Source organism: Triticum aestivum, chromosome 6A, assembly GCF_018294505.1.
Source record: "Triticum aestivum cultivar Chinese Spring chromosome 6A, IWGSC CS RefSeq v2.1, whole genome shotgun sequence".
Lineage (NCBI taxonomy): Eukaryota > Viridiplantae > Streptophyta > Magnoliopsida > Poales > Poaceae > Triticum > Triticum aestivum.
This window is the reverse complement of record NC_057809.1, coordinates 396,079,826-396,151,914: the sequence shown is the minus strand read 5'-3', so window position 1 is coordinate 396,151,914 and position 72,089 is coordinate 396,079,826.

Sequence of the window (72,089 nt, the reverse complement as noted above, 5' to 3'; positions counted from 1 at the left end):
TGGGCACCAAAAGACAGCAACATAACCACAAGCAAATTAAACCAATCATAGCAATTCACCAATTACTGATAGGACAACGAAAATCTACTCAGACATCATAGGATGGCAACACATCATTAGATAATAATATGAAGCATAAAGCACCATGTTCAAGTAGAGGGTATAGCAGGTTGCGGGAGAGTGGACCGCTGTAGATAGAGGGGGAGGGTGATGAAAATATTGGTGAAGATGACGGAGGTGTTGGTATAGATCATTGTCACAATGATGGCCCCGGCGGTGTTCCGGCGCCACCGGGAGAGAGGGGGAGAGGGGCCCCCTTCTTATTCTTCTTCCTTGACCTTCTCCCTAGATGGGAGAAGGGTTTCCCCTCTGGTCCATGGCCTCCATGGCGGCGGAGGGGCGAGAGCCCCTCCGAGATTGGATCTGTCTTCCTGTCTCTCTCTGTTTCTACGTTCCTCTGCGTTCCAGATTCTGGTCTTTCACCGTTTCTTATATTTCCAGAGATCTGTAACTCCGATTGGGCTGAAATTTTAACACGGTTTCTATCCGGATATTGGCATTCTTGCGGCGAAAGAAGGGCACCAACCGCCTTACGGGGTGGCCACGAGGGCCAAGGTGCGCTTGACCCCCTGGGGCGCGCCCCCTGCCTCGTGGCCCCCTCGGGCATCGTCTCGCGTTGATTCTTCTTCCCAAAAATCACATATATTCCAAAAAATTCTCTATCAGTTTTTATCCCGTTTGGACTCCGTTTGATATGGATTTTCTGCGAAACAAAAAACATGCAACAAACAGGAACTGGCACTGGGCACTGGATCAATATGTTAGTCCCAAAAATAGTATAAAAAGTTGCCAAAAGTATATAAAAGTTGTAGAATATTGGCATGGAAAAATCAAAAATTATAGATATGACGGAGACGTATCAACAATGTTAATGATGATGTTCAAGTTGATGCTCAACCTAGCAATAACAATGATGTAGAGATTGAACCTCTTGTTGATCTTGATAACCCACAATCAAAAAATCAATGTTATGAGAAGACAGACTTTATTGCTAGGAAGCACGGTAAAGAAAGAGAACCATGGGTTCATAAACCCATGTCCTTTCCTCCTAAACCATCCAAGAAAAAGGATGATGAGGATTTTGAGCGCTTTGCTGAAATGATTAGACCTATCTTTTTACGTATGCGTTTGACTGATATGCTTAAAATGAATCCTTATGCTAAGTATATGAAAGATATTATTAAAAATGAAATAAAGATACCGGAAGCTGAAATTTCCACCATGCTTGCTAATTATACTTTTAAGGGTGGAATACCAACGAAACTTGGAGACCCAGGAGTACCAACTATGCCATGCTCCATTAAAAGAAACTATGTCAAAACTGCTTTATGTGATCTTGGCGCCGGTGTTAGTGCTATGGCTCTCTCTTTATATAGTAGACTTGATTTGAATAAGTTGACACCTACTGAAATATCTTTGCAAATGGTCGATAAATCAACTGCTATACCTGTTGGTATTTGTGAGGATGTGTCTGTTGTGGATGCAAATATTACTATTTTAATGGACTTTGTTATTCTTGATATTCCCGAGGACGATAGTATGTCGATTATCCTTAGTAGACCCTTTTTGAATACTGCAGGGGTTGTTATTGATTGCAACAAAGGCAATGTCACTTTTCATGTTAATGGTAATGAGCATACTGTACACTTTCCGAGGAAACAACCTTAGGTCCACACTATCAATTCTATTGGAAAAATTCCAACAATCACTATTGGAGGTTTTGAATTTCCTCTTCCTACTGTCAAGAAGAAATATGATATTCTTATTGTTGGGGACATGCATATCCCTGTTGAGGTAACTTGGTGTTATTCAAAAATTCTCCGGTTTCATCTTATTCGAAAAGTGTTTGTTAACAAGACTTGATCGACCTTGTTAGTGGATTCCTTTTGATGAGCATGAGATGGATGAAGTTAGAAAGCACAACCCTCTGTACCCTCCTTTTACGTTCTATTATTTAGATCAAATAAAGAAAAATTAGTATTTTTTGTCTATTTTCTGAATTATCCTTGCACTAAAAAATACCCCAAAAATAAAAGTCTTCCAAATGTCCTGAAAATTTTATATAATTTTTTGTAGAATATTTAAGAATTATTTGCACCGAGAACACACCAGGGGGACCCACCACCTAGCCACGAGGGTCCAGGGCGTGCCAACCCCCTGGGGCGCGCCCCCTGCCTCGTGGACCCCACGTCAGCCCCCTCCACTTATTCGTGCACCCACACACTTCGTCTTTCTCCAGAAAAATTCATCCACTAGCTCAAACCCGAGTTCTAGCTCATCTTGCTGCCATTTTTGATCTCCTTGCTCAAAGCTCCATTCACAAAACTGCTTTGGGGGATTGTTCTTCGGTATGTGACTCCTCCAATGGTCCAATTAGTTTTTGTTCTAGTGCTTTATTTGTTGCAAATTCTTGCTGCTTAGGTGACCCTGTTCTTGAGCTTGCATGTCAAATTTATATGGTCAAAAGTAGTTTTAATGCATAATATGGCCTCTAGGCACTTGTAGGAGTAGTTGCTATCAATCTTGTTGAGTTTGTTTCACTTTTATTTTGAGTCACTAAAAATTTGAGAAATTTATCAGAGAAAGAAAATGATGAAGAGATTGTTGAGGGGATCTTCGAGACGAAGCTCAAAGGATAAGCAAAGTGAAGAGAATAAGAAGCCCAAATATAATCTCCCTCGCACTGCGGAGGTTCGGCCGTGCGAATGGCCTTGTGATGAGTTCTTGAGAGCAGCCGGGATTTATGATGATTTTTATTATTTGGCTGAGAATGTAGGCCTCGTCGACTTCCTCCGCGACCAACGCGAACAGTATCTCCTCCTCACTAATATTTTCGTGCAATTTTTTTTACTTTGATCTTAGGAAATCACCACCTTCAGTGGAATTTCATTTATGTGATGAAGTTCAGGAGATATAACTATATGATTTTTGTCGGGTCTGTAAGATCCCCTTTGTGGGCAGCATAGAGGAACCACATCGTAATGATGTGGAGGGGTTTATTGATACGATTGCTGTAGGGGAAACGAGGAAAGTTTCCGATGAAAGAATTACTAGCATACATTTTCCTGTTCTATGTCACTTTGCAATATTTGCTAGTAGATGCTTAATTGGTCGCGGAAACAGTGGAAATCTCAGTGCCGCTAATATTTTTATTTTCACCATGCTTTGTTTTGTGATACCAATTCAGTTTAGGCGCTATTGTTGCTAAACGGTTAAGTTTGATACGTAAAAAAGGCCCCATCTTCGAAGGCATCTTTGCTTCGTGCCTTGCTGCACACTTTAGGATACCTATTAGGCATCATGAGAAAGAGGAAAAGTTGTTGCCCCCTATTTTTCTAGATTATAAGAGTATGGTAGCACATGATTTCATTGTTCAAGATAAGAAGAAGATTCTTAAGTATAAACTAATATTTGATAAAAATTACTATGAGATTATTACCTTGCATGCGCCCTCTTTGTTTAACATATTTTTAGGCACATACCTCGTTTTGCCGGAGACTGTTCATGCATACTGGAGCCTGACACCAGCTCCAAAGCCTGAGCCGGAGCCATCCCTTGATCCTTATCGACAGTCTGTTTATCAGTGGGATCCGGAGGAAATCGCCAACCAGTGGCACCCAGAGGACTCTCCTCCATACACCGGAGAGGGTAGCTTTGAGCCATGGCCATAGACCAACTTAGGCCAAAAGCCTAAGCTTGGGGGAGTACGTATTTCTTACCGACATTACATTCATGTTCACACACTCATGACAGTTGTCGGTGCTCATACTTTTTCATTATACTATCCATGCTAGTTTGCTTTCTTTTTAAGCCTTCTTCTTGTGTGTTTGAAAAACCTTAAGAAAAAAAACAAAAAAATTAGTTGTAGCCTTTAGCTAGTTTACTTTCCATGCTTGTAGTAGTAATAATTAAAAGAAAACCCAAAAATATTTCTCATTCTTCTTTTGCTTGTTGGGAGCTTTCCTGTGTAAATAGTTTTGTTTCTTTTCTTTTCTTTGGGGGTCGAGAGGAGAAGACCATGATGAAAATGTTGAGTGGCTGTCATATGCATTATTGTTGATCTAACAAAGAGCCCATATTACCTTGTCTTCTCCCTTGTATTGAATGCTTGCAGACTCCAGCTTAGTCCAATGCACGTGCACTATTATTATTATCCACACCGTTCGGTTGTGCAAGTGAAAGGCAATAATGATGATATATGATGGACTGATTGAGATGAGAGAAGCTGGTATGAACTCGACCTATCTTGTTTTTGTAAATATGATTAGTTCATCGTTCCTCATTCAGCCTATTATGAATGAAACATGTTTGCAATGAAAATTAGAGATTATAGTTTCTCATGCCATGCTTAATTAGCTAGGAGTTTATAATGGTTTACCTTGCGTGACAACATGCTATTAAAATGGTTGTGATGTGGTATGATAGGGTGGTATCCTCCTTTGAACGATTCGAGTGGCTTGACTTGGCACATGTTCATGCATGTGGTTGAAACAAAATCAACATTGCCTCCACGACATTTATGTTCATGGTGAATTATATAATTATATCCTACTCATGCTTACACTCAGTGTTGATTAATTTTAATGCATGTTCATGACTGTTGTCGCTCTCTAGATGGTCGCTTCCCAGTCTCTTTCTAGCCATCACTTGTACTAAGCGGGAATACTGCTTGTGCATCAACTTCCATAAACCCCAAAAGTTATTCCATATAAGTCCATCATACCTTCCTATATGCGGTATCTACCTGCCGTTCCAAGTAAATTTGTATGTGCCAAACTCTAAACCTTCAAATTAAATTATGTTTTGTATGCTCGAATAGCTCATGTATCAACTAAGGCTCTCTATATCTTCCATGCTAGGTGGGTTATTCTCAAGAGGAGTGGACTCCGCTCCTCATTCACGAGAAAATGGCTGGTCACCGGGATGGCCAGTCCCATGCTTAAATTAAAATAATTGCAAACAAAACTCCCCCAGGATTGTTGTTAGTTGGAGGTATCCGTTGTTTCGGACAAGCCATGGATTGATGTTTGTTGGTGGTAGGGGGAGTATAAACTTTACCATTATGTTTGGGAACCGCCTATAATGTGTGTAGCATGGAAGATATCAAGATCTCTTGGTTGTTATGTTGACACTGAAAGTATACCACTCAAAATATTATTTACCTCTATTTCAAAACTCGAGCTCTCGCACCTCTACAAATCCCTGTTTCCCTCCACGAAGGGCCTATCTATTTACTTTTATGTTGATTCAAGTCATCATCCTCTTATTAAAAAGCACCAGCTGGAGAGCACTGCTGTCATTTGCATGCATTACTATTGGTTTACATTGAGTATGACTATGACTGGATCTCTTTTACCATGAATTACAATGTTTAGTAAGTCCTTGAACTTCAGAGGTGCTCTGCATTTATGTTTTGCAGTCTCAGAAAGGGCTAGCGAGATACCATCTTATTATATAATATTATGATTGTTTTGAGAAAGTGTTGTCATCCGAGATTTGCTATTATTGCTCACTAGTTGATTATGCCATTGATATGAGTAAACATGAGACCTAAGTGTTATTGTGAATATGGTTAGTTAATAATCTTTGCTGAAAACTTGAATGCTGGCTCTACATATTTACAACAACAAGATCAAACAGAGTTTGTAAAAGTTTTTCTTTATCACTTTCAGTGTGTCAACTGAATTGCTTGAGGACAAGCAAAGGTTTAAGCTTGGGGGAGTTGATACGTCTCCATCGTATCTACTTTTCCAAACACTTTTGACCTTGTTTCGGACTCTAACTTGCATGATTTGAATGGAACTAACCCAGACTGACGCTATTTTCAGCAGAATTGCCATGGTGTTATTTTTGTGCAGAAATAAAAATTCTTGGAATGACTTGAAACTTCACGGAGAATATTTTTGGAATTTATAAAAAATACGATGAAAGATTCAACACCACGGGCACACACCCTGTCCACGAGTGTGGGGGCCGCGCCCACCCCCCTGGGGCATGCCCCCTGTCTCATGGGCCCCCTGAGGCTCCACCGACCTCAACTCCAACTCTATATATTCACGTTCAGGGAGAAAAAAATCAGAGAGAAGGATTCATCACGTTTTACGATACAGAGCCGCCGCCAAGCCCTAATCTCTCTCGGGAGGGCTGATCTGGAGTCCGTTTGGGGCTCCGGAGAGGGGAATCCGTCGCCATCGTCATCATCAACCTTCCTCCATCACCAATTTCATGATGCTCACCGCCGTGTGTGAGTAATTCCATCGTAGGCTTGCTGGACGGTGATGGGTTGGATGAGATTTATCATGTAATCGAGTTAGTTTTATTAGGGTTTGATCCCTAGTATCCATTATGTTCTAAGATTGATGTTGCTATGACTTTGCTATGCTTAATGCTTGTCACTAGGGCCCGAGTGCCATGATTTCAGATCTGAACCTATTATGTTTTCCTCAATATATGCGAGTTCTTGATCCTATCTTGCAAGTCAATAGTCACCTACTATGTGTTATGATCCGGTAACCCTGAAGTGACAATAATCGGGACCACTCTCGGTGATGACTATAGTTTGAGGAGTTCATGTATTAAGTAAGTGTTAATGCTTTGTTCCGGTACTCTATTAAAAGGAGGCCTTAATATCCCTTAGTTTCCAATAGGACCCTGCAGCCACGAGAGGGTAGGATAAAAGATGTCATGCAAGTTCTTTTCCATAAGCACGTATGACTATATTCGGAATACATGCCTACATTACATTGATGAACTGGAGCTAGTTCTACGTCACCCTATGTTATAACTGTTGCATGAGGAATCGCATCCGACATAATTATCCATCACTGATCCATTGCCTACGAGCTTTTCACATATTGATCTTTGCTTAGTTACTTTTCCGTCGCTACTACTACAATCACTACAAAACTATTACTATTACTTTTGCCACCGTTACCGCTACTTCCATATTACTTTGCTGCGGATATTAAGTCTTTCAGGTGCAGTTGAATTGACAACTCAACTATTAATACTAGAGAATATTCTTTGGCTCCCCTTGTGTCGAATCAATAAATTTGGGTTGAATACTATACCCTCAAAAACTGTTCCGATCCCCTATACTTGTGGGTTATCACAATGCCAGAGGCCCGGAAGCCGGTCGAATGGTCGCGCACGCCCATCATCTTTGACGGAGGGGATGATCCTAACCGTATCACTGTAGTAGGGTGTTTGCTGTTGTTGGTCTCTCCAACAATTCGCAACCTCAAGGTCACAAATATGTTGGTGGACGGTGGGGCTGGGTTGAACCTGATCTCCCCGACATTTATCAGCGAACTTCAGATAGTGGAGGAAGAGCTAGAGGCTACCGACACATTTCAAGGAGTTAATCCCAGCAGGAGCCATCCTAAGGGAAAGATCACGTTGCCGGTAACGTTTGGGGGAGAGCTGAACTACCGGACCAAGAAGATTGTGTTTGATGTGGTTGACCTCCCCCTGTCGTACAACGGGATTCTTGGACACCCAGCCCTGGCTAAATTCATGGTGACATCCCACTATGCCTACAACACCTGGAAGATGCCTGGGCCTTTGGGGGTCATTACCATCCCATCAGATGAGAAGGATGCAATCATTTGCGTGGACAAGATGTACCGCGACGCAGTCGCGGCAGAGGCAGCGGCAGAGGCAGTTACTGCCAAAGTGGACATAGGAAAGAAGAAGGGTAGCAAGGATGCTGGCAAGGGATCCGGGAAGCGTACCTCTTTGGAGTGCGCTGCGCCTGTCGATGACTTGCCAGAGAGTTCCAATAGTAAGATATCCAAGGTCACTGCGCCCCAAGTGAAGAAGGTCCCGACAGGGCTGGCTGGCGTTGATGGTACTTTCACTATCAGCGCCATCCTTGATGACAAATAGGAAAGTGCGCTCATTTCCTTCCCACGGGTAAATATCAATGTGTTTGCCTGGCAACCATCTGATATCCCCGGTGTTCCCAGGGAGGTAATTGAGCACCACCTTGCTGTCTACCCACACGCCCGACCTGTCAAGCAGAAAGTCCGGAAGCAGTTCTTGGAGAGGTACCAGTTCATAGCGGAAGAGATCAAGAAACTTGAAGCAGCTGATTTGGTCAGAGGAGTGCTACATCCAACATGGTTGGCAAATCCAGTGGTAGTCCGGAAGGCTAACGAGAAGTGGAGGCTTTGCATAGATTTCACGGATCTCAACAAAGCTTGCCCGAAGGACCCGTTTCCCTTGACGCGCATCGATCAGATTGTGGATTCCACTACAGGTTGTGATTTGCTCTCCTTCTTGGATGCATATTATGGGTATCATTAGATCTTCATGTCCAAGGAAGATGAAGAGAAGGCGTCGTTCATCACTCCATGTGGTATGTACTGTTTTGTTCGCATGTCGTTCGAATTAAAGAGTGTCGGGTCCACTTTTGCAAGGGCAGTCCAGATTGGTTTTAAGCCACGGGTACACAGAAACATTGAAGCTTATATGGATGATATTGTGGTCAGGACCAAGGATAGAGCCACCCTCGGGATTTGGAGGAGAAATTTACTAATCTGCGCAAGATCAACTTGAAGCTCAACCGGAAGAAGTGTGTGTTTGGCGTTCCCTCCAGCAAGCTGCTTGTGTTCTTTGTTTCCCATTGGGGGATCGAAGCCAACCCTAACAAGATTAAAGCTATCGAGCAGATCCAAGCACCAAGGATAGTCAAGGATGTAAGGCATCTAACAGGGTGCGTTGTCGCGCTAAGCAGATTCATCTCCAAGTCTGCTGAGCGCGCCCTGCCGTTCTTCAAAATTTTGAAGAAGGCAAGGCCCATGACGTGGACTCTGGAAGCAGACACCGCGTTACATGATTTGAAGACCTACTTGTCCTCTGTGCCCTATTTGGTTGCCCCCAAACCACAAGAGCCGTTGCTGCTGTACTTAGTGGCAACTAATCAAGTGGTTACTGCAGCCTTAGTGGCACAGCGGGAAAAAGAGGAAACAGAGAGTGAGCAAATCCCACCAGGACCGGATGAGGATCAGGACAAAGAAGAGCATGAAAGCAGGGGCAACCCCAAGGAGGCAGCAAGGAAGAAAGTGGTGCAGAGCCTAGTGTACTTCGTTAGTTCCCTGTTATAAGGGGCTAGATCAAGGTACTCTGGTGTGCACAAGTGGATCTTTGGTCTCATCATGGCCTCAAGGAAGCTGCACCACTACTTCCGAGCCCATGAGATCACGGTTGTCACTCGTTTTCTCGTTGCAGAGGATACTCCGAAACCCTGAGGCTACTGGCAGAATAGTGGAGTGGGCTTTGGAGTTATCTAGTTTTGGTTTGAAGTTTGAGATCACAACAACAATCTAGAGCAGGGCATTGGCAGAGTTTATTACAGAATGGATGCCAACCCCTGATGAGGAAGTAACGGAGACAGTTATCCCCGGCAAGGAATCACCCCAAGAATGGATTATGTATTTCGATGGTGCCTTTTCAATGCAAGGTGCAGGAGCTGGCGTGCTTCTCGTCGCCCCCTCCGGGGAGCACCTGAAGTATGTCGTCCAGATGCATTTTGCTCGGGAAGAGGCAACCAACAATATAGCTGAGTATGAAGGGCTCCTTGAGGCTCAGGATTGCCGCAGAATTGGGAATTAAGAAGCTGATCATTTGAGGAGATTCACAGCTTGTGGTGAGACAAGTCAAAAAGGATTACCAAAGTCCATTGATGGAGGCATACGTTGAGGAAGTGAGGAGATTAGAGGAACGCTTCGACAGATTGCAAACAGAGCATGTACCCTATGCAGAAAACATCATAGCTGATCATCTGTCAAAGTGTGATGCGCAAAAGCTTCCTGTGGAACCATGGACTTTTGTTCTCCATCTCACTCAGCCTTTCGTATCCCCCGCAACAATGGCCCGAAAAAGGAGAAAGTTGGACTCTGGTAAGACTCTCCCGGTAGAGCCGTCCTCTCCTGGCAGAGACCCTGCCGGAAACAACTCCTTGCCACCTACCAGACCGCACCCTCTAGCCGGGCCCATGGACCCCGCGAACGATGCATGTGCTTCCGCAGTAGAGGAGGTGCCGCTAGTCCTTGTTGTCGAGCCCTAGGCTCCAACTTGGGAAAGGCACATAGTCCACTTCCTCCAAACCGGTGAGCTTCCCGGTGACCAAGATGAAGCGGAAAGAGTAGCCCGGAGGGCCAGTATGTATTAGTTTGTCGATGACACTCTATACAGAAGGGGGCCCAACGGTGTGTTGAAGTGCATCTGCCGGGAAGAAGGAAAGGAACTGTTGGCTGAGATACACAAAGGCATGTGCGACTCCCACATTGAATCAAGGGCATTAGTTGGGAAAGCATTCCCACAAGGATGTGGTCGAGCTAGTCACAAAGTATGAAGCCTACCAGTTCCATTCCAACAACATACACCTGCCTGCCCAAGCTCTTCAGACAACCCCTTTATCATGGCCATTTTCGATCTGGGGGCCCGATATCCTCGGTCCCTTCCCCCGAGCAATCGGGGCTTTGAATTCTTATTTGTTTCTATCGACAAGTTTAAAAAGTGTCCAGAAGTGACTGTCATGAGAAAGGTGACTACTCAGTCAGCTATGAAGTTCTTGAAAGAATTGGTGTGCCGTTTTGGAGTCCCGGCAAGGATCATCACCGACAAGGGAACCTAGTTCACGAGCCACGCCTTCATGCAATATGTTCATGCCCTTGGATGTAAGATCTCATTTGCCTTTGTTGCACATCCCAGAAGCAATGGACAAGCTGAGAGGGCGAACACTGAAGTGCTGCGGGGACTCAAGACAAGAACCTTTGATATGCTGCAGAAGCACGACAGGTGGTGGATCGATGAGCTGCCGGTAGTTCTCTGGTCCCTCAGAACGACACCAAACTAAGCTACTGGGTAGACTCCTTTCTCCCTGGTCTACGGGGCAGAAGCAGTTATCCCCACGGAACTCATTTATGGGTCGCCGCGAGTGCTTGCCTACGATGAAGTAGTGCAAGATCGGCACCGGTGTGACGATGCTATGCTACTCGAGGAGAACCTTCTCTGGGGTGCTACGCGTGTTGCACGCTATCAGCAAGCCCTGTGTCGCTATCATAGCCATAGGGTTCATGCTTGGTGTTTTGAGGAAGGCGACCTTCTCCTTAGGTGCATTCAGTCCGCCAAGGGTACAAACAAGTTGACGCCGAAGTGGGAAGGCCCTTAATGGGTAGTACGAGTCACCAGACCTGGCGTAGTCCGTTTGGAGACCGGGGATGGCATTCAATTGCAGAACTCATCAATGCAAGTTCTACCAGTAAGGCGCGGTTGTCGGGCCCTGCTCGGCAGCCACCCTTTTGTACAAGCCTTGCCTCAGTTGCATGTAACCCCTTGTACAAAGCCAGGGCGATGACCTTGTGCAAGAGAAAATAAACGAAGCGCCGGGGGGGGGGGGCAACCAAGTTGCATGCATGCATGAGCATTCTAGAGCACTGCATAAGCATTTCATGAGCATTTGCATATGCATATATATAGGATCGCATCCTGCATTCATTCTCATCTGCATGAAGCTGCAGGTTCCTGCCGTGAACTTGGCCTCTACAAGAAGTTGGGAAGATGAACCGGTGTTGCAATCTCCAGTAAGCCAAACAGACAAACAGATAAGTTCTAGCTCTTGTCCATTAGTGCTTTGTAAGCTATAACTTGTGCATGAGGAAACCTCTCCACTCTCTTGAGACTTAGGTGCTCCCATCCTTGACTTGAACGTTCTTCAGTCAGAATGTCGCAGTGGCCTTTGGTAAAAGGAAGTTGGTGGGGGCTGGTCCCTTTATATTTGTCCCGGTAGACACAGTTCTTCGGCAAGTAAAAGGGTGCCAGCAAGATAGCCTGCCGAGAAAAACTCATTTATTTACACTAAAGAAGTATCCCAGCTCTACATGGACATATACATGCACAGGTTCCTGGCAAGGTTCTTCTTTTTCATTAATACGGTGATAATACAAGTATAAGCATTACAGAACACAAACATGGACTTGAGATATTACATTATTTGAATTAAAATTTGGCAAGTGCCTACAGGTTTCAGATTGAAAAAAAGATAAGTGCCTTGTAATCTCCTTTTTTCGTTTTTCCCTCCTACCAGGCACTGCGGTGGAAGGAGGAAAACACGAGAAAGGCACCCAAGCAGGAGCCCAGCCCAGTCCGGTCATGGCCCACCAGGCGCAATCTGACAAGATCAGGAGTGGCAAGGCTGCGAAGGAGGGGCACAGAGGATAGGACGTCCTCCTCTGATCGCCACCTCTAGTGCTAGCAGGAAGCCTTGTCCTGGGCGTCGGTGGAGTCATCCACTAAAGCTCAGCCAGAAGACTGCTAGAGGGGAGGCGAAGGCGCCAAGAGAACATCCCTCCCCGGCTATCACCCTAGGAGGCTGGTGATGATGAAGCCGGGGAGGGAGGGGAAGAGCGGAAAGACGAGGCGGTATGTCACTGGTCGGAGGCGAAGGCATCCACACCATCGTACTCCGACCTGACCCCTGCCACCCGCCTTCTCCGTCTTCCCTTGTTTTCTCCTCACCACCGCTGCTCCCGGGAAGCGCCAAGACTCCCGTTAGACACCCCCTCCGAAAAGAGAACGAGCGACCAAGACGGCTTGGGAGCTCGAGGTGCACCACTCCCCACCTTGGCGGGCAGGAAGGCGCGCCTCTCGTCGACACCAGCCCCAAGACCTCCGGTAGGGGCAGTGTTGGGATTACCAATGATCCCTAGCCCCGCCTCCCGGGCGAGCCCCGAAGATGCCAAGAGATTCACCACAGCAAGGACCAGGCTCACTCCCTGAGTACCAGCAACAACATTTGGCGACACCAGCCTCAACCAAGAGCATTAGGTATGGCCCCAAGCTCTTCCCTTTGTCATAACCAGCGAGGAGCAGAAAACAGAGGATGGAGGAGCACGAGGATGAATGACTCCGCCCTCCCTTCGCCCCTCCTTTATAAGCAGGCCAGGGAGGGGAGCCGCTCCCTCAACGGACGACCGCCTTCCTCCTTAGCCAATTCAAGAAGACCGGGCCCTCTCCTTGATGCTCTCCCATGCCACGCGCCTCCATTACCTACCTCGCGCGATGCATGCGACATACGTGGCTAAGGATAAAGGCGTGGTGGGAAGAGTGAATTGACAGTTTCTACCCCGTGCGTTAAAGTCGTTCACGGGCCATTACCAGGGCGGCTCCATCACTATTGGCTTTACACGACGTGCGGGGAAATCGGAAACTGACCTAGACCCAAGATTAATGAAGAAGCAAAGAAGAACTGAAGAGGCCAGCCTCTTCAGCACCCCCGCCTGTGCACTTATTAGGCCCTACCCCGATGACGCTCAACAGCACGTTCGGGGCAGGCCCGGGGGCTTCTGTCGGTGCAACAAACCCTGGGTCTGTTGCCCAGACTATGCATAGGCACGGGAACAGGATTAAGGCACCAACCTAAGTCAGAGTGCAAGGAATCAAGAGCCTCGAAGGACTAACATGCAGAGCAAGAGGACCAAGGTCAAACCAGAGAAGAAATACACGACCAGGAGAAAGGCCTCCCTTGCCGGGTAGGCGAGCTCGACAAGGATGGGGGCACCCCCAGAAGGAGACATCCAAGACGTCCCAACAGGGCCTGCCAGGACTCATGAGGGCAAAACCACCTCACCCAACCACTCCACCACGACCCACGTCGTCAATCAGTACGGTGTCAAGCCCAAAGTGACTAAGTGGAAGCCATTCGCCACATGGCAGCCTCTTTCTGTAAGAAATACCTACAGATGACACCCGTCCTGCGACGTGTCAAGCGAGCAGGCATGGAGCTGGCGACCTTGCCGGGCACCCAATGACATGATGTTAAGCGGTGCATTTAATGCGCCCTGTCAACCTGCAGAGTTAGGTATGATAGCACTGTTTGCTATCTGATCAGTGCATAATGACTACTTTGCCATTGTGGTGACCCCTTAATCTATAAAAGGAGGCCCATAGCAACCGTAGAAAGGGTTAGATGGTTGGATAACTCACACACCCATACGCGTGTAGCCACTGTCGCCCCTACCGGACGAGTGTACTATGCTCCACCACCATTCTTCCACCATCAATCCACCAAACCAGGAGTAGGGTTTTATGCCTCATGGCGGCCCAAACCTGGGTAAAATTGCATGTGTTATCTCTTCCGTGCTGCCTCATGCTCGTCTGCTCTCTGTGCAACGCGACATCCCCCTGCTGAACAAGCAAGGGGCCCTCCAGTCCCATCGGTGGCTGTGGTTTCCCACGGCAGCCTTCCACCTGTTGACTCTGATGGAAATATGCCCTAGAAGCAATAATAAAATCATTATTATTATATTCCCTTAATCATGATAAAGGTTTATTATTCATGCCAGAATTGTATTGACTAGAAACTTAAATACATGTGTGGATACATAAACAAATACCGTGTCCCTAGTGAGCCTCTACTAGACTAGCTCGTTAATCAAAGATGGTTAAGGTTTCCTAACCATAGACATGAGTTGTCATTTGATAATGGGATCACATCATTAGGAGAATGATGTGATGGACAAGACCCATCCGTTAGCTTAGCATATTGATCGTTAAGTTTATTGCTATTGCTTTCTTCATGTCAAATACATATTCCTTCGACTATGAGATTACGCAACTCTCGGATACCGGAGGAATACCTTATGTGCTATCAAAAGTCACAACGTAACTAGGTGATCATAAATATGCTCCATAGGTATCTCCAAAGGTGTTTGTTGAGTTCGCATAGATCGAGATTAGGATTTGTCACTCCGAGTATCGAAGAGGTATCTCTGGGCCTTCTCGGTAATACACATCATAAGAAGCCTTGCAAGAAAAGTGATTAATGAGTTAGTTGCAGGATGATGTATTACAAAGGAGTAAAGAGACCTTCCAGTAACGAGATTTGACTAGGTATGAAGATACCGACGATCGTATCTTGGGAAAGTAACATACCAATGGAAAAAGGGAATTACGTATGTTGTCATAAGGTTCGACCGATAAAGATCTTCGTAGAATATGTAGGAGCCAATATGGACATCCAGGTTCCATTATTGGTTATTGACCAGAGAGGTGTCTCGGTCATGTCTACATAGTTCTCGAACCCGTAGGGTCCGCACACTTAACGTTCGCTGACGATATAGTGTTATATGAGTTATATGGTTTGGTGATCGAATGTTGTTCAGAGTCTCGAAATGGTCAGGAGGTAAATATTGATATATAGTATGATGGTATTTGGGCACCGGTAGTGTTCCGGGACGTACCAGGAAGGAATTGGGTCATTGGAAGGGGTTCTGGGCACAAACCCCAGCAAGATATGGGCCTTATGGGCCAAAGGAGGGGACTGACCGGCCCACAAGGGGGCTGGCGCGCCCCCTCCCTTGTTTTGCCAGACCTAGGGAAGGAAAAGGGGGAGGGCTAGCCCTCCTGCCTTTCCCTCTCAAGGGAGAAAGGAAAGGGGGGCGCCACTCTCCCCTGCCTTTCTCCGCACTCCAAATAAGGAAAGGGCGCACGGCTTGGGAGGGACCCCAAGTAGGATTCCTCCTACTTGGGCGCCTCCTTTGGCTGCTCCTCCCTCCCTCCCACCTATATATATGTGGGGAGGGGCGCTACACAAGATACAACTTTGTCTTAGCCGTGTGCGGCGCCCCCGTCCACCATTTACTCCCACGATCATATTTTCGTAGTGCTTAGGCGAATCCCTATGGAGATCACATCACCATCACCATCACCATGCCGTCGTGTTGCCGAAACTCATCTACTACTTCACTCATCTTGCTGGATCAAGAAGGCGAGGACGTCACTGAACTGAATGTGTGTTGAACATGGAGATGTCGGACGTTCCGTACTTGATCGGTTGGATCGCGAAGAAGTTCGACTACATCAACCGCGTTGTCTAACGCTTCCGCTTATGGTCTATGAGGGTACGTAGACACACTCTCCCACCTTGTTGCTATGCATCTCCATGGATAGATCTTGCGTGTGCGTAGATTTTTTTTGTTTTCCATGCTATGTTTCCCAACAGTGGCATCCGAGTGAGGTCTATGCGTAGATGATATGCATGAGTAGAACACAAAGAGTTGTGGGGGGTGATCGTCATACTACTTACCACCAATGTCTTATTTTGATTCGTCAGTATTGTTGGATGAAGCGGCCCGGACCAACCTTTCATGACCATGTTCATGAGACCGGTTCCACTGATAGACATGCAACTAGTTTTGCATGAAGGTGGCTGGTGGGTGTCTGTTTATCCTACTTTAGTTGAATCGAATTTGACTAAGGCCGGTCCTTGAAGAAGGTTAAAACAACAAACTTGATGAAACATTATTATTGTTTTATGCATATGTAAGTACGGTTCTTTCTAGAAGCCCATAGAAGCCACGTAAAACTTGCAACAACAAAGTAGAGCACGTCTAACTTGTTTTTGCAGGGCATATTGTGATGTGATATGGTCAAGATATGATGTGATATATGTTGATGTATGAGATGATCATGTTTTGTAATATCGACAACCGGCAGGAGCCTTAGGGTTGTCTCTTTATTGTATGAAGTGCAAGCGCCATGTAATTGCTTTACTTTATCACTATGCGTTAGCGATAGTTGTAGAAGCAATAGTTGGCTTGACGACCTCGACGCGATGACACTACGATGGAGATCAAGGTGTCAAGCTGGTGACGATGGAGATCATGACGTTGCTTTGGAGATGGAGATCAAAAGCACAAGATGATGATGGCCATATCATGTCACGTATTTTGATTGCATGTGATGTTTATCTTTTGTGCATCTTATTTTGCTTAGAATGACGGTAGCACTATAAGATGATCCCTTCACTTAATTTCAAGATAAAAGTGTTCTCCCTGAGTATGCACTGTTGCTACAGTTCGCCATTTCGAGACACCATATGATGATCGGGTGTGATAGACTCTACGTTCACATACAACAGGTGTAAGATAGTTTTACACATGCAGAATACTTGGGCTAAACTTGACGAGCCTAGCATGTACAGACATGGTCTCAGAACACTGGAGACCGAAAGGTCAAACATGAGTCATATAGTAGATATGATCAACATAGAGATGTTCACCATTGATGACTACCCATCTCACGTGATGACCGGACATGGGTTAGTTGATTTGGATCACGTATCACTTAGATGACTTGAGGGACTATTTAAGTGGGATTTTTTTAGTAATTTGATTAATTGAAATTAATTTATCATGAACCTAGTCTTGATAGTTTTGCATATCTATGTTGTAGGTCAATAGCTCATGATATAGCTCCTATATTTTTGATATGTTCCCAAACAAAACTAAGTTGAAAGATGATAGTAGCAATGATGCGTACTAGGTCCGTGATCTGAGGATTATCCTCATTGTTGCAAAGAAGAATTATGTCCTTGATGCACCGCTTGGTGACAAACCTGTTGTAGGAAATGCAAACGTTATGAACATTTTGCAAGCTCAATAAGATGACTACTTGATAGTTTAGTGCACCCTGTTTTACGGCTTATAATCGGGACTTAAAAAATGTTTTGAACGCCATGGAGCATATGAGATGTTCCAAGAGATGAAAATTGGAATTTCAGATTCATGACCGTGTCAAGAGGTATGAGACCACTGACAAGTATTTTTCCTACAAGACGGAGGAGAATAGCTCGGCCAGTGAGCATGTACTCAGAATGTCTGGGTACTACAATTGCTTGAATCAAGTGGGAGTTAATCTTCCAGATAAGATAGTGACTGACAGAGTTCTCTAGTCACTATCACCAAGCTACTAGAACATCGTGATGAACTATAATATGCAAGGGGTGACAAAAACGATTCCCAAGCTCTTCATGATGCTAAAATTGGCGAAACTAGAAATCAAGAAAGAGCATCAAGTGTTGATGGTTAACAAGACCACTAGTTTAAAAAAGAGCGAGGGAAAGAAAGGGAACTTCAAGAAGAATGGCAAGCCAGTTGCCACTCCCATAAGAAGCCCAAAGCTGGACCCAAGTCTGAAACTGAGTGCTTCTACTGTGAAGAAAATGGTCACTGGAAGTAGAATTTCCCCAAATACTTGGCGGATAAGAAGAATGGAAAATGAACAAAGGTATATTTGATATACATGTTATTGATGTGTATTTTACTAGTGTTCGTAGTAACCCCTAGGTATTTGATACTGGTTTAGTTGCTAAGATTAGTAACTCAAAACAGGAGTTGCAGAGACAATGTGTGTTGGAAATTATTCCAAGGTTGATATGATCACCATCGCACACTCCCTCTACCTTCGGGATTAGTGTTGAACCTAAATAAATGTTATTTGGTGTTTGCGTTGAGCATGAATATGATTAGATCATGTTTATTGCAATACATTTATTCATTTAAGTTAGAGAATAATTGTTGTCCTGTTTACATGAATAAAACCTTCAATGGTCATACACCTAATGTGAATGGTTTATTGAATCTCGATCATAGTGATACACATATTCATAATATTGATGCCAAAAGATGCAAAGTTGATAATGATAGTGCAACATACTTGTGGCACCGCCGTTTAGGTCATATTGGTGTAAAGGACATGAGGAAACTCCATGCAGATGGACTTTTGGAATCACTTGATTATGAATCATTTGATACTTGACGACCGTTTTCTGGAACAATGGAGCAAGCTGATGACTTATTGGAAACTAGTAGAACGCTCGTGCGTTGCCACAGGCTTTTGACAAAATTTAAGATTCTACTCACGGAGCTAAACAACTAAGAACAATGTCATCTTAGCTAACATATTTTTTAATAATAAGCTAACACACATCATACTGTCAAACACAATAATGTTATCTGAATTGTATTTGTGGCGTTTTAGTCTCAGATAGATAAATGAATAAAACAAAACTCACTCTAACTAAAGTTTTTCTTAGGTGAAGTGGGTTGTGTTGTATTCATTCATCTCAACATGTTTTGACGGGTCGCCGCAGCCTTGTGCTGGCTTGTGTGTTGGCCATCAGCGAGCGAGCGTGCTGGCCTGCGGCTAGGCGGGCGAGCATGATGGACGCTGCCATAGCCACATGTTGTCTAGCCTAGCTATGGTGATGCCAGCCACCGCTGGCGCAACTATGGCCTGGCTGCCATTGCCGTCGTGTGCGGGCGGGCAGTTGGGACTTAATCTTGATTTTAATGTTTCTGCATGTTTGTTTTTAGTGATGCATGCAGTTTAGATTGTCTAGGGAAGTGTATGTAGGCCAATGAAGCTTCAGTTGTGCATGGGAAGAAGGCGAGATGTCGGGCTGCCGTAAGCACGGCGAGACGGTGGCCTGAGGCTACGGTGCAAATGTTGAGGCTATGGGTTGTACACTAAAATATATCCAACACATCATTACCATAAAATAGAATGAAAGTAACACTGAACTTTATATTATATCATAAGAATGAAAATGAAAGGTCATAAATTGTTATTTAAGATATGTACGCTAGCCGGGCGTTGCCACGGGATAACAAAAATATAGACATTGATGAAAAACCAAAGGGCCATCAACTCTACTTCGTCAACTTGGACCACTATATGTTTGCTTATTTCATATTCTGTTAAATGTCCAAAAAAATAAAATTGCATATATATTATAAACATCTTAATCTTCAGCAAAACACAGAGGTGATTAACAAACTCCATGTTCATAAAACTACAATAAATTAGTCTAATTGGTATTGTCACCTAAGAAGATCAACGACCTTCTTGAGCGGTACCAAAAAATAGTTGAGTTAAGTTAATTTGGCCAATCACACTCACCTCGCTCTGTAAGTGGCCACTATTGTTGACCACGGCGGAGGCCTGCTCCCTCCCGCTCAAAAGGAGGCTCTATGGCGGTGGGGCCCTCTCCAAATTGCCGGTGCTCTTTAACCGGGACGGTTACTGTTTTGGGGCCTTGTAGGAGAGGTAATCTTGCCTCCATTCTTACCGGGTACATCTAGTTTTGCTCATGACAACATGATCATCCTTATATTATGGAATAGAGGAAATTGAACCAGAGAGCAATATAACAATGTAGCTCTTTCACCATTGTACACAAAAATATGGTTGTTTCAGAAATCCAAGAATATTTTATTTTTAGGTGCAAGGAACTTAAGCAATTTACAAACGGTAAACGAATCTAGGGAGCCAATGGATAAATGGTTAGGATCTTGCAAGAAAAAAATACCTCAGTAAAACTTACACATACACAACTGCTGATCTTCTCCTACTATTCTCCTTATATACAATAATAATTTGTAACACATCAGACTCTCCAAAAATTTTGAGATCTCTAAAGATAAAATGATGTTCTCCAGTGCCAGTGCCGCTTCTTCTTAGCCTAAAACATACCCCTCCGTCCCACAATATAAGATGTTTTTGCAAGCTATGTTAGCTTGCAAAAATGTCCTATATTATCGAAAGGGAGGGAGTAGTACAACGACATTCTAAGAACCATAAAACCAAGCAAAAACGCCAGCAACAAGGGAAAAGGGCGACAACCACCTTCAGATGTTATTCGCTATGGCCTATAGCAAATTTTCTAGGCAACAAAGATAATGCTAGCTCAACATGCATTTAATATAAAAAGAATTACAAATCACAATGAAAAAATATGTGATGACTTAAAGAAAACAAATACTAATCTTTGTTGCTTTCTTTTCCATTTCAGTAAGAAACAAAATGAGTACACGAGTCATCCCCATGAAATGCATCAACAAAGCAAGCAGGAGCAACAAAATTAAAGCAAACTCCTTACCGGGTTGGCAACTCATCCAAGTATTTTTACATGGACCGTCATAATGCAAGACAAATAAACTTCACATAAAAAACAACAATGATCAGACGCATTACATACATCATCATATGTATGTGTAATACATGACCATGTTTAGTGTTGCTGGAAGACCACTTTCCTTCTCATCTTGGGCAACAACTTCAACTTTGTTTTCACACAATCTCTTTATAGCACAGGTCAGGGCACTTCCTGGGTAATCTGGATAGCACTCACATGTTCATTTATTTTGTCATATAACGGTCAAAGAAAAAAAAGTACACTCAGTTTATCATTTAATTAGAGAACCGGTTTAATCCATAAAGGCAGTGTGTAGGGCACTCTCTCACACACACAGAGGAATGCTTGTATTTAATAGTTATTCCACCTACCTATGGCACATCATTTCAAGAATATAGTTGTTGAAGCAACTTATATGCAAAGCACGACTACTATCACGACATCCTTTTTGAGGACAAAAATAACTAATAACACGACATTCTATGTCTCATTGCTATCTTATTTATTTGATCATTTTGGGAGCTTCAATTCCTTGAATAATTCATTGAATGCCATCTGCAATGACCCGTTGTCTGCCAATGCTAACACTCATCTAGCCTTCTCCTTCGCCAATGTCAGCCTCCCACTTAGCTTCTCCCATTCTTCTCCATGCCCTCAGTCTTCACAAGTTCTTCGTCATACTTCTCCATCACCTCCTCGACATTCATATGATCCACCATGAATATAATTCATAACATTCAGGCGGTAAAGGTCAATGTACACCAAGCCGGTCAAATAAATAGTACTTTAGCATCTCTCAAGGGAAGTTTCAAATTTCACCTAAAAGTTTCAATTAAAGTCATGTTAAAAATTTAATCTACTACCAATATTAAATACTATATGATAAATTGATAGCTTAAATTCAAAGTAATAGATTGGATCCACCCTTAACAATATGATTGGTAGATAGTTTTGAGAGGAAATCTGCATATATTTTCGCATAGAATTACCCAAAGAAAAAGTCATTATAACCATTCAACAAATGACCTATAACCTCTAATGTACCGAAGGGGAATAGATCAGATGGCATGTTTTTGTAAGTCCTAGGATAACCAAAAAGCACATCATCATGACATGTCATCAGTTGGAAGTGTGACACTTATGACCGTGGTATGTAATTGATGTATTCCAGTTGGAAGTGTGTCATTAGATGCAATGTGGAAGTGTGTGATTAGATGCAATGTAGAGGGAAGATATCAAGGATACTCATCGGAGTATATATGCGGTGGCACTGGAGTAGCTCCGTACTGGTAGGAGAACGGCAACCCCACTCGTGTACTGGTCGGCAGTAACAACCATGCAATTGTACCCGTCGCTACTGCGTGCCTTTGCAGATTAGCGAGATATAGATTCAGGATCCAGAGATGGAAGAAGATACCCGGGTCACCAACGTTACTATCATTGATCCAAAAATCCCTAGGACTGCCTCTAGCAGCGGGCCCTCTAGTAGCATGGCACCGAGTGTGTGGCCCTCTCATCCTCTTCAACACTGCCAACTGCCTAACACTACTCCTTTCCTCGCTTATCTCCATCGCTGCTCACCTTCCCGCCGGTGCCATCCGTTGTGCCCTTCATCTGACAACAAAAATATTTTTTATCAATAGATAAAAGAAAATTTACTTCTCAAAAAAATACTAAATTCATAATCCATGTACGTGTTCATGATCTTATTCCATAGGCATGTTCAGAAATGGCCCTAGAACAAATAAATTTGATCTCGCTATACATACAGAATGTAAAACATAGATGGTCAACCTAAAATGGTTCAGAAATAGTTCACCTCTGAACGCAAGCAGTACAAGAAACTACATAGCATTCACAACTTCCATAGTAGCCTATGGCATCGGACACTTGCATATTTGAAAGGCTCGCAAGTTGAAAGCTACACGTATCACAAAAAAACTCCAAGTACTGTTGATTATACTCTAACCCAGCCGGTAGTGCCACTCCCTTGATCAATCATGAGTTTGTGCTCTAGATTCACAAGTTTACTCATTCTACACACTGTGCACTGCACATTAGAATACATGGATGAAAGGAAGAGAACCAGGTAGACTTGGTTCTCAAAGCATCTGACTAAAAAGAAGCAATATTTTCTTTTTACGTAACCCTATGCGTTGCTACGGGTAAATAATATACATTATTTACATACATGATATACAACCAGACACATTATAATCTTATTTGAGGGTCACATTTCATGCTTAAAAATAGTGCAAGCAACGTCCTACATGTGGCACCCATCTCTCTCTGCATGCATGTCTCCTAGACCGACCCCACGCTTGTTGTCGTGCCGCACTGCTTATTATGATGACTTTCTAAATAGATAGCCATTGATTTATTTGATAGTTCAATTGCAATCAAAAGCAGTTGTTTAGTTTTTACAAGTGGCTAAACCTTACATGCCAAGGCTAAAGTTGTCATTTCCTAATTTCCAAATCCGGTCATCTCGTTATTTTCCAAAAGAAAGGCACTTCCTTTAGCTTCTCTCTCAGCAAGTCACTCTTAGAGCATCTACAATAGAAGAGCTAAACATAGTAGAAAATAATTATTTACTTATTTTGTACCTAAAACATACTCCAACCAATAGAGAGAAAAGTATAGACACAACTTATTTTTCCTTATGTCGGTCAATAATGAGAGCAAACTGTTGTTTTCAAGGCGTTTCGAAGGCGACACTTAGACATTAGGGCGCTCACCAACCTCAAGGCATTGGGCTCGCCTTTGACAGCTACGAAAAGTGCCCACTTTGGAGCTTGAGGCATCTGGAGTGTCGCTTAGGCCTTGTACAATGCAAGACGCTTAGGGGAGGTGCAAAGAGTTTCTTGAAACACTGGTGCTTATCTAAAGAGTAGACACTTAATTATGCGTCCCTCCTCTAAAATAGGCACTTGTGCTTAAAAACCAGATTTAATTTTATAAGCACCTCCCTATGCACCTAGCATTGTACAAGGCCATAGGCGCACAAGGCATCACCTTGGGTGAAATTAGAAGCCATAGTTAGAGCGGGTAGCGGGAAAAAGCTCTTGAGCAGGAACATGGAGCTCGTGCATGAAACTGAGGTGGGGAGGGGAGGGTGAAATCGCCGCCCTCCCTTGTGCTCCCTCCCGATGCTTTGCTTCTAGGCGTGCCTAGACGACTGGCTGTCCTTTTTCTCCTCCACCTCTGCTTCTTCTCCTCCGCATCTGCTTATGCTGCTACACCTCATCATGTGGCCGAAATTCAAGGGCACTGTTCCCTCATGTACAGAAGATTATTTGAGGTCTATGTTTTGTTACATCTCCTAATTCTCAAGCGTCACCTTGCCATACGTTTTAGTGCCTAAGTAGTGAGCCCCCCCCAGTGCTTGCCTCGCCTTAAAAACAATGGAGCAAACTCTCACTCTGAATCGACTAACCATCTCCTCCTATGTCACCCCAAAACCCTCGGTTGATAGGAGAAGGGTAAATCCAAATAACAAACTAAATAATGGAAAGAGTACTCAATTTAGTGGAATGAGGAGTTTGGCGGCTGAGGAAAACGTCTGGGGCTTAGGTGAGCAAGTAGGGTAAATCCAAATAACAAACTAAATGACCATGGTACAGGGACAACATAAAAAATTGACATGCAAATAAGATATGTGTAGCTAAAGTCCTTCTACTATGATCCATCATATATGAACATTATCAAGATGTTGATTAAACATAGTAATTCTCTTTTGAGATGGTGTTGTCTTCTTGTTGCACAAATATCAATTCTATTTCTGTATTGGATTAGTGATCCATTTTAAAAGTGTCCACCCGTGGGCTACAGTTGAACTAATACATATATCGGACAAATTAATCTATGAGTAGTGTGTGTAGGTGTTCTGGGACCGGGGGTGCCCAGAATTGCCTGCCTGCGGCCCAGAGCGAGGCTCCACCAATAGCCTGCTACGGCCCATCTTCAGCAGGAGCAACTCAAGACCCTCGTGAGGGGCCAAGCCTCGCGAGGCAAACGACAACAAGACCTCCCTGAGGTCAGCCTCACTAGGCTGTCTCCCAAGGAGAGGAGATATCTATGCAGGGAGCACCTCGCGAGGTTCACGTGACGTGAGCCATGACGACCAAGGCCAGGCGAGCGCCAGCGGGCGCAGTGTGCCAGTTTCCTCTTTTGTGCTAAGGAGGCAAGCACAGGCGCGGGGTCCCGATGAATTAGGCAAAGGTTTCCATATCAGTGCAACAAGACCAAGACCAGCAAGACGGAGGTCATCATAGAGCCCATAGCAGCATCACCACCAGAGCCTTTGGCAGGTGAAGACCACCTTTTGTCATGATAGTTGTACTAGTTGTCCCCCTTCAAAGTTGGCCGTTGTGGGATCCCTTCCCGCCTAACATTTGGGAAGAGGACCAAGGCCACTATAAATAGGACTTAGCCACCACCATAGACGGGGATGGATCAGATCCATTCCACCTGAACGAGCTCACCTGTTCATTGAGCCCAAGAACATCTCACCTCCTGAGGCTGTTCATCCATTGTATTAGTTCATCCTCAGCCCCCCCGAGGCAATCCACCCACAAACTGGAGTAGGGTATTACACTGCAAGGTGGCCCAAACCAGTATAAACTCTCGCGTCTGTTGTTCTTTGGGTCCGTCGAGCTAGGCCGTGGGATCACTGAGTGAGCGAGTGAGGAAGAGAGTGTTCTTCGTGCGCATCCTAGAGTTCGAACCTAACAAGGGTTTGCCGGAACCTATAATCCAACATTTGGCATGCCAGGTAGGGGTGCGTCGAAGCCCCTCTTCCGTTAATCGACCCGTCGACACCCCGCGGCCCCGATGTCGGATGACCCGATGACCCATGCGGACCATTGGGCTGCTTGGCCCGCTCGGGCGGCGCCGTCCGCCTAAGAAGACCTCAACTCCGCACTCCAGGCGGCCCGCACACCGCCGAACACCGCTGGACGCAGGCGACGCGGACTGGCGCCCTCCACCCTCGTGGCACGGCGAACGCGTGCCGCCACACGATCTTTAGGCTACGCTACGGCAACGGCACCGCCCACCCGCTGTGAGCAGGCGAACATGTGGGCCGCGCTCATCGTGGCGCAGGAGCTGCTGTGATGCAGGCTGGCGGAGAGCGGTCATGATGCGCTGCTGGAGCATGTGGCCGAACTACTGTACGCTGCCTGCAGATGTATGCCACCCTTCTGCTCCTTGCCCATGCCTCAGGTCATGGCAGAGGCGCGCGCGAGGCCCCGGCGAGCTCGCGTACCACCTGGAGCGCCAGGGGGACCCGACAACACCAACATGGACCCTGGCGCGACCCATCCTGCCATGACGGCGCCGTGGCCAGGAGGGACAAGCGCTGACGGACCACCCCAAAGACACGCTGGAGTGCCACCCAGTGGCCACCAGGGTCAGGCGCCCCAGCTCGTGGCTCAAGGCGCGAGGCGTCCAGGCGATGGCCCTGGCAGGGCGACCGAAGACGCCTACGTCCCCTGCATGGTGAACCTGGAATACACACTAGGAGAAGGCCCCAAGTCGTTCCCCGAACCAGGATGGGAAGGCAGAGCGCATGAGACCGGGGTCTTCCACGAGTCGCCCGGAGGCTTCGCCGACCCCTTCAGCGACGATGACGGTAGGGTACAACCAATATCTCGGGGACAAGTTTACGCTAACCATGGGCTGCAGGTGAACTAGGGAGGTGCTCCGCCCCCGACGGGGGTGGTGCGCTAGGGGCTGCGCGGGAGGGGCTTGGAGCCAGGGCCTCCCCCGCGCCGTGCGGAGCAAGGCGCTGCACGGAGGTAGGTCCTCAATCGACGGAGGCGTCGACAAGCCCTTCCCCCGACAGAGGGCTCGTGGTTGCCGAGGGCGCCGTCAGCGTCCCCTTTGCCCCTTGGCCTTGTCCTAGTTTCTGGACGCCCCAACGGTGGTCGGGGGTCGCTACCTCTTGAGCACTGCATTGGTTTTCCCCGAAGAGGAAGGGATGATGCAGGAAAGTAGCATAAGTATTTCCCTCAATTTTTTGAGAACCAAGGTATCAATCCAGTAGCAGGCTATGCGTGAGTCCCTCGTACCTGCACAAATAAAATAAATCCTCGCAACCAACGCGAATAGGGATTGTCAATCCCTACACGGCCACTTACGAGAGTGAGATCTGATAGATATGACAAGATAATATTTTTGGTATTTTTATGATAAAGATGCAAAGTAAAATAAAGGCAAAGTAAAAAGCAAAGGAAATAACTAAGTAGTAGGAGATTAATATGATGAAGATAGACCCGGGGGCCAAAGGTTTCACTAGTGGCTTCTCTCGAGAGCATAAGTATTCTACAGTGGGTGAACAAATTACTGTTGAGAAATTGACAGACTTGAGCATAGTTATGAGAATATCTAGGTATGATCATGTATATAGACATCACGTCTGAGACAAGTAGACCGACTCCTGCCTGCATCTACTACTATTACTCCACTCATCGACCGCTATCCAGCATGCATCTAGAGTATTAAGTTAGAAACAGAGTAACGCCTTAAGCAAGATGACATGATGTAGAGGGATAAACTCATGCAATATGATGAAAACCCCATCTTGTTATCCTCGATGGCAATAATACAATACGTGCCTTTCTGCCCCTACGGTCACTAGGAAATGACACCACAAGATTGAACCCAAAGCTAAGCACTTCTCCCATTGCAAGAAAGATCAATCTAGTAGGCCAACCCAAACTGATAATTCGAAGAGACTTGCAAAGATAACCAATCATACATAAAAGAATTCACAGAAGATTCAAATATTGTTCATAGATAGACTTGATCATAAACCCACAATTCATCGGTCTCAACAAACACACTGCAAAAAGAGGATTACATTGAATAGTTCTCCACAAGAGAGGGGGAGAACACTGTATTGAGATCCAAAAAGAGAGAACAAGCCATCTAGCTACTAACTATGGACCTGTAGGTCTGAGGTAAACTACTCACACTTCATCGGAGGGGCTATGGTGTTGATGTAGAAGCCCTCCATGATCGATGCCCCCTCCGGCGGACCTCTGGAACAGGCCCCAAGATGAGATCTCGTGGATACATAAAGTTACTGCGGTGGAATTAGGGTTTTGGCTCCGTATCTGATCGTTTGGGGGTATGTAGGTACATATAGGAGGAAGGAGTACGTCGGTGGAGCAACATGGGGCCCACGGGGGTGGAGGGCGTGCCTGGGGGGGGGGGGGGGTAGGCGCGCCCCCTACCTCGTGGCCTCCTCTTTTGTGTCTTGACGTAGGTTCCAAGTCTCCTAGGTCGTGTTCGTTGAGGAAATCACGTTCCCGAAGGTTTCAATCTGTTTGGACTCCGTTTGGTATTCCTTTTCTTGGAAACCCTAAAACAAGCAAAAAAACAGCAATTCTGGGCTGGGCCTCCGGTTAATAGGTTAGTCCCAAAAATAATATAAAAGTGGATAATAAAGCCCAATAATGTCCAAAACAGTAGATAATATAGCATGGAGCAATCAAAAATTATAGATACGTTGGAGACGTATCAAGCATCCCCAAGCTTAATTCCTGCTTGTCCTCGAGTAGGTAAATGATTAAAACAGAATTTTTGATGCGGAGTGCTACTTGGCATAATTTTAATTAATTCTTCTTAATTGTGGTATGAATATTCAGATCCAAAAGATTCAAGATAAAAATGTAATATTGACATAAAAATAATAATACTTCAAGCATACTAACAAAGCAAATCATGTCTTCTCAAAATAACTTGGCTAAAGAAAGTTATCCCTACAAAATCATATAGTCTGACTATGTTCCATCTTCACCACACAAAATATTTAAATCATGCACAACCCCGATGACAAGCCAAGCAATTGTTTCATACTTTTGGTGTTCTCAAACTTTTTCAATCTTCAGACAATACATGAGCATGAGCCATGGACATAGCACTATAGGTGGAATAGAATGGTGGTTGTGGACAAGACAAAAAGGGAGAAGATAGTCTCACATCAACTAGGTGTATCAATGGGCTATGGAGATGCCCATCAATAGATATCAATGTGAGTGAGTAGGGATTGCCATGCAACGGATGCACTAGAGCTATAAGTATATGAAAGCTTAACAAAAGAAACTAAGTGGGTGTGTGTAACGCCCACGATGCGGCTATATCTCCCACGTGTCGAAGCACGACTTAGAGGCATAACCGCATTGTAAGCAATGTCGCAAGTGAGGTAATCTTCACAACTACCCATGTAATGAATAAGGAAAAGGGGTACATAGTTGGCTTACACTCGCCACGTCACACAATAGTATAAATATCATTACATTCATCCAGATACACTCAAGGTCCGACTACGGAACCAAAATAAAGAACAACCCCAAATGCTAGAAAGTCCCCGATCTCCCCAACTGGGCACCACTACTGATCGTCTCGAAAGGAAACGTAGTATCGTCCTGAGTCCTCATCGAACTCCCACTTGAGCTCAGTCGAATCATCTGGAGCGGTATCATCGGTCCCAGCATCTGGTTTTGAAGTAATCTATGAGTCACTAGGACTCAGCAATCTCACACCCTCGCGATCAAGACTATTTAAGCTTATAGGAAGGGTAAAAGGTATGAAGTGGAGCTGCAGCAAGCACTAGCATATATGATGGCTAACATACGCAAATGAGAGCGAGAAGAGAAGGCAAGGGCATGGTCGATGAACTATGATCAAGAAGTGATCCTAGAACAACCTACGTTCAAGCATAACACGAGACCGTGTTCTCTTCCCGGACTCCACCGAAAAGAGACCATCACGGCCACACACTCTATTGTTTTCATTTTAGTTAAGTTAAGTTTTAGGTATTCTACAACCATACATTAACAAATTCCCATCTGCCCATAACCGCGGGCACGACTTTCGAAAGTTCAAATCCCTGCAGAGGAGTCCCAACTTAGCCCATCACAAGCTCTCACGGTCAATGAAGGATATTCCTTCTCCCAAAACAATCCGATCAGACTCGGAATCCCGGTTACAAGACATCTCGACAATGGTAAAACTAAACCAGCAAAGCCGCCTGAATGTGCCGACAAATCCCGATAGGAGCTGCACATATCTCGTTCTTAGGGCACATTCAGATGAGACATCCTACGAGTAAAACCAACCCTCAAGCTGCCCCGAGGTGTCCCCACAGTCTACTCGGTTCAGACCAACACTCAGAGGAGCACTGGCCCAGGGGTGTTTAAATAAAGATGACCCACGGGCTCCGGAAACCCAAGGGAAAAAGAGGCTAGGTGGAAAATGGTAAAACCAATGCTGGGCATTGCTGGAGGAGTTTTATTCAAGGAGAACTATCAAGGGGTTCCCATATAACCCAACCGTGTAAGGAACGCAAAATCAAGGAACATAACACCGGTATGACGGAAACTAGGGTGGCAAGAGTGGAACAAAACACCAGGCATAAGGCAGAGCCTTCCACCCTTTACCAAGTGTATAGATGCATTAAAATAGACAAGATATAATAATGATATCCCAACAATAAACATGTTCCAACAAGGAACAAACTCCAATCTTCAACAATGGTTTGCTAGGACAAGGTGGGTTAGAGGTTTGACATGGCAATATGGGAGGCATGATAAGCAAGGTGGTATGTATCGTAGCATAGGCATAGCAAAAGAGCGAGCATCTAGCAAGCAAAGATATAAGTGATTTCGAGGGTATGGTCATCTTGCCTGCAAAGTTCTCCGAGTTGACGTTAGCTTGATCCTCGTAAACGTACTCAACGGGCTCCTTGATCACGTACTCATCTCCCGGCTCTACCCAAGCAAGAACAGCAAGCAAAGGGAGACACAATCAACCACGTGCAATGCACAAGTAACATGATGCAAAACATGGCATGCTATGCGGGATGTGAAATGCGATGCATATGCATGTTTCGGAAAGGAAAGATTGAACCTGGCCTACTTGCAAAACCAAGAGTGCCACTGGAAATAGGAGTTGATTTCAGTCGAAATCGATATAAAGATCACCAGAATCGGATGCACGGTTTGCAAATGACAAGCAAAACAAATATGGCACCAATCTGCGATTAACAGCACGAGGCCATCTAAATGCATCAAGAACAACATGCTATAGCACTCTAACATAGCAACAAAATACGTGGCAGGGATCCACTCAAGATGCTTGACAAAAGATGAACACTGAGCTACGGCTAATTCACTCAATAGCAGGTTCAAACAAGCATGGCAAAAGTGCAAAAGATATCAGGTTACAGACTTGGTGAAATAACATCAAGACAGGAATTTAACATCAGGAAGCAGTCTTTAGTGCAAGGTAACAACATGCTACAGGAACATATCATGGCAAAGCAAGGAATGGCATGAAGCTACTCAAATCATACAACAAAAGTCCCTTACTGACCATAAGCCAAAAGGGATCAGAAAATACAATTGCATCCATGTGAACATAGCAATTATCGTTAACAGATTCAGACTTAGCAGAAAATTTGAACATGGCAAAACAGATATTAAGTAGGCATGTTTACGAGCTCGATGCACTCACCACAAGGCATTGCATGACAAACTAAGCATACACCCAGCAAGAAGACATCGCATAGAAGCTAGACATGGCAAGAACAACAACATAGCATGCACGGATCAACTACAACAACATCGTCAAAAATGCTTAACATGTAAACATTCTGCCAGGAAAATTTTATAGCAAAAGTAGAGCTCGATTGAGTCAAGATAGAGCGGTCCATAATTTCAAACAAAGACACGGATGGATAGAGCACCACAATATCTACAAAACATCCTTACTGATCATGCTCAAAAGAGGCACGGATCACTCGGTAGCAACATGAATATATGGCATAAAAATATTAACAGGGCAAAGACTTAGAATATTTCTAAGTCCCTGAAATCAGCAACATTACGAGAGCTACTTTGCATGCTTGTGCTAGTCACCACAGAGATCACAAAAATACATGGCATACACCCCTGTAAACATGGCATGGCATACTTCAAAACTCATGTAGGGCTCAAGTTCATATGAGGCACACATTAATCATGGCAAAAATGACAAATGTCCAATTACTGGTAGTAATCTGAAACTAACATAAACTAGCACTCTTGCAATAGCATTTAGGGCATCAAGATGAGCTCAAATGAACTTGATGAAATGAGATGATATGAAGTACTCGTGGAGACGAACAATTTGATATGATATACGCCCAAAACGGAGCTACGGATGCAGAGTTATGGCATGTCGAATGCTAAAAATATCCAGGGTTAGGGCAAAATTCAACCTCCGAATTCCAGATCTGGATTCGGATCGGGTTACTGTAGCGGCACGCGAATCGAGGAACACCAGCGTTTGTCGAGGTCGCCGGACAAGAGGGCCGGCGAGGTGCGGTGGCGCGGCCGCGGCGAGAAGTGGCGTCGCCGGAGGGCGTGGAAGGCGGCAGTGGCCTTCGCCGGAGTCGGGCGGCGGGAACGGACGATGTCCGTGGTCGGCGATGGCGGCGGAGGGCGGCGGGGCAAGGGCGCTGACCCTCGGGTGAGGCGGTGACGGGAACGGGCCGCGGGGGCAGCTCGTGGGCTCGGCGGGCCCGCGCGATCGGTGATGATGTGGGCACCGACCCGGGACCCGTGGCAGCGCGCTATTGGCACGGGGCGGCGGCGGCGGCTTTGTCCGGCACGGCCCGGACGTTGTCCGGTGCACGGAGAGGAAGGGGGCTAGGTTAGGGTGTGAAATGACCCATGATTTTCTGGGGAGAGGCTAATTTATAGGTAGGAGGAGCTAGGGGCTCCAAATTGAGCACGGTTTTCGGCCACGCGATCGTGATCGAATGACCAAGATGATGGAGGGGGTTTAGGTGGGGTTTGGGCCACTTTCAAGGGGTGTTGGACTGCAACACACACGAGGCCTTTTTGGTCCCTCGGTTAACCGTTGTAGTATCAAACGAAGTCCAAATGGCACGAAACTTGACAGGCTGTCTACTGGTAGTAAACCAAGGCCGCTTGGCAAGTCTCGGTCCAATCCGAAAACGTTTAACACCCACACACCAAAATAGGTAGAAAAGGACACCGGAGGACATAGGAGTGCCGGAATGCAAAACGGACAACGGGGAAAATGCTCGGATGCATGAGATGAACATGTATGCAAATGCAATGCACATGATGAAATTATATGAGATGCATGACAAAGACAAAACAACATGAAGACAAAAACCCGACAACGAGGAAATATCATAACTTAGTGCCGGAAATGGCAAGAGTTGGAATACCAATATGGTAAGTTACATACGGGGTGTTACAACACTCCACCACTACGAAAGGATCTCGTCCCAAGATCTAGCACTAGAAAAACTCCGGGTACTCAGAACGGAGGTGATCCTCGCGTTCCCAGGTGGCTTCACGCTCGGAATGATGTGACCACTTGACTTTCAGGAATTTGATAGACTTGTTGGGAGTCTTGCACTCAGTTTCTTCAAGAATAGCAACGGGGCGCACATGATAAGACAGGTCTTCCTGGAGATCAATCTCTTCAAAGTTGATGGTGCGGTCAGGAGTCTTGAAACACTTGCGGAGTTGAGACACGTGAACCATGTCGTGCATGTTTGCAAAGTTGGATGGAAGCTGAAGTTGATAGGCGAGATCTTTACCAATGATCTTGAAAGGACCCACATATCTAGGGGCAAGCTTCCCTTTGATACCGAAGCGACAAGTACCTTTCATTGGAGAGACGGGGAGGTAGACATGGTCTCCGATCTCGACAGCCAAGTCACGATGCTTGCTATCATAGTAACTCTTTTGGCGCGATTGCGCGGCTTTGAGATTTTCACGAATGACTTTGCACATATCTTCAGCCTCTGTGATCAAGTCATTTCCAAGAAGTTGACGTTCACCAGTCTCTGACCAGTTAAGAGAACTACGGCATTTCCTGCCATAGAGAATCTCGAATGGGGCCTTGCCCAAACTCTCTTGGAAGCTGTTGTTGTAGGAGAACTCGGAATATGGAAGACAATCTTCCCACTTCATACCGAAAGAGATAACACATGCCCTGAGCATATCTTCAAGAATCTGATTGACTCGCTCGACTTGGCCACTGGTTTGAGGATGAAAAGTTGTGCTGAAGCGAATGTTGGTGCCCATGGCCTTCTGAAAAGAATCCCAGAACTTAGAGGTAATGATGCGGCCATGATCTGAAGATATCAACAGCGGAATGCCGTGCAAGGAGACAATCCTGGAGGCATATAGCTCTGCCAACTGAGCTGCTGTGATAGATTCTTTGATAGGAAGAAAATGAGCCACTTTGGTGAGCTTGTCGATGACAACAAAGATAGCATCATTGCCATGCTTGGACTTGGGAAATCCAGTCACGAAGTCCATCTCAATATGGTCAAACTTCCATTCTGGAATGGCAAGAGGTTGGAGGAGACCAGCTGGTCGTTGATGTTCTGCTTTCACTCTTCTGCAGACATCACATTCATTCACGAACTGAGCAATCTCGCGCTTCATTCGAGTCCACCAATACGACTGCTTGAGGTCCTGGTACATCTTTGTACTTCCAGGGTGAATAGAGAGGAGTGAATTGTGAGCCTCGTTCATAATGACTTTACGAAGGTCACCTTTAGGAACAACAATGCGATCCTCGAAGAATAGAGTATCCTTGTCATCAAGGCGATAGCACTTGTACTTGGGTTGACTCTTGGCAATCCCAATCTTCACCTTCTTCACCATAGCATCAAGAAGTTGAGCCTCGCGAATCTGATCTTCCAAAGTAGGAGAGACTTGGAGGTTGGCAAGAAATCCTTGAGGAACAACTTGAAGATTAAGTTTGCGGAAAGCTTCACAAAGCTCGGGTTGGTAAGGCTTGAGAATCAAACTGTTGCAGTAAGCCTTCCTGCTCAATGCGTCAGCAATTACATTGGCCTTGCCTGGAGTATATTCGATACTCGGATTATACTCTTGAATCATTTCGACCCAACGAGTCTGCCTGAGGTTGAGGTTTGGCTGAGTGAAGATGTACTTGAGACTCTTATGATCAGTGAAGATGTCCACTTTTCTTCCCAATAAGAGATGTCTCCAAGTTAAAAGAGCATGGACAACTGCCGCCAACTCGAGGTCATGAGTGGGGTAGTTCTTTTCGTTGGGCTTCAACTGGCGAGAGGTATAGGCCACAACTTTCTTCTCTTGCATCAACACTGTACCAAGACCTTGAAGGGAAGCATCATAGAAGACCTCGAACGGTTTGGATTCATCAGGAGGAGTCAGAACTGGAGCAGTGACTAACTTCTCTTTCAGGGTGTTGAAAGCGATGTCACATTTAGGCGACCAGACATACTTCACGTGCTTCTGCAGGAGGTTGGAAAGAGGCTTCACGATCTTAGAGAAGTTCTCAATGAACCTTCGACAATAGCTTGCGAGCCCAAGGAAGCTGCGGAGTTGCTTCACATTCTGAGGTGGTTCCCAATTCACAATTGCAGACACCTTCTCAGGATTAACAGCTATGCCCTTGGCAGAGATGATATGCCCAAGGTAGAGAACCTCATCGAGCCAAAACTCGCACTTTGAAAACTTCGCATAGAACTGATGTTCTCTGAGTTTATCCAGCACCAATCTCAAATGCTTGGCATGATCCTCCTTGTTCTTGGAAAAGACCAAAATGTCATCGAGGTAGACCAAGACGAAGTCATTTGTGTAGGCGTTGAAGATGAAGTTCATCATGCGAGAGAATGTTGGAGGGGCGTTGACAAGGCCGAAAGACATGACAGTGTATTCATATGAACCATAGCTTGTTCTGAATGCTGTCTTGGGGATATCTTCTTCACGAATGCGAATCTGATGATAGCCCATACGGAGATCAAGCTTGGAGAATACTTGAGCACCTTTGAGTTGTTCAAACAGCTCGTTGATGTTGGGAAGTGGGTACTTGTTCTTTATGGTCTTCTTGTTCAATGGACGGTAGTCGACACAAAGTCAGTCTGTTCCATCCTTCTTCTTGACGAAAAGAACACCATAGCCCCATGGAGAAGAACTTGGTCGGATGAGACCCATACGCTCTTGAATATCGAGTTGCTTCTTCAGCTCCTTCAACTCTTCAAGTCCAAGCTTGTAAGGACGTTTGCAAACAGGTTCTGTGCCAGGCTCAAGATTGATGACGAATTCAACAGGCCAGTGCGGAGGCATTCCTGGAAGCTCTTCTGGAAAGACGTCTTGATATTCGCAAATGACTGGAATCTGAGAGATGGCATCCAGCTCGCCCTTCTCATTGAGAGAAAACAGTCATATGGTATCATCACGAGCGGCAAAGACGATTACATCCTCAGATGAATGTGTCAATTGAATCTGCCTGGCAGCACAATCAAGCTGAGCCTTGTGCTTAGAAAGCCAATCCATTCCGAGAATAAGATCAATATCCGAGTCACCAAGAACCATAGGAGAAGACAGAAACTTGTGATCGCCCAACGTGATAGAGACATCGGGAGCAACCAAACTAGAAGTCATAAGCTTTCCGGGAGAAACAACTTGCATGACTTTGGGCATAACCTCAGTGTGAACATTGTGCTTCGATGCAAATGGGAATGACAAGAAAGAATGCGATCCACCAGTATCAAAAAGTACTTTTGCGGGAACATCGTTAACAAGAAGGTTACCCATAATCACATCTGACGAGTCCTCTGCCTGAGCTGCGTTCATCATGTTGACATTGGCGTGCTTGGGATTATGCTTGACCACTGCGGTGCTGGCAGACCTCACAGGAGGAGGACGAGGAAGACGCCTCTGATTGAAGCATTTGTTGGCATAGTGACCCTTCTGCTGACACTTGTTGCACGTGACCTCCGAGAGCGGATGGTAATACGGAGCACTTGATCTTGGAGCATGAGACGAAGTCTTGTTCCGAAAGCCTGGGTTGAGTGGGTGGGAAGATCCATTGCCACCTTTGCTCTTCTGCTGATAAGGCTGACGAAATGGAGGAGGAGGAGGCAACCAATACTTGTGCTGCTTAGTTACCACTTGAGTTGAGGAAGAAGGAGTTGCATCCCTGACTCGTTTCTTGGAAGCATCGCACTTGAGTGGAGCAGTCTCTTGCTTCAGTGCCATGTTGTAAAACTCATCGTACTTCTGCGGCTCGAAAACCACAAGAGCAAGTTGGAGATCTTCTCTGAGGCCACCTCTGAACTGATAAATCATGCTCTTCTCGTCAGGGACGTCTTGCTTAGCGAAACGGGTGAGCTTCTGGAACATGATGTTATACTGGTAAACAGACAAGCTGCCTTGCTTCAGATTGTGGAACTCCTAACGCTTGCTCTCAACAACACTCTGAGGAATGTGGTGAGCTCTGAAGTCTTGACGGAATTCATCCCAGGTAATCACACGACCTCCTCTAGAATCTTTGTATTGCTGAAACCATTCTGCAGCTTGGTCTTTGAGTTGGAACGAGGCAAACTTGACAAAGTCCTCAGGACTGATGTTGCTGCACTCAAAATGCTTGTAGATATCCACGAGCCAATCATAGGCGTCTGTTGCTTCGACACAGTTACTAAAGGTCTTTGGCTGGTTAGCGAGGAGCTGGTTGAGTGTAGCAAACTGATTCTGATTGTTGCCATGGCCTTGATTCCCTTGGTTGCGCTCTTGCGAAAGTTTCATAATCGGTTGCGTGTTTGCATTGGTAGCGGCCATCACAGCTTGCCATGCCTCCAAAGGTGGAGGTGGTGGTGGCAGATCAGGATTCGAACATGTAGGAGGAGCCATCCTTAAGAGGGTGACATCCATTAGCGTCTTGACAGACATATATTCAAGCTGAATCAAATGGATCGAAATTGCAACATCTAGTCTTAACATCCGAACAAAATGAACGAATGCATTCCAATTGAAATGGTCACACTTCCGTAAATTTAGAAGCCACTTAGATAGAGGTAGATGAATAAAACAACAAGGTACGGACAAGAACAAATACTTGGTGAGGATTACCCAATCCCAAACCAAATATCCATGGAAGAAATACTAGAGCTACATGAATTCCCACCTATGAAACTCCCGAACATTTCCGGTTATGCAATCAGGTGTTGGGGATACAGGGGAAGCATAATATCTCACCCAAAGCTAGCAAATCCTGCATCCAGCTGTATCTATCCTTCAACACATAACCAAGAAACCTTCGGAAATCATTTACCTCAACCATCGAAAAGCATTCGTTATACTAGTTATGGCAATACTCCCAAACTCCCGCCCCAGTACTGGGTGGCGTCGAGGTTATCTCACCAACAACTGCATAAAACAGACTTTCGATGTCGGTGAAACTCAAGTATTCCAGAATTGTAACGATAAAATTGTGATGACAACACCTCGCAGCTCAACTCCCCGGGACACTACCACAACCCCTAAATGTCAGGAGGCACCAAGAATAATGTTCTCGTCACAAAACCATCGGAACGATTCCAAGATACCCGCGTGATCGTAAATTTATTTAGTGAAATTTGAGAAGAGAAGAGGCAAAACTCTACGTCAGGATGCCTCACTAGAGGGACGAAGGGACTGAGGAGTAAAAAGAATATTACTCTCCGATATATATAATCCTGAATGACTCAAAACATTTTTCTAGACTCAACAATGCCAATGATTTGATTAAGCAGGGGGCTCCGAAGGTCGGGGAAGGCTCTGATTACCAACTTGTAACGCCCATGATGCGGCTATATCTCCCACGTGTCGAAGCACGACTTAGAGGCATAACCACATTGTAAGCAATGTCGCATGTGACGTAATCTTCACAACAACCCATGTAATGAATAAGGAAAAGGGGTACATAGTTGTCTTAAACTCGCCATGTCACACAATAGTATAAATATCATTACATTCATCCAGATACACTCAAGGTACGACTACAGAACCAAAATAAAGAACAACCCCAAATGCGAAAAAGTCCCCGATCGCCCCAACTGGGCACCACTACTGATCGTCTCGAAAGGAAACGTAGTATGATCCTGAGTCCTCATCGAACTCATACTTGAGCTTAGTCGAATCATCTGGAGCGGTATCATCGGTCCCTGCATCTGGTTTTGAAGTAATCTATGTGTCACGGGGACTCAGCAATCTCACACCCTCGCGATCAAGACTATTTAAGCTTATAGGAAGGGTAAAAGGTATGAAGTGGAGCTGCAGCAAGCACTAGCATATATGGTGGCTAACATACGCAAATGAGAGCGAGAAGAGAAGGCAAGGGCACGGTCGATGAACTATGATCAAGAAGTGATCCTAGAACAATCTACGTTCAAGCATAACACGAGACCGTGTTCTCTTCCCGGACTCCGCCGAAAAGAGACCATCACTGCCACACACACTCTGTTGTTTTCATTTTAATTACGTTAAGTTTTAGGTATTCTACAACCAGACATTAACAAATTCCCATCTGCCCATAACCGTGGGCACGGCTTTCGAAAGTTCAAATCCCTGCAGGGGAGTTCCAACTTAGCCCATCACAAGCTCTCACGGTCAACGAAGGATATTCCTTCTCCCAAGACAATCTGATCAGACTCGGAATCCCGGTTACAAGACATCTCGACAATGGTAAAACTAAACCAGCAAAGCCGCCCGAATGTGCCGACAAATCCCGATAGGAGCTGCACATATCTTGTTCTTAGGGCACACTCAGATGAGACATCCTACGAGTAAAACCAACCCTCAAGTTGCCCCGAGGTGGCCCCGCAGTCTACTCGGTTCGGACCAACACTCAGAGGAGCACTGGCCCAGGGGGGTTTAAATAAAGATGACCCTCGGGCTCCGGAAACCCAGGGGAAAAAGAGGCTAGGTGGCAAATGGTAAAACCAATGTTGGGCATTGCTGGGGGAGTTTTATTCAATGCGAACTGTCAAGGGGTTCCCATTATAACCCAACCGTGTAAGGAACGCAAAATCAAGGAACATAACACCGGTATGAGGGAAACTAGGGCGGCAAGAGTGGAACAAAACACCAGGCATAAGGCCAAGCCTTCCACCCTTTACCAAGTGTATAGATGCATTAAAATAGACAAGATATAATAATGATATCCCAACAATAAACATGTTCCAACAAGTAACAAACTCCAATCTTCACCTGCAACTAGCAACGCTATAAGAGGGGCAGATCAAAGCGGTAACATAGCCAAACAACGGTTTGCTAGGACAAGGTGGGTTAGAGGTTTGACATGGAAATATGGGAGGCATGATAAGTAAGGTGGTAGGTATCGTAGCATAGGCATAGCAAAAGAGCGAGCATCTAGCAAGCAAAGATAGAAGTGATTTCGAGGGTATGGTCATCTTGCCTGCAAAGTTCTCCGAGTTGACGTTTGCTTCATCCTCGTAAACATACTCAACAGGCTCCTCAATAACGTACTCGTCTCTTGGCTCTACCCAAGCAAGAACAACAAGCAAAGGGAGACACAATCAACCACGTGCAATGCACAAGCAACATGATGCAAAACATGGCATGATATGCGGGATGTGATATGCGATGCGTATGCATGTTTCGAAAAGGAAAGATCGAACCTGGCCTCAACTTGGAAAACCAAGAGTGCCACTGGAAAGAGGAGTTGATTTCGGTCGAAATCGATATAAAGATCACAGGAATCGGATGCACGGTTTGCGAATGACAAGCAAAACAAATATGGCACCGATCTAGATTAACAGCACGAGGCCATCTAAATGCATCAAGAACAACATGCTACAGCACTCTAACATAGCAACAAAATACATGGCATGGATCCACTCAAGATGCTTGACAAAAGATGAACACCGAGCTATGGCTAATTCACTCAATAGCAGGTTCAAACAAGCATGGCAAAAGTGCAAAAGATATCAGGTTATAGACTTAGTGAAATAACATCAAGACATGCATTTAACATCAGGAAGTAGTCTTTAGAGCAAGGTAACAACATGCTACAGGAACATATCATGGAAAATCAAGGCATGGCATGAAGCTACTCAAAGCATACAACAAAAGTCCCTTACTGACCATAAGCCAAAAGGGATCAGAAAATACAATGGCATCCATGTGAACATAGCAATTATAGTTAACAGATTCAGACTTAGCAGAAAACTGGAACATGGCAAAACAGATATTAAGTAGGCATGTTTACGAGCTCGATGCACTCACCACAAGGAATTGCATGCCAAACTAAGCATACACCCAGCAAGTAGACATGGCATAGAAGCTAGACATGGCAAGAAGCATTCACGGATCAACTACAACAACATCGGCAAAAAAGCCTAACACGTAAACATTCTGCCAGGAACATTTTATAGCAAAAGTAGAGCTCGATTGAGTCAAGCTAGGTTGCTCCATAATTGCAAACAAAGACACAGATGGATAGAGCACCACAATATCTACAAAACATCCTTACTGATCATGCTCAAAAGAGGTACGGATCACTCGGTAGCCACATGAATACATGGCACAAAAATATTAACACGGCAAAGACTTAGAATATTTCTAAGTCCCTGAAATCAGCAACACTATGAGAGCTACTTTGCATGCTTGTGCTAGTCACCACAGAGATCACAAAAATACATGGCATACACCCCTGTAAACATGGCATGGCATACTTCAAAACTCATGTAGGGCTCAAGTTCATAGGAGGCACACATTAATCATGGCAAAAATGACAAATGTCCAATTACTGATAATAATCTGAAACTAACAGAAACTAGCACTCTTGCACAAGCATTTAGGTGAAATGAGCATGATGCAATGAGATGAAATGAAGTACTCGTCGAGACGAACAATTTGATATGCTATACGCCCAAAATGGAGCTACGGATGCAGAGTTATGGCATGTCGAAGAATGTTAAATATATCTAGGGTTAGGGCAAAAGTCAACCTCCGAATTCTAGATCTGGATCCGGATCGGGTTACTGTAGCGGCACGCGGATTGAGGAATGCCGGCGTTCGTCGAGGTCGCCGGAGAAGAGGGCCGGCGAGGTGCGGTGGCGCGGCCATGGCGAGAAGCAGCGTCGCTAGCGGGCGCGGAAGGCGGCAGTGGCCTGCGCCGGAGTGGGGCGGCGGGCGCGGACGGCGGCTGTGGTCGGCGATGGCAGCGGAGGGCGGCGCGGTGAGGGCGTTGACCCTCGAGTGAGGCGGCGACGGGAACGGGCCGCGGGGGCCGCTCGTGGCCTCGGCGGGCCCGCGCGGTCGGCGGTGATGTGGGCACCAACCCAGGACACGTGGCAGCGCACTATTGGCGCGGGGCGGCGGCGGCGGCTTTTTCCTTCGCGGCCCGGACGTTGTCCGGCGCGCGGAGAGGAAGGGGGCTAGGTTAGGGTGCGAAATGACCAGAGATTTTCGGGGGAGAGGCTAATTTATAGGTAGGAGGAGCTAGGGGCTCCAAATTGAGCACGGTTTTCGCCCACGCGATCATGATCGAACGACCTAGATGATGGTGGGGGTTTAGGTGGGTTTTGGGCCACTTTCAAGGGGTGTTGGGCTGGAACACACACGAGGCCTTTTCGGTCCCTCGGTTAACCGTTGGAGTATCAAACGAAGTCCAAATGGCACGAAACTTGACAGGCGGTCTACCGGTAGTAAACCAAGGCCGCTTGGCAAGTCTCGGTCCAATCCGAAAACGTTTAACACCCACACACGAAAAGAGGTAGAAAAGGACACCGGAGGACATAGGAGCGCCGGAATGCAAAACGGACAACGGGGAAAATGCTCGGATGCATGAGACGAACACGTATGCAAATGCAATGCACATGATGACATGATATGAGATGCATGACAAAGACAAAAGAACACGAAGAAAAAAACCCAACAACGAGGAAATATCATAACTTAGTGCCGGAAATGGCAAGAGTTGGAATACAAATATGGCAAGTTACATACGGGGTGTTATAGTGTGCATCCAACTTGCTTGCTCATGAAGACCTAGGGCATTTTGAGGAAGCCCATCATTGGAATATACAAGCCAAGTTCTATAATGGAAAATTCCCACTATTATATGAAAGTGATAACATAGGAGACTCTCTATCATGAATACCATGGTGCTACTTTGAAGCACAAGTGTGCTAAAAGGATAGTAACATTGTCCCTTCTCTCTTTTTCTCTCATTTTTTTATTTGGGCATTTTCCCTTATTTATTTTTCGTCCGGAGTCTCATCCCGATTTCTGGGGGAATCATAGTCTCCACCATCCTTTCCTCACTGGGACAATGCTCTAATAATGATGGTCATCACACTTTTATTTTTCTTACAACTCAACAATTACAACTCGATACTTAGAACAAAATATGACTCTATATGAATGCCTCTGACGGTGTACCAGGATATGCAATGAATCAAGAGTGACACATATGAAAGAATTATGAATGGTGGATTTGCCACAAATACGATGTCAACTACATGATCATGCTAAGCAATATGACAATGATGAAGTGTGTCATAATAAACGGAATGGTGGAAAGTTGCATGGCAATATATCTCGGAATGGCTATGGAAATGCCATAATAAGTAGGTATGGTGGCTGTTTTGAGGAAGGTATATGGTGGGTGTATGATACCGGCGAAAGGTGCGTGGTATTAGAGAGGCTAGCAATGGTGGAAGGGTGAGAAAAGTGTGAATAATCCATGGACTCAACATTAGTCATAAAGAACTCATATACTTATTGCAAAAATCTACAAGTTATCAAAGCAAAGTATTACGTGCATGCTCCTAGGGGGATAGATTGGTAGGAAAAGACCATCGCTCGTCCCCAACCGCCACTCATAAGGAAGACAATCAAAAAATAAATCATGCTCCGACTTCATCACATAACGGTTCATCATACGTGCATGCTACTGGAATCACAAACTTTAACACAAGTTTTTCTCAAATTCACAACTACTCAACTAGCACAACTTTAATATCACCATCCTCATATCTCAAAACAATTATCAAGCATCAAACTTCTCATAGTATTCAACACACTCATAAGAAAGTTTTTACAATTCTTGAATACCAAGCATATTGGGATTATTTAAGTAAATTACCATGCTATTTAAGACTCTCAAAATAATCTAAGTGAAGCATGAGAGATCAATGGTTTCTATATAACAAATCCACCACCGTGCTCTAAAAAGATATAAGTGAAGTACTAGAGCAAAACTATATAACTCAAATGATATAAGTGAAGCACATAGAGTATTCTAAAAAATTCCAAATCATGTATGGCTCTCTCAAAAGGTGTGTACAGCAAGGATGATTGTGGTAAACTAAAAATCAAAGACTCAAATCATACAAGACGCTCCAAGCAAAACACATATCATGTGGTGAATAAAAATATAGCTCGAAGTAAAGTTACCGATAGAAGTAGACAAAAGAGGGGATGCCCAGGCATCCCCAAGATTTGGATTTTAGGTGTCCTTAGATTATCTTGGGGGTGCCATGGGCATACCCAATCTTAGGCTCTTTCCACTCCTTGTTCCATAATCCATCAAATCTTTACCCAAAACTTGAAAACTTCACAACACAAAACTTAAAGTAGAAAATCTCATGAGCTCCGTTAGCGAAAGAAAACAAAAGACCACTTTAAGGTACTGTAATGAACTGATTATTTATTTATATTGGTGTTATACCTACTGTATTCCAACTTCTCTATGGTTTATAAACTATTTTACTAGCCATAGATTCATCAAAATAAGCAAACAACACACGAAAAACAGAATCTGTCAAAAACAGAACAGTCTGTAGTAATCTGTAGCTAGCGCAAGATCTGGAACCCCAAAAATTCTAAAATGAATTGATGGACGTGAGGAATTTATCTATTAATCATCTTCAAAAATAATTGACTAAATATCACTTTCCAAATAAAAATGGTAGTAGTTCTCTTTAGCGCTAAAGTTTCTGTTTTTTACAGCAAGTGTAACAAGACTTTCACCAAGTCTTCCCAACGGTTCTACTTGGAACAAACACTGATTAAACACAAAAAACACAACCAAAATAGAGGATAGATAAATTAGTTATTACTAAACAGGAGCAAAAATCAAGGAATAAAAATAAAATTGGGTTGCCTCCCAACAAGCGCTATCGTTTAACGCCCGTAGCTAGGCATAATAAGCAAGGATAGATCTAGGTATTGCCATCTTTGGTAGGCAATCCATAAGTGGCTCCCATAATAGATTAATAAGGTAATTTAATTTTCTTTCTAGGAAAGTGTTCCATTCCTTTCCTTAATGGAAATTGGATTCTAATATTTCCTTCCTTTATATCAATAATTGCACCAATCGATCTAAGGAAAGGTCTACCAAGAATAATAGCACATGAAGGATTGCAATCTATGTTAAGAACAATAAAATATATGGGCACATAATTCCTATTTGCATCAATAAGAACATCATTAATTCTTCCCATAGATTTCTTAATAGTGGTATCCGCAAGGTGCAAATTTAGAGAGCAATCATCAAAATCAAGGAAACCTAACAAATCACACAAAGTTTTTGGAATCATGGAAACACTAGCACCCAAATCACATAAAGCATCACATTCATGATCTTTAATTTTAATTTTAATAGTTGGTTACCACTCATCATAAAGCTTTCTAGGGATATAAACATCCAATTCAAGTTTTTCTTCATAAGATTGCATTAAGGCATCAATGATATGTTTAGTAAACGCTTTATTTTAACTATAAGCATGAGGAGAATTTAGCACGGATTGCAAAAAGGAAATACAATCAATCAAAGAGAAATTCTCATTGTTAAATTCCTTGAAATACATAATAGTGGGTTTAGCAACATCTAGGGTTTTAATTTCTTCAAACTCACTTTTATCAATTTTAGCATCAAGATAAAAAAATTCCGAATTCTTGGAACGCCTTCTAGGTAAAGGTGGATCATATTCAGTCCCATCATTATCAAGATTCATATTGCAAAACAAACATTTAATAGGGGACACATGAATAACTTTTAGATCTTCATCTTTATTTTCATAGGAACTAGAAGAACACGCTCTTATAAAGGCATCTTTTTTAGCACGCATCGTAGCGGTTCTTTCTTTGCACTCATCAATGGAAATTCTCATGGCTTTGAGAGCCTCATTGATATCATGTTTAGGTGGAATAGATCTAAGTTTCAAAGAATCAACATCAAGAGAAATTCTATCAACGTTCCTAGCCAACTCATCAATCTTAAGCAATTTTTCTTCAATCAAAGCATTAAAATTCTTTTGCGAAGTAATAAATTCTTTAATATTAGATTCAAAATCAGAGGGCATCTTATTATAATTTCCATAAGAATTGTTGTAGGAATTACCATAATTATTAGAGGGATTACTAGGACAAGGCCTAGGATTGAAATTTCCTCTATACGCGTTGTTACCAAAATTGTTCCTACCAACAAAATTCACATCCATATATTCGTTATTATTCTCAATCAAAGTAGACAAGGGAATATCATTAGGATCAGAAGAAACACTCTTATTAGCAAATAATTTCATAAGTTCTTCCATCTTTCCACTCAAAACATTAATTTCTTCTATCGCATGCACCTTTTTATTAGTAGACCTTTCAGTATGCCATTGAGAATAATTAACCGTAATATTATCTAGGAGTTTAGTAGCTTCTCCTAAAGTGATTTCCATAAAAGTGCCTCTGACAGCCGAATCTAAAAGATTTCTAGAAGCAAAATTCAATCCGGCATAAAATTTTTGTATAATCATCCACAAATTTAAACCATGAGTAGGGCAATTACGTATCATTAGTTTCATTCTCTCCCAAGCTTGTGCAACATGTTCATGATCAAGTTGCTTAAAATTCATAATATCATTTCTAAGAGAGATGATCTTAGCGGAAGGAAAATACTTAGAGATAAAAGCTTCTTTGCACTTGTTCCATGAATCAATACTATTTTTAGGCAAAGACGGAAACCAAGCTTTAGCACGATCTCTAAGCAAAAAAGGAAATAGCTTCAATTTAACAATATCATTATCCACATCTTTCTTCTTTTGCATATCACACAAATCAACGAAGCTACTTAGATGGGTAGCAACATATTCACTAGGAAGGCCGAAAAACAGATCTTTCATGACAAGATTTAGCAAAGCAGTATTAATTTCACAAGATTCAGCATCGGTAAGGGGAGCAATCAGAATGCTAATAAAATCATTGTTGTTGGTATTGGTGAAGTCACACAACTTAGTATTATCTTAAGCCATCGTGACACGCAAGCAAACTAACACACAAGCAAACAAAAAGCAAGCAGGCAAAAAGAGGCAAATAGAGGAAGAGAGGGAGGATAGAGACAGAGAGAGAGATGGCGAATATAACGGCAAGGGTGAATTGGGGGAGAGGAAAACGAGAGGCAAATGGCAAATAATGTAATGCGGGAGATAAGGGTATGTGATGGGTACTTGGTATATTGACTTTTGCGTAGACCTCCCTGGCAACGGCGCCAGAAATCCTTCTTGCTACCTCTTGAGCACTGCGTTGGTTTTCCCCTAAGAGGAAGGGATGATGCAGCAAAGTAGCGTAAGTATTTCCCTCAGTTTTTGAGAACCAAGGTATCAATCAAGTAGGAGGCTACGCGCGAGTCCCTCGTACCTGCACAAAACAAAGAAATCCTCACAATCAAGTAGGAGGCTACGCGCGAGTCCCTCGTACCTGCACAAAACTCATGCAATATGATGAAAACCCCATCTTGTTATCCTCGATGGCAACAATACAATACGTGCCTTGCTGCCCCTACTGTCACTGGGAAAGGATACCACAAGATTGAACCCAAAGCTAAGCACTTCTCCCATTGCAAGAAAGATCAATCTAGTAGGCCAAACCAAACTGATAATTCAAAGAGACTTGCAAAGATAACCAATCATACATAAAAGAATTCAGAGAAGATTCAAATATTGTTCATAGATAGACTTGATCATAAACCCACAATTCATCGGTCTCAACAAACACACCGCAAAAAGAAGATTACATCGAATAGTTCTCCACAAGAGAGGGGGAGAACATTGTATTGAGATCCAAAAAGAGAGAAGAAGCCATCTAGCTACTATGGACCCGTAGGTCTGAGGTAAACTACTCACACTTCATCGGAGGGGCTATGGTGTTGATGTATAAGGCCTCCGTGATCGATGCCCCCTCCGGTGGAGCTCCGGAACAGGCCCCAAGATGGGATCTCATGGATACAGAAAGTTACGGCGGTGGAATTAGGTTTTTGGGGGTACGTGGGTATATATAGGAGGAAGGAGTACGTCGGTGGAGCAACAGGGGGCCCACGAGTGTGGAGGGCGTGCCTGGGGGGTAGGCGCGCCCCCTACCTCATGGTCTCCTCTTTTGTGTCTTGACGTAGGGTCCAAGTCTCCTGGGTCTTGTTCGTTGAGAAAATCACGTTCCCGAAGGTTTCATTCCGTTTGGACCCCGTTTGGTATTCCTTTTCTTTGAAACCCTAAAACAGGCAAAAAACAGCAATTCTAGGTTGGGCCTCCGGTTAATAGGTTAGTCCCAAAAATAATATAAAAGTGGATAATAAAGCCCAACAATGTCCAAAACAGTAGATAATATAGCATGGAGCAATCAAAAATTATAGATACGTTGGAGACGTATCAGGGGTGGCGCAGGGCGGGGGCCTTGTCTAGCGATTTGAAGCAAGGCTCATGCCTGTGAATGTCTCCACTCGTGACACTCTCATGTAATAATGAGTGGGGCTGTACACGCCACGGAGTCTCTGGAGTGCCGGCCTTGGGCCTCGGGGGCTCCCGCCCACGTCCTAGTGGAATCACCATGCTCCGTGCTGGCCGTTGACATAGTACCCCAATGACTATGCTCACAGCCAGTGAAAGCACTTAGCTCCGCTCTGGGGGAAGACAAGAAGACTAGCTAGGTGCCGGACACGGCCATTTTCTTTCATCCGCTTTTCTATAACTCGATTCGCTGCCCTTTTGGATTGAACTTGAAGTCTTTTTGTTGCCAAGAGTGGGGGGAGTTTTTCTTTGGTCTCTGCCGGATTTATCGCATTTTGGTTGTGTGCCTTGTTTTTAAGGCTCGTGCCCACGACCCTCCGGCTCGGGGGCTGGTCGTCCGACCGCACCAGGCATGTCTAGACGACCTCGGCAGGACCCCCTTAGGGAAAGAGCATACGCGCTGCAAGATTTCCGCGTACACATCCTGCCATGGTCAGCAAGACGCTCCTGGTATGGCTCTCTCGGACAGATCTGCAGGATCCTCAGGAGGCCCGGGGCCCCCGAGCCCCTAGGAGTTTGCCTTAGGAGAAAGGTGTGCCAACGACCTCACCACCCGCTCAAGGCCAGCTAAAATCAAGATAAGTCACCGCGACGATCCTACCCAGGGGCTCGCGAGCTCACAAGAGCATGTTTCAGGTTCGTCTCTAAAACAAGAAGAAGAATAGAACATCAATTTACATACACGAGGGGCTCCACCCTCCAAAATGCTCTCATGCCCTGTGGGAAAGTGTCCAAGTCTCTGCGTGCAGGTTCAGGCAAGGCAATACGGGCTCAATTGGACGTATCGTTCTCATACGCACTACTGGCGCTGTCACTGGCATCGTCTTCGCCATCGTCGACCGCGTCATCTTCATCCGCCATGACTACCACCGCGTCATCCTTAGTGGCGAACACCTTGACCAGGGCGTCCATGTGATTGTCCACCCAGTGCGACAGGTTGTCCCATATGGCCCCTGGCACCGGGGCAATGGCGATGTCAAAGTCAAAATGGGGGTCGAGGTTCTGGAGATGGCTGAAGATGTGCGAGAACATGCACCCAAGGAGGCCCCGGCTCCTCTCCTCAACAATCTCACGAGCCCTCGCAGCCCGGTCCTCCAGGCGCATCATGGATTTGGTAAACAAGTGGAGGTGGCTAGCATAGTCATCCGCATGGGGATGAGGGACGCTCTCCTCGCAGATGATGCCCAGTGCTCGGTTAGCCCTCACCCCGAGGGTCTGGAGCATGGGGGCATGTTCACGCGGCAGCGTCTGCCGACGACACACCTCCTCCCTGTTCTGCTGCGTGAGGGACGTGGCTTCATCAATTTATTGCTAAAGCAAGAGCAGATCTGCGCGCGCGGAGGTCAAGGCGACCTGGGCAAAGGTCTGGGATGCCGCAGCGGCCCTCTCATGCTGCTCCACTTCGTCCAGCCTCGACCTCAGGATGGTGGTCTTGTCCTCAGCTTCGGCCTTCCTGGAGCTTTAACTTTAGGTTGTACTCATTGGCAAGATCTGCACGAGCCTTCTCTACCCTCTGGTCGACCTCCTCCTGGACCTTGGCTTCCCAGGCGGTAATGGCCTCTTCGGCCATGGCCACATGGCGCTCCCTCATCTCCAGCCTTTCATGTTCCATGTTGTGCTCCAAGGCCTCCAGCACTCAGTACCTCCTCGCGCTTCAGGATCTCCTTCTCTTCGGAAGGCACTCCCTTCATCGACGCTAAGACAGTCCTGCGCACCTCGATCTGCTGCTAAAGGGCAGCATTCAAGGCCAGGAGCTCGTGTCCCCGCTTCTCGGCTCTCTCACGATGGTGGTCGGCCTCCTTCGCCTCCTCCAATGCCCGAGCGCCGGCCTCGCGGTAGGCCACGAGTTCCACTACGGCCTTTGCCTTGTCACGCTCGTGCTAGAGCTTCCCAAGGTTGATGGCGACCTTCAATTGGTGCCACTCATGAGCCAAGCGGAGGTCCTCCGTCTCGAGGCAAGCATCAACCACTGCGAGCTCTCCTCCAAGGCGGCTCAGTGCACCCATCTCCTCCCGCAAGAGCTCCTGGCACACGACGCCGCGTCCACGGTCGAGCTCCAGTGTGCGGCCAAGTCCGTCCTCCGTGCCAAGGGTTGCTGGGAAAGCTTGAGCTAGCCTGCTTGCCCCCTGCTGGGGGCTCGAAGCCGACGCCTTCTCTGCCACCTTACGGGCTTTGGCAAAGGTGCTAGATGGTGCAGCATCACCACCTAAAGAGGAGGCCGGTGCTGGGGTCGCCCAGCCGCCGGCAATGACCAACGGAGGAGCCCTTGGCACGCTAGCTACGCCCAGGCTGGGGCACAAAGAAGTGATGCCAGGAAAGCCGGATCGAGGCAACAGGTCGGCGCGTCCGCCTTCGGAGTAGTCCTCGGTCCCCGCACAGCAGTCCGGCCAGCACGGCTCAGAATCAATGGCGAGCCAGTGGCCGGTGGGGGCCGCCCCTTAGGATATCTCGCTGCTCCAGCAAAGGGGATCCTGAAGAGCTTTGGTCAGAAAAGGGTGCAGCATACAAGAAATTACACAGATGAGGTACTTACTCGTCTTTGGTAATGTATTTCCTCTATTTTAGCGGTCGGTAGGTGCCACCATTGCCGCTCGGAAGCACCTTCCTCTTGCGGAGTGCTTCGAAATTTGGGCGGAGCTAGCCGAAGCCCTGGGCATGGTCGCGGTCGCCTGGGGCAGTGGGCGGGGCTCCTAAGGGGACGACCTCGGGAGCATCAAGCTGCGTCGACACCTCAGTCTCCACCTTAGGACAGCTCTCCTGAGCCTCGGGGGCTTCCAACCTAGGAGCCTCGAACCGCGCTGGCCCCACGACCGCCGCCTCGAGGTATCTCACCCGAGCCCCAGGAGCCACCACCTCGGGGGTCACGACCGACGTCGCTTCCTCCGCGGTTGCTTCGCTGGTGTTCGAGGGTGCTCGCCCCCTGCACCAGCTTCCAGGGTGAGCATCGAGGTGGCAGCAGGCATGGGGAACACGAAGATGGGGCTTTCGCGGGGCCCATCAAGGCCGACCGGCGGAGTCCCCACTCATTGAAGGGGGGCATCTGCCTCACGAACTCAACCTTGTTCGAGCAGCAATACAAGAGGCAACCCTCCTCCGGTAGATTGGCCAGCGTTGGGTCACTCGTCAGGAGCTCGAGCACTGTATGCCGCACCTCGGGATGAAGAGCAGACGCATGAAGCCTCATGGGCTCCCCGCAGCTGGAGAAGGCCCACATCGACCGAGAGTGACGCTGAAGCAGGGCAATGCGGCACCGGATGAACTCCTTCACCACCATAGGCGCCATCACCCCAAGGTCCTTCAGCCTGGCTAGCCGACGCCAGATGTGGGCGAGCCACCGGTCGACAAGCTTCGCGTGCCCCCAGCCGGAACTAGGGACAGCCGAAGCTCGTGGGAGCAGGAGCAAGGGGCTGAGCACGCCAGCATCCATGAATATCCATCTCTTCTGGAATCCGCCCACAACTGGTGAAAGCTCAAAGTCAATCCCTGAGCTGGCCGTTGCCGCAACGGCTTGGAAGATCGCTCATCCCGAGCGCTGGCGAGCGTCGATCAGATGCAGCGAGAAGAAATGGCGAAGCAAAGCCATGGAAGGGGCAATGCCCACCATGGCCTCGCAGTCGAAGGCGAAGACGGCGGGGAGGATGATGGGTTGGGGATCCAGGTGCAACACATTGACTTGGTAATGCGAGAGCACAGCGTTGAAGAAATCGGAGAAGGGGTGAATCAAACCCGCCCAGAGGGCGTGAAGATGAATGGGGATCTTGGTGGCCGTCCTATCAACCACGGCGTGGGAAGCAGGCTAGGCCACCGTCGCCTTCCATCCATTGGAATCTAAAGCGAGCGTGGGGTGAACCATGCCCATCGCTTCCTCTTGAGCACCACCGACCGCTCAATGGCGGGCTCGAAGACCGGCGGCACCTGTACTGAGGTATGGGCCTTCTTCTTCCCCTTCTTCTGGCTTAGTGCCATGGCAGCAGAGAGGATTGGAGCCGGGTCAGGCTAGGAGAAGAGACTGTTGTTCCTGGGAGATGGAGGAGTTGTGGAAGTGTGCTGCCAGCAATGGAGGCGGAGCTGTGTAGGCAATGGCGGTCGCCTAGCCTGGCGAATATCAACGCTGCATGGGGGAGTGGAGGCGCCCACGTACCCCGAATCGCCACACGTCAGTCAAAGACGCAGGCGGTTGGGGCCTGCGGCGCTCCGCACTTGCCCTTTGGTTTCTCCTCGAAGCCAAGTCCGAGCGCGCCTTGGGCCCGGGGGCTACTGTCAGCGTTCTTGGACCGGGGGTGCCCAGACTTGCCTACCTGCGGCCCAGAGCAAGGCTCCACCAATGTCCTGGATGGCCCATCTTCAGCAACAACAACTCAAGACCCTCGCGAGGGGCCAAGCCTCGTGAGGTGGACGACAACAATACCTCCTTGAGGGAAACCTCACTAGGCTGGCTCCTGAGGAGCAGAGATATCTATGCAGGGAGCACCTCGCGAGGTTCACGTGACATGAGCCATGATGACCAAGGCCAGGTGAGTGCCAGTGGGCGCAGTGTACCAGTTTCCTCTTTGGTGCTAAGGATGCAAGCGCAGGCGCAGGGTCCCAAGGAATTAGGCAAAGGTTTCCATATCAGTGCAACAAGACCAAGACCAGCAGGACGGCAGGACGGAGGTCATCGCGGAGCCCACAACAACATCACCACCAAAGCCTTTGGCAGGCAAAGACCACCTTTTGTCAGGATAGCTTGTACTAGTTGTCCCCCTTCAAACTTGGTCGTTGTGGGATCCCTTCCCGCCTAACATTAAGGAAGAGGACCAAGGCCACTATAAATAGGACTTAGCCACCACCATAGACGGGGATGGATCAGATCCATTCCACCCAAATGAGCTCGCTAGTTCATCGAGCCAAAGAACACCTCACCTCCTGAGGTTGTTCATCCATTGTATTAGTTCATCCTCAGCCCCCCGAGGCAATCCACCCACAAACTGGAGTAGGGTATTACCCCGCAAGGTGGCCCGAACCAGTATAAACTCTCGCATCTCTTGTTCTTTGGGTCCGTTGAGCTAGGCCGTGGGATCGTTGAGTGAGCGAGCGAGGAAGAGAGCGTTCTTCGTCCTCACCCCAGATTTCGAACCTAATAAGGGTTTGCCAGGACCTATAATCCGACAGTGTGGTTCAGTTTGATAATTGGCATATTTAAGCTCGGAGTAAACTCCAGATTGAACAATATGATATATAGATTTCAATACATGTGCTTGTTGTTCATTTTGATAAATTTTGCACCTCCAAGTAGTTTCCATACGGAACAATGAGGAGATAGCCTTTCGAGTACATGTGTTGTTGTTCTTAGCTTACCTCGGTCCGGTCAGAAGTACACTAAGAACCAAATAAGATGTCTAAGGAAATCACCAGACAAGATTCTACAACTCCAAATAAAACTAAATACAACCAAAGCTTACTACCTAGAAATAAAGAATTTCTTGTGGCACCAATCATACATATTATCAAGTGCAGTCAGACAATAATTACCATCATTGAGAATAAAATTATTACCAGCAACTAAAAAGTACCAATGCCTAATCTCCTGATTAGATCAGTTAAGGGGAATATAATTATTATTAGCAGTGCAATAGTCAAAATCAGGCACAAACTCTTGCAAATTTACTTATATAGATGTAATACAACAGGAATGTTATTTTACGAAAATACTATCAAGTGAACCATTTGTATCGTGCAGTCAGAACTGAAGGCATGAGGTTATATATTTTAGTATCATAACATATCAAACATATGACCGACCATATAGGACCCCAACTCCATGAAATACCAGGACTATCCTACTCTTGGTTCATAATATATATGTACAGTCAACCAACAACAAATTAGTTCTAGTGCACATTTGACAGCACACACTAATTAATTAGAACAAGACATTATAATGGATATAACACGTTCATGTAGAAAGATATGGCAGCAGAGCACCATTGTGGATACTGATTTCTATGACATGGCAGCAGAGCACCATTTATCTCCTTATTGTTATACTTGGATACATCCATGCTATAACTTATCCACAGAAAAAGAGGAAATACTGAATATTGAATGCAACACTACAGTTTATCGGAGGACAAACCTTGTACATCTCAAAATTCACATTCCATGAAGTAATTTCAAATGCCACATCGTTGTATATGCAGCTGGTACTAATTGCTATAGTAAATCAGACCAGAGTAAATACCATGTCCAAATATGGAGCTTGACGGGCTTGTTGTCGATGGGCATCATCCTGTCCTCCAACTCAACGACCTTTATGAGTTGTCATTTGCCAGAAACTTCATAACCATCCAATATGACCATAGATGTCTCCAAACCCGACAGTATCATGGAATTGTCACAACAGATTTCCTTAGTGTCAGGACTTAGTCGCGAGGCCAACGCATCTATAGCTTGAGAGGGTTTGGGTGGGACGAGAGACACGAGGTTTTACCTAGGTTCGGCCCCTCATTGTGGAGGTAAAAGCCTACATCCTGCTTCATTAATATTGATGATGATCACGACTACAAGGGTGCTCTATCTCGAGAGCTATTGAGTTTGTCTATCTAAACCTAACTTGTAAAAACCTTTGCAACTTGTGGTACTTCTCCCTCTTGGGGTGCCCTGCCCCTCCTTATATATGTTGAAGGGGCGGGTTACATGACTAGTCCTAGTAGAATTAGGATTACTCTATTACAAATGGAGTCCTAGTCTTGCTTCCTTTGTAGGAGAATATTCCTTATGCCTTTCCTCTCAAGCCGGCCTATCATCATACGAACCAGCAAAGAGGGCCTTCGGCCTTGTCGTCCGTCTAGGCTGCCTGCCGGGTTACCAATGTGTCACCAGGCCTAGCCGGGTCATCAGTGAGTGGAGAGATCCGAGCGGGTCACTTCGTGAGTCGCCAAGTTAGGGCGGGTTACTAGTGAGTCGCCAATCCCGGCCGGGTCATACTTCTGGTCGGGTTATACCACTGGGTCTATCCCCGACACTAGCCCCAGTTTAATTTGGATTTATCCATGTTAAACTGATCCTGCAAAATAAACACAAGAACAAATTTTATAGGTTGTGCTCCGGGTTAAAAATTCTTGTAAGTCGGCACCTGATCATCCTTAAATCCTTGTCATTTCCTTTTTCTGGACAGTCCGGGTCAATAGACCAGCTTCATAATCAATTTGCTGACATTGGCTTCTCACAGAAATATATTATGAAAAATATTTGATTCAGCTCCCAATGCTTAACAAAAATATTGGTCTTGAAATACTCATCAGATTTTCAGCTGGCTTGTAGAACTTGCCGGTTTATCATTGCCAAAATATCCGGTTTGTAAATATTGATAGCACCGGGTCATAATTGTTGCCAACACCGGGTCATCGTTCTTGGTGATGCCGGGTCAATCTAGTTTACTCAAAACTGAGAATTTGAAGATTTTTCTCCCTTATATCCATATTACCTGTAGCCCCCAAGTCTTGAGCAGAAACAAAGTGATGACTTAAGACTTGCTTCAATATAAATACTGCCACATTGAAGAAATCCATGTTGTTCATCTTAGTCACTAGTAAAGATTGAATACTCCATATATGTAGGCCCCAAGTGCCGGTTTGTCATGCTTGCAGCAACCTGGGAGTTGTAATTGCCTTATACTCATAAAAACTTCAACCAGTGTAGCCCCCAAGGGCCGGGTCATTATGCAATCATGAGCAGGGACTTTATAAATATGATCATTGTAGACTTGAACAACAACGTGTAGCCCCCAAGGGCCGGCTCAGTAAGATAATACTGAGATGGGACTTTGTATATAATTCATTGGTAATAACATCATATGATGTAATCTCCACCATGGGGCTTGAACCCACGTCCATAAGGTTAAGAGCTTGTACTCTACCAACTGAGTAGTGGATCTTTCAATATAATGGACCGAGGCTTGTGTACCTAGATTTTTTTACAAGAGCAATTGGTAGCCTCGAAGGGCCGTCTCATTACAATGGGATGAGTCAGGTGATCAAAAAATAACTTTACATTAGCCCCCAAGTGCCATGGTGCATGATCGCAGTGACATGGGACTTGCATATTTGATGCAATCTCAATTTGAATAATGTAGCCCCCAAGTGCCGGGTCGTAAGCCTTCAGCAACTCGGGACTATTCCCTCCATTGTAAAAATAAATCATGTCCATTAATAAAATAATAACCATTGCGCTGAAGCGACTTTGAAGACCTCCATCATAATATTGGCTATTGATAACCATAATAAAAATCCAGCCATGTTGGCTATTAAAGATTTGAATAATATAATCCTGTTTGGAAAACCGGTTCCTGTGATATTGAATCGTACTGCCGGTTTAGGATACCTGTGCAGTAAGGGTGATAACCCAATCTTTAGAAGCCAAAACTTCCAAATGTTTATGATTGTCATATATGGCGACTTATCATCCAAAGTCAAGCCGGGTTAATCGAAACCACATATATGCTTCAAATATGAACAAAAAGGTCTCAAGAGAAAACCAATGATTATTTTCAAAAAAACTTAAGCCAAATAGAGAAAAAATGAGGCTTCTAATTCGAATACGATCAATAAACCAGATCAAAAGGGGTTAAGCTAGGATTCGAATACGATTATGAAGCCCCCTAGTGGTTTTGGCGTTGCGCCGATCAAGAGGGTATCGACAGCTATGTTCTCTATGGTTCAAATACGACCTATGTTTGAACAGGAAGCCCTCAAATGACCTTGAGAGTTTTTTAATGACTCTGAATCAAATACGATCAAACTCGGACCCAAAAGGGGTTAAGCTATGATTCGAATACGATCAAGAAGCCCCTTAGTAGGTTTGGCATTGCAACTATAAAGAGGGTACCGACAGCGATGTTCTCTTTGGTTCTAATAAGACCTATGTTTGAATAGGAAGCCCCCAAATGACCTAATGAAAAGTGTGGCGTTGAGCCGATCAAGATGGATATTCACAGCTATGCTCGATGAGAAGGAAGCCCCCAAGTGACTAAGATAAGCCCATAAGGCAGGATACACATGTTTGAACCGTGCATCATAGCAGCAAGTTCTCTTTGGCAACCTTTAATTTTTTCTGAGAACTCGAACTTTGTGAGAGATAATATTCTTCTTGAGCCGGAATTTTAAACTGGATTTCAGAGCTTTAGAGATTTGTGGGAGAATAGATTTCCCTTGAACCAGATTTTTAAACCGGCATTCAATATTTTGAGCCGGAAATTTTCTAATGGTCTTGATATTTTCAATATAGCAGTAGTCTCTAGGGCCGGGTTATTTTTCCCTCCAATGACCCGGAGTTCTTTCTTCACTGATACTGGTCAATTTTGTCCATTCATGTCATTGTAGCCCCCGAGTCTCAAGATGACTCGAGGAGTTGGCTTGAGATTCTTCATACTTGGCCGTGATATAAACCGGCATGAGTTATTCAATGGCTCAGTGATATAACTTGTCCTGCATTGGAGAACTTGCAAGCTAGAGTAATTGCTCTTTTAAAGAAAGAAATATGTAAATAAAAATATACTAAATGGATTTCACCTGATACATCAGGCCGATAGTCATCCGCCGCGGAGTTGATGATCATGACGAGTGATTCGGCCGCGGGAGCAGACATATGAATCAGCCGTGGCGTTGTAAGCCATTACGGATGAGCAAGTTGTTCTCCTTGTTGTAAGCCGATGCGGACACGTGAACCGGCCATGATAGCGGACGGGCGAGTCGTCCATGGCGTTGTCAACCGGTGCAGTCATGAGAAACGGCCATGGTGTTGTAAGCCGGTGCGGGAGTCCGTTGAGTAAGGATGACCTTCTGTGTCGAATGATGTAGGCGCACCTCCATCTCCGTTGTATAATGCCACTTTATAATGAATAATTCTCCTGCATATAAAATACCGCAGGGCAGAGTAGTTTTGCTTGGATGAAATAATATGTACTTAAAAATAAATAGGGTAAATAGCACCTGATTCATTTTGATGATAGATGATCTACACGCAGACTGCCAGCATCAACTGATACATGTACTGTGTGTTCTCTCCTCCAAACTTTTTGTCTTGATTTTTGGAAGGTGCTGATTCACAGTACTGGCTGGGCACTTAGTCAGGTTGGCCGTCTAGGTCAAGCGTGACACGGCGACTCAGAGGCGATGGCGCAAGCCAGCTGCAGCAAAGGACCGGCTCAAGGCACAGCGATTTGGAGGTGAGTCCGTTCCAACGAGGGTGCTCCGGCGGGTTGTTGAAGTGCGGTCGCGGGGCATAGCTATTGACCCTAGTAGCAGAGGTCTGGCTGTCTTACAACCACATCAGTGGAAAATGGCGGCTTGAACACAGGTTATTTGCTGACTGATTCTTCCATGGACTAGTACCCCCTCTTGCATGTACGTGTATCCAGCTTGATCCCTGTCATACTTCTAGATTCCCTTGTGTGGCTGGCAGATGTTTCATTGATCTGGGATTTTATAGCCTTGTACACCAAACGATGGCAGCAGTGAGTGGGATGCCTAGCTCCCAAGTAAAGAAACGGGCTTTGTGGCCATAATTCACTTCACAAGACGTTGCGGTTGGGGAACATAGTAATTTAAAAAAAATCCTACGCACACGCAAGATCATGGTGATGCATAGCAACGAGAGGGGAGAGTATCGTCTACGTACCCTCGTAGACCATAAAGCGGAAGCGTTATGACAACGCGGTTGATGAAGTCATACGTCTTCACGATCGATCGATCCTCAGTCTACCGAATGTAAGACACCTCCGTGTTCAGCACACGTTCAGCTCGGTGACGCCCCGCGAACTCACGATCCAGTAGAGCTCGGGGAAGAGTTTCGTCAGCACGACGGCGTGGTGACGATGTTGATGAAGCTACCGTTGCAGGGCTTCACCTAAGCACCGCTACAGTATGACCGAGGTGGTTTATGGTGGAGGGGGGCACCGCACACGGCTGGGATAGATCAATGATCAATTTGTGTGTTCTAGGGTGCCCCCCGCCCCCGTATATAAAGGAGCAAGGGGGAGGCCGGCCGGCCCCTGTAGGGCGCGCCAGGAGGAGGAGTCCTCCTCCTAGTAGGAGTAGGACTCCCCTTTCCTACACCTACTAGGAGGAGGAAAGGAAGGGGGAAGGGGAGAAGGGAGGAGAGGGAGGAAAGGACGAAATGGGGGCCGGCCCCCTTGTCCAATTCGGTTTGGGCTAGGGGGCCACGCGCCCTGCCTCTTCTCTTCCACCACTTGGCCCATGAGGCCCAATACTTATTCCCCGTATTCCCGTAACTCCCCGGTACTCCGAAAAATACCCGAATCATTCGGAACCTTTCCGATGTCCGAATATAGTCATCCAATATATCGATCTTTACGTCTTGACCATTTAGGGACTCCTCTTCATGTCCCCGATCTCATGCGGGACTCTGAATTACCTTCGGTACAACAAAACATATAAACTCATAATACCGACCATCACAGAACTTTAAGCACGCGGACCCTACGGGTTTGAGAACTATGTAGACATGACCGAGACACGTCTCCGGTCAATAACCAATAGCAAAACCTAGATGCTCATATTGGTTCCTACATATTCTACGAAGATCTTTATCGGTCAAACCGCATAACAACATATGTTGTTCCCTTTGTCATCGGTATGTTAGTTGCCCGAGATGCAATCGTCGGTATCTCAATACCTAGCTCAATCTCGTTACCGACAAATCTCTTTACTCGTTCCGGAATGCATCATCCCGCAACTAACTCACTAGTTGCATTGCTAGCAAGGCTTATAGTGATGTGCATTACCGAGAGGGCCCAAAGATACCTCTCCGACAATCGGAGTGACAAATCCTAATCTCGACCTATGCCAACTCAACAAGTACCATCAGAGACACCTGTAGAGCACCTTTATAATCACCCAGTTATGTTGTGACGTTTGGTAGCACACAAACTATTCCTCCGGTAATCGGGAGTTGCATAATCTCATAGTCATAGGAACATGTATAAGTCATGAAGAAAGCAATAGAAGTAAACTAAAACGATCAAGTGCTAAGCTAATGGAATGGGTCAAGTCAATCACATCATTCTCCAAATGATGTGATCCCATTTATCAAATGACAACTCATGTCTATGGTTAGGAAACATAACCATCTTTGACCAACGAGCTAGTCAAGTAGAGGCATAGTAGTGACTTTCTGTTTGTCTATGTATTCACACATGTATTATGTTTCTGGTTAATACAATTCTAGCATGAATAATAAACATTTATCATGATATAAGGAAATAAATAATAACTTTATTATTGCCTCTAGAGCATATTTCCTTCAGTCTCCCACTTGCACTAGAGTCAATAATCTAGTTCACATCTTTATGTGATTAGTTCACATCTCCATGTGACTAATACCCAAAGTGTTTACTAGAGTCAATAATCTAGTTCACATCGCTATGTGATTAACACCCAAAGAATGGTCATGTTTTTCCTGTGAGAGAAATTTAGTCAACGGGTCTACCACATTCAGAGCCGTATGTATTTTGCAAATTTCTATGTATACAATGCTCTGCACATAGTTATTCTAGCTAATTGCTCCCACTTTAATATGTATCCAGATCGAGACTTAGAGTCATCTAGATCGATGTAAAAATCTTGCATCGACGTAACTCTTTACGACGAACTCTTCTTATCACCTCCATAACCGAGAAATATTTCCTTAGTCCTCTAAGGATAATTTTGATAGTTGTCCAGTGATCTACTCCTAGCTCACTATTGTACTCCCTTGCCAGAATCATGCTAAGGTATACAATAGGAATGGTAAACAGCATAGCATACTTTATAGAACCGATGATTGAGGCATAGGGAATGACTTTTCATTCTCTTTCTATTTTCTGATGTGGTCAGGTTTTGAGTCTTTACTCAACTTCACACCTTGCAACACAGGCAAGAACTCCTTCTTTGACTGTTCCATGTTGAACTACTTCAAAATCTTGTCAAGGTATGTACTCATTGAAAAAACTTATCAAGCGTCTTGATCTATCTCTATAGATCTTGATGCTCAATGTGTAAGCAGCTTCATCAAGGTCTTTCTTTGAAAAACTCTTTTCAAACACTCCTTTATGCTTTCTAGAAAATTCTACATTATTTTCGGTCAACAATATGTCATTCACATATACTTATCAGAAATGTTGTAGTGCTCCCACTCACTTTCTTGTAGATACAGGCTTCACCGTAAGTCTGTATAAAACCATATGCTTTGATCAACTCATCAAAGCGTATATTCCAACTCTGAGATGCTTGCACTAGTCCATAGATGGATCGCTGGAGCTTGCTCACTTTGTTAGCACCTTTAGGGTCGACAAAACCTTCTGGTTGCATCATATACAACTCTTCTTTTAAGAAATCCATGAAGGAATATAGTTTTGACATCCATTTGCCAGATTTCATAAAATGCGGCAACTGCTAACATGATTCGGACAGACTTTTAAGCATCGATACGAGTGAGAAAATCTCATCGTAGTCAACACATTGAACTTGTTGAAAACATTTTTGCAACAATTCGAGCTTTGTAGATAGTAACACTACTATCAGCGTCCGTCTTCCTCTTGAAGATCCATTTATTCTTAATGACTCACCGATCATCGGGCTAGTCAATCAAAGTCCGTACTTTGTTCTCATACATGGATCCCATCTCAGATCTCATGGTGTTAAACCATTTCACAGAATCTGGGCTCATCATCGCTTCCTCATAGTTCGTAGGTTCATCATGGTCAAGTAACATGACATCCAGAACGGGATTACCGTACCACTCTGGTGCGGGTCTCACTCTGGTTTACCTACGAGGTTCGGTAGTAACTTGATCTGAAGTTACATGATCATCATCATTAGCTTCCTCGCTAATTGGTGTAGGAGTCACAAGAACAGATTTCTATGATGAACTACTTTCCAATAAGGGAGCAGGTACAGTTACCTCATCAAGTTCTACTTTCCTCCCACTCACTTCTTTCGACAGAAACTCCTTCTCTAGAAAGGATCCATTCTTAGAAACGAATGTGTTTCCTTTGAATCAGTGATAGAAGGTGTACCCAACTGTCTCCTTTGGGTATCCTATGAAGACACATTTCTCCGATCTGGGTTTGAGCTTATCAGGATGAAACTTTTTCATATAAGCATTGCAACCTCAAACTTTAAGAAACAACAACTTTGGTTTCTTTCCAAACCACAGTTCATATGGCATCGTCTCAACAGATTTAGATGGTGCCCTATTTAACGTGAATGCAGTCGTCTCTAATGCATAACCCCAAAACGATAGTGGTAAATCGGTAAGAGACATCATAGATTGCACCATATCTAATATAGTACGGTTACGATGTTCGGACACACCATTACGCTGTGGTGTTCCAGGTGGCGTGAGTTGCGAAACTATTCCGCATTGTTTCAAATGAAGACCAAACTCGTAACTCAAATATTCTCCTCCACGATCATATCGTAGAAACTTTATTTTCTTGTTACGATGATTTTCCACTTCACTCTGAAATTATTTGAACTTTTCAAATGTTTCAGATTTATGTTTCATCAAGAAGATATAGCCATATCTTACTCAAATCATCTGTCAAGGTCAGAAAATAACAATACCTGCCGCGAGCCTCAACACTCATCGGACTGCATACATCAGTATGTATTAATTCCAACAAGTCTGTTGCTTGCTCCATTGTTTCGGAGAACGGAGTCTTAGCCATCTTGCCCATGAGGCATGGTCCGCAAGCATCAACCGATTCATAATCAAGTGATTCCAAAAGACCATCAGCATGGATTTTCTTCATGCGCTTTACACCAATATGATCTCAACGGTAGTGTCACAAATAAGTTGCACTATCATTATTAACTTTGCATCGTTTGGCTTCAATATTATGAATATGTGTATCACTACGATCAAGATTCAATAAACCATTCACCTTGGGTGTATGACCATTGAAGGTTTTATTCATGCAGACAGAAAAACAATTGTTCTCTGACTTTAAATGAATAACCGTATTGCAATAAACATGATCAAATCATATTCATGCTTAACGCAAACACCAAATAACATTCATTTAGGTTCAACACTAATCCCGAAAGTATAGGGAGTGTGCGATGATGATCATATCAATCTTGGAACCACTTCCAACACACATCGTCACTTCACGCTTAACTAGTATTTGTTCATTCTGCAACTCCCGTTTCGAGTTACTAATCTTAGCAACTAAGTACTATCAAATACTAGGGGTTGCTATAAACACTAGTAAAGTACACATCAATAACATGTATATCAAATATACCTTTGTTCACTTTGCCATCCTTCTTATCCGCCAAATACTTGGGACAGTTCTGCTTCTAGTGACTAGTCTCCTTGAAGTAGAAGCACTTAGTCTCAGGCTTAGGTCTAGACTTGGGCTTATTCACTTCAGCAGCAACTTGCTTGCCATTCTACTTGAAGTTCCCCTTCCTCCCTTTGCCCTTTTCTTGAAACTAGTGGTCTTGTCAACCATCAACACTTGATGCTTTTCTTGATTTCTACCTTCATCGATTTCTGCATCACGAAGAGCTTGGGAATCGTTTTCGTTATCCCTTGCATATTATAGTTCATCACCAAGTTCTAGTAACTTGGTGATAGTGACTAGAGAACTTTGTCAATTACTATCTTATCTGGAATATTAACTCCCACTTGATTCAAGCAATTGCAGATTTGCAGTACACAGACAATCTGAGCACATGCTCACTGGTTGAGCTATTCTCCTCCATCTTTGTAGGCAAAGTACTGTCAGAGGTCTCCTACCTCTCAACACGGACATGAGTATGAAATAATAATTTAAACTCTTGGAACATCTTATATGATCCATGGCGTTCAAAACATTTTTGAAGTCCCGGTTCTAAGCCGTAAAGCATGGTGCACTAAACTATCAAGTAGTCATCATACCGAGCTTTGCCAAACGTTCCTAACGTCTACATATGCTCCTGGAATAGGTCCGTCACCTAGCGGTGCATCAAGGACATAATTCTTCTGTGTAGCAGTGAGGATAATCCTCAGATCACGGATCCAATCCGCATCATTGCTACTAAAATCTTTCAATTTATTTTTCTCTAGGAACATATCAAAAATAAATGGGGAAGCTATGTGCGAGCTATTGATCGACAACATAGATATGCAAATACTATCAGGACTAAGTTCATGATAAATTTAAGTTCAATTAATCATATTACTTAAGAACTCCCACTTAGATAGACATCCCTCTAATCATCTAAGTGATCACGTGATCCAAATCAACTAAACCATAATCGATCATCACGTGAAATGGAGTAGTTTTCAATGGTGAACATCACTATGTTGATCATATCTACTATATGATTCACGCTCAACCTTTCGTTCTCAGTGTTCCGAGGCCATATCTGCATATGCTAGGCTCATCAAGTTTAACCCGAGTATTCTTCGTGTGTAAAACTATCTTACACCCATTGTAGATGAACGTTGAGCTTATCACACCGATCATCACGTGGTGTCTCGGCACGACGAACTTTGGCAATGGTGCATACTCAGGGAGAACACTTTTACCTTGAAATTTAGTGAGAGATCATCTTATAATGCTACCGCCGAACTAAGCAAAATAAGATGCATAAAGGATAAACATCACATGCAATCATAATATGTGACATGATATGGCCATGATCATCTTGTGCCTTTGGTCTCCATCTCCAAAGTACCGTCATGGTCTCTATCATCACCGGCATGACACCATGATCTCCATCATCTTGATCTCTATCAACGTGTCATTACATGGTCGTTGCACCAACTATTGCTTTTGCAACTATTGCTATCGCATAGCGACAAAGTAAAGCAATTATATGGTGCTTGCATCATATGCAATAAAGAGAGAACCATAAGGCTCCTACCAGTTGCCGATAACTTTAGAAAAACATGATCATCTCATACAACAATTTATATCTCATCACGGCTTGACCATATCACATCACAACATGCCCTGCAAAATAAGTTAGACGTCCTCTACTTTGTTGTTGCAAGTTTTATGTGGCTGCTACGGGCTGAGCAAGAACCGTTCTTACCTACGCATCAAAACCACAACGATATTTCATCAAGTTAGTGTTGTTTTAACCTTCAACAAGGACCGGGCGTAGTCACATTCGGTTCAACTAAAGTTGGAGAAACTGACACCCGCCAGCCACCTGTGTGCAAAGCACGTCGGTAGAACCAGTCTCGCGTAAGCATACGCGTAATGTCGGTCTGAGCCACTTCATCCAACAATACTGCCAAACCAAAGTATGACATGCTGTTAAGCAGTATGACTTGTATCGCCCACAACTCACTTGTGTTCTACTCATGCATATAACATCTACGCATAAACCTGGCTCGGATGCCACTGTTGGGGAACATAGTAATTTCAAAAAAAATCCTACGCACACGCAAGATCATGGTGATGCAGAGCAACGAGAGTGGAGACTATCATCTACGTACCCCCATAGACCGTAAAGCAGAAGCGTTATGACAACATGGTTGATGTAGTCGTACATCTTCACGATCGACTGATCCTCAGTACCGAACATACGACACCTCCGCGTTCAGCACACGTTCAGCTCGGTGACATCCCGCGAACTCACGATCCAGTAGAGCTCGGGGAAGAGTTTTGTTAGCACGACGGCATGGTGACAATGTTGTTGAAGCTACCATTGCAGGGCTTCACCTAAGAACCGCTACAGTATGACCGAGGTGGATTATGGTGGAGGGGGCACCACACACGGCTGGATTATGTTGAAGCTACAATTTGTGTGTTCTAGGGTGCCCCCTGCCCCCGTATACAAAGGAGCAAGGGGAGAGGCCGGCCGGCCCCTGTAGGGCGCGCTAGGAGGAGGAGTCCTCCTCCTAGTAGGAGTAGGACTCCCCTTTCCTACTCCTACTAGGAGTAAGAAAGGAAGGGGGAAGGGGAGAAGGAAGGAGAGGGAGGAAAGGAGGAAAGGGGGGACGGCCCCTTAGTCCAATTCGGTTTGGTCTAGGGGGGCGCGCACCCTGCCTCTTCTCTTCCACCACTTGGCCCATGATGCCCAATACTTCTTCCCCATATTCCCGTAACTCCCCGGTACTCTGAAAAATACACGAATCACTCGGAACCTTTCCGATGTCCGAATATAGTTGTCCAATATATCGATATTTACGTCTCGACCATTTCGAGATTCCTCGTCATGTCCCCAATCTCATCCAGGACTCCGAACTACCTTCGGTACATCAAAACATATAAACTCATAATATCGACCGTCACAGAACTTTAAGCATGCGGACCCTACGGGTTCGAGAACTATGTAGACATGACCGAGACATGTCTCCAGTCAATAACCAATAGCAGAACCTGGATGCTCATATTGGTTCCTACATATTCTACAAAGATCTTTATCGGTCAAACCGCATAACAACATATGTTGTTCCCTTTGTCATCGGTATGTTACTTGCCCGATATTCGATCGTCGGTATGTCAATACCTAGATCAATCTCGTAACTGGCAAGTCTCTTTATTTGTTTTGTAATGCATCATCCCGCAAGTAACTCATTAGTTGCATTGCTCACAAGGCTTATAGTGATGTGCATTACCAAGAGGGCCTAGAGATACCTCTCCGACAATTGGAGTGACAAATCCTAATCTTGATCTATGCCAACTGAACAAGTACCATTGGAGACACCTATAGAGCACCTTTATAATCACCTAGATACGTTGTGATGTTTGGTAGCACACAAAGTTTTCCTCCGGTAATCAGGAGTTGCATAATCTCATAGTCATAGGAACATGTATAAGTCATGAAGAAAGTAATAGCAGTAAACTAAAACGATCAAGTGTTAAGCTAACAGAATGGGTAAAGTCAATCACATCATTCTCCTAATGATGTGATCCTGTTTATCAAATGACAACTCATGTCTATGGTTAGGAAACATAACCATCTTTGACCAACGAGCTAGTCCAGTAGAGGCATACTAGTGACATTCTGTTTGTCTATGTATTCACACATGTATTATGTTTCTGGTTAATACAATTCTAGCATGAATAATAAACATTTATCATGATATAAGGAAATAAATAATAACTTTATTATTGCCTCTAGGGCATATTTCCTCATTTGCACCCTGGCTTGCAATATATAACCGACATGTTGCTCCCTCACGTGATTAAAAATTCATTACAAACGTAGGTTTGTATGCCCGCAGTGGTAGTCTATTGATGAAGAACTATAGAAGCAACTCGAGGCGAGGCAGTCTGGCGCGGCTATGGCGACAAAATCAGCGGCATCTCTAGAGGCGCAACGTGCTAGTGGCTCCAGAAGGCATAGCACGCGACAACAGCAGCTCCGGAAAACGAGGCTTTATCGGCGGCGTCCGTGGCCGGCTTGCAACAGAGGCTTGGGGCGACTAGGAGTGAAGACGACTGGCAACGGCGGGCCACTGCAGAACTGCATGGCGGCGGCCGCGGTCTGGCCGGCTCGGGGCTGCAGAACGCGGGCGGCTCGGAGGCGGCTCGATGACTCAGAACGTTGACGTAGCTCATGAGGCGGCCAGCAACTTGAGGTTTCGGCCATGATTGGAGCAATGGCTTGGACGGGGGTAGAGGCAGGTGAGGGAGTCCTGGATTAGGGGGTCCTCGGACAGCCTGACTACATACGTTGGCTGGACTGTTGGACTATGAATATACAAGATTGAAGACTTCGTCCCGTGTCTGAGTGGGACTCTCCTTGGCGTAGAAGGCAAGCTTGGCAATTCGGATATGTAGATCTCCTCCCTTGTAACCGACTCTATGTAACCCTAGACCCCTCCGGTGTCTATATAAACTGGAGGGTTTAGTCCGTAGGACAACAACAATCATAATCATAGGCTAGCTTCTAGGGTTTAGCCTCTACGATCTCGTGGTAGATCAACTCTTGTAATACTCATATCACCAAGATCAATAAAGCAGGAAGTAGGGTATTACCTCCATCGAGAGGGCCCGAACCTGGGTAAACATTGTGTCCCCTGCCTCTTGTTACCATCAGCCTTAGACGCATAGTTCGGGACCCCCTACCCGAGATCCGCCGGTTTTGACACCGACATTGGTGCTTTCATTGAGAGTTCCACTATACCGTCACGATAAGGGTTTGATGGCTCCTTCGATCATCGGCAACGATGCGATCCAGGGTGAGGTTTTTCTCCCCGGACAGATCTTCGTATTTGGCGGCTTCGTACTGCGGGCCAACTCGCTTGGCCATTTGGAGCAGATCGAGAGATACACCCCTGGCCATCGGGTCAGGTTTGGAAGCTTGAACTATACTGCCAACATCCGCGGAGACTTGATCTTCGACGGATTCAAGCCCATGTCAGGTGCGCCGCACAGTCACGACGAGCATGACTTAGCTCTACCGTCGGACAGTGTTCGTGAGATCACACCTGTGGCTACTCCAGCCCTCAATCCGGAGCAGATCGTGCCGTCCGAGGACGGGTTGATAGACCCCACCGTGGAGGCCGCACACTCAGAAGCGATAGAGCCGAACACTGACTTCACCTCCTATGAGACCTGTGTTACCGAACCCTTGGATTCATCCCCGGCCACAGGCTCCGAACCGCTTGCATCCGTGCCTACCGAATCTGACAGGGCACCGATTATGGAGTTTACCTCCGCGGATATCTTTCAGCACTCGCCCTGGGGTGACGTGCTAAATTCATTGAGGTCTCTCTCCTTGTCAGGAGACCCTCAACCGAACTATGTCCGGCTTGAGTGGGAAGCGGACGACGAAATTCATTCCCCACCCACCACCCACTTAATAGCCACTGTCGACAACTTAACCTACATGCTTGATTTCGACTCCGAAGGCATCGACGGTATGGACGACGATGCAGGAGAAGAATAGGAACCACCGCCCACAGGGCGCTGGAGAGCCACATCATCATATGATATATACATGGTGGACACCCCCAAAGAAAGCAATGGCAATAAGGCAACGGAGGATAATCCCCTCGAGAAGCAATCTAAGCACCAGCGTCATCGACACCGCTCTAAACCCCGCCATAGCAAAAGCAGCTACACTGGCACAAGAGACAATAACGCTGCGGACAGTACCGAAGACGAAGACAATCCCCTCCAGCGAGGCCTCAAGCGGGAGGATGGGCATACGAGCCCTAAGGAACAGGCGACAGACGGAGAATCAGGGGATGACAACTACATGCCCCTCTCAGAAGACGAAGCGAGCCTCGGCAACAAAGAATTCATCGTGCCTGAGGATCCCGTCGAGCAGGAGCGCTTCAAGCGCCGGCTTATAGCCACAGCAAAAGCCTGAAGGAAAAGCAGCAGCAGCTTCAAGATGATCAAATCCAAGATTTTTTTAAGGAATAGATTACCAGTTTTTCCTTACCACACGGATCCACTAGGATGGGTTTTTTTATACCTAAAAACGCAAAAAAGAATTCTTGAAAAAATTGCAACAATTCTTTTCTGCTAGCGGATAGATGGACCGAGGTCCTGGCAGCCGAGGAACACGAACTCGAGCGCCCAACCAAAAGTTACCCAAAGCGCAGGTTGCTACCCCAACTCGAGGAGGAAGCATTAAAGCCTACACTACCAGCGTATGATGCGGGTGACCGGCCACCTCGTGCCCGAGACAAAGCGGCATATCAGCCCGAAGTCTAGCCCACACCCCATCGCCAGTCAAACAAAAACATCAAGCCCCAGGGCTACACAGAGGACCTGCAAGACGTATTGGAAAACAAAGCAGGACATACAAGATTGATCTATGGATCACGGGGGCGCGCCCCAACGCGTGACGATGACCGTCACGCCGGATATACTAAAAGCAAATCCGGACGGGCCGAATACAGCAGACAAGACTCGTACAAACTGCGCCGTGATATAGCCCCGCACAGAGGCGTCGCACACCCCCTATGCTTCACCTACGAAGTAATGGATCACAAATTCACAAAAGGGTTTAAACCCGTAAATATTGAATCATATGATGGTACAACAGACCCCGCGGTATGGATTTAATATTTCCTCCTCCACATCCACATGGCCCACGGTGATGATCTACATGCCATCAAGTACCTCCCACTAAAACTCAAAGGACCGGCTCGGCATTGGCTGAATAGTCTGCCGGCAAACTCCATTGGCAGTTGGGAGAACTTGGAAGATGCATTCCTCGACAACTTCCAGGGCACTTATGTGCGACCACCGGATGCTGATGACTTGAGTCACATAACCCAACAGCCCAGGGAGTCAGCCAGGAAATTCTGGACTCGGTTCCTAACTAAAAAGAACCAAATTGTCGACTATTCGGATGCCTAGGCCTTAGCGGCATTTAAACATAACATCCATGATGAGTGGCTCACAAGACACCTCGGCCAAGAGAAGCCGAAGTCCATGGCAGCCCTCACGACACTCATGACCCGCTTTTGTGTGGGCGAGGACAGCTTGCTGGCTCGCAGCAACAACACATCAAAAAATCCTAGCAATTCAGATGCCAGAGATAGCAACGGCAAGCCACGTCGCAACAGACACAAGTGCCGCAACAACGGTGACAACACCGAATACACGGCAGTCAATGCCGGATTCAGTGGCTCTAAATCCGGTCAGCGGAAAAAGCCGTTCAAAAGAAGCAATCTGGGCCTGTCCAGTTTGGACCGCGTACTCTATCGCTCGTGCCAAATTCACGGCACCCCCGATAAACCAACCAACCACACCAACAGAGAATGCTAGGTGTTCAAACAGGCCGGCAAGTTGAATGCCGAAAACAAGGGAAAGGGGCTGCATAGCGACGACGAGGAGGAGCCCCGGCCGCCGAACACAGGCGGACAGAAGAAATTTCTTCCCTAAGTGAAAACAGTGAACATGATATATGCAGCCCATATTCCCAAGCGGGAACAGAAGCATGCACTAAGGGACGTCTATGCGATGGAGCCAGTCGCCCCAAAGTTCAACCCATGGTCTTCTTGTCCGATCACTTTCGATCACAGGGACCACCCCACCAGTATCCATCATGGCGGTTCTGCCGCATTGGTCCTTGACCCCATCATCGACGGATTTCACCTCACTCGAGTCCTTATGGACGGTGGAAGCAGCCTGAACCTGCTCTATCAGGATACAATGCGCAAAATGGGTATCGACCCCTCAAGAATCGAACCCACAAAAACCACCTTTAAAGGTGTCATACCAGGTGTAGAGGCCTGTTGCATGGGCTCAATCACACTGGAAGTGGTCTTCGGATCCCCGGACAACTTCCGAAGCGACGAGTTGATCTTCGATATCGTCCCCTTCCGCAGTGGCTATCACGCACTGCTCGGACGAACCGCATTTGCCAGATTCAATGCGGTACCGCATTATGCATACCTCAAGGTCAAAATGCCAGGACCTCACGGGGTTATAACAGTTAATGGAAACACAGAACGCTCTCTCCGTATGAAGGAGCACACTGCGGCCCTCGCAGCAGAAGTACAAAGCAGCCTTCTGAGGCAAATCGCCAATTCGGCGATAAATCCCCCGGACACCTTCAAGCGATCTGGAGTACCCTGCAACAGGATCGCCCGGCACGTTCCGAGCTCGCCTAGCAATTCGGCCTCTGTCCTAGTCCCAGTAAAGCGGTGAAATTTGCGCCGCGCGTCCAT